We start from the raw sequence: 57,913 nt of genomic DNA, 5'->3' as shown, positions 1-57,913 counted from the left end.
ATCCTCTTAAAATAATTTATTTAAACTGATATTGATATTAGTAGCATAATTTGTGTCTCAATATCTACACTATCAAGTATACGCCAACAAAAAAAATGTTGAGAAAAATGTTTTGATAATACTTATAAGAAGACCATTCACTTAATTATTTTTATATATTTAGATTTGTGATATTACTCATTTTGTAATGATATCCTTACGAAGTGAGCTATAACATATTATAATTAATGTAGAGCTTAGATTAGAAATAAAAAAAATCACAAAATAAGCTCTGGAAAATATGAATTTATACCAAGAATAGCCAAATATTCGGTAAAAATATAATTATAGTATTAAATCAATTAAAAACACAAGTCACAACAATGTTTATTTACATATTAATTATTGTATAATTATAATTTCCAAAAAAAAAATTACAGTGATATAATTATTGTGTAGGTAGGTGACTTAGAATTTATCTTTTTTTCTTCTACCTACTTCTATGACTAACTTTATTAAAATCTTTATTTTTTTTAATTGTATTTAAGTTACAAAATAATGCAATATATCATTATAAAACTAAACATGTCCATACCATTTTAAAATATCCTCTAAATACAGTACAATTTTGAAATATGAAATAGATTTGCTCAAAAATAATTTATTCTTTTAAACTCTTTCACGCAATATATATTATGCTTACTTAGCATACAGTACAAATGTACAATCAACCAGTAAAAATATGTAAATTCTTAGAAATCCTAGCCAAACTTATTAACAATTTGCACTGTAAAAATATTTCAATCAATCATTTAAAAATTAATATTATACTCGATATTATAATATTCGTTAAAACTCTGATATTGCTTTAATAATTTAAAATACTATTTAATATACAAAAATAAATTTCATAAATGTTCACATGTGTTAGGTATACTAGTTGTAATATTTTAGATAATTTAAAAGTAATGATTTTATATTTGTGTTTAAAAAATACCATTTGTATAGGTATACAGGTTTGCTTTATGTAAGAATTTAAATATTCTTTATTGATATGTAAATAAAATCCAGAAAACTATCTAGACAGCTATATAGTAAAAGAATCATTGTGCATCTTATCTTTAATGTTATCATAGATGAACTTTGTCAGAGTTTATATTGGAATGAATAATAAAATAGTAGTCTGTAGGATAGTGTTACTTGTGCAAAATTCATCATTTGTAATTCATTTAGTACACCATTGAGTGTAAGTGTGTATGATTAGATATTTTTTTTATTACCGTGGAATTAATTAAACTAATGTGAATGTGTAAAATCAATTTTAAGTGTTAACTTAATTTGTGTTATAGATTTATGGTTGATGATAATCGAGCTATATTCATGTATAAAGATGGCTCACAAGCTTGGGATGCAAAGGATTTCCTGATACAACAAGAAGACTGTGTTGATGTAACAATTGAAAATCAAGTATACAAAGGTCCAGCTTCTCCATTTGTAAGCATTTACTATTTTTAAAAATTTATTTTTATTGATTACAATTTTCACTATCTTTGACATTAAAATGGTAGCCTATTTTAAATATTATTTTGCTGATAGTTTCAAATTTTACTAAATATTTAAATATTACTATTTTATGAATTGTAGCTTGTATCCAACTAGTTTCAATTCAAAATTGTATTTATAAATATTTTTATTTTTGAATAAAGGGGATACCATACTGTGATTTTCTGTTTTTGTCTAACACACGCGCGACATCATATTTTAAATGTGTTTTTTGCGAAACATTCAAATTGATCTATTGAAGCGATAAAATTTCTGAAAACAGATTTGAATTTGTCGTCAAGTCTATTTTAAATCGATAAACCCCCAAATTCCTAAAAACATCATATTAAAAAAGAGTATTTAAAAATTGTTGTATTTTAATTTTTGGAGAAAGTTAAAATTAAAAAATCAAAAACGTGGTAGAGTCGATTTCAAGTAGACTTGACGACAAATTCAAATCTGTTTTTGGAATTCTTATCGCTTCATTAGATCAATTGGTGTGTTTGGCAAAGAACCAGTCTAAAATCCTATGTCCCGTGTGTTAGACAAAAACAGAAAATCACGGTATCAAATCCCCTTAGATAAGTAGTTATAAAACACATTAGGTAGAGAAGACTGGAGGATTTAATAATAATATTATCTAATACAAATGTCAAATAGTTGGTGTTGCTTTTGTACCTTGCTCTTAACTAAAAATATTAGTATTAATTGATATCATTAGATAATAAAAACGATTTTAATGATAACTATTTCTTTTTCAGGTTGAAGGAAACGTTGAAAAAGTTGAATTATAATTGTTATTTTCCATTAGTTAAGCTTATTTATTTATAAACAGTTATTCTAAAAATGGCAAACTTTATTTATATATACATTATTGGCTTTTTAGACATAGCCAGTCTAGCCACAATCATGCCTTCATTTAATCGTCGTCTCTTAAAATTTGGAGCTACTCATTTACAGATAACCCTTCTAGAGTCTCTCTTCTCAAGTTTTCAACTAATCACAGGCCCCATTGTTGGAACACTGAGTGATCAATATGGTCGCAAACCGTTGCTTTTGCTTTCAATGATCTTTAGTGTTTTTGCTTTTTTTGCCATGGGGCACTGTGATAGTTATCTGTCGATTGCTGCCATTCGATTGATGTTAGGTTGTTTCAAACACACCCAAATGTTAGGAAAATCATTAATTGGTGATAATGTACCTAAAACTCAACAATTGAGCACTCATGGAAAATTGAACAGTTTCATTTCATTATCATTTATGATAGCACCGATTTATGGTGGTTATTTATCTGAACACGAGAATGGTTTTTACTACTTAGCTTGCTCAACCAGCTTACTCTGTGCCATAAATGTCATTATTATTGCATTAAGTGTACCAACCAAGATAATTAAAACAACTGGTCTAAAAAAAAATATGTTCCACCATTTAAAAGAAGTCAATTGGATAGAATATTGGCCATTATTGTTCATGAGAATGATGTATACGGCAACGCTATCAACAATGATGGTGACATTTGGTTTTGTACTCGTAGAAACTTATAAGCTCACACCATCCCAAGTTGGTTACACTTTGTCAGTTAATAGTTCAATTGGCGTTGCAACTGGATTTGCAGTTGCCAGATCGGAGCCATTCTTTCGTAAATATAGTTCGTTCAAAAAATGTTTCTTTAGTTTTATATTACTGTTTGTTGGATATGTTTGTTTGTCATTTGCTCCTAATATAACGTTTTACATTGTGTGCATGGTTCCTATCATTGCAGCTGGTACTCTGATAGAAGTATTTTTAAATCAAATTCTATCAGAAACCTGTATGGGTGAAAATAGAGGAACTCTAGAAGGTGCTATGACTAGCTCTATCTCAGTAGCCCGATCTATTACACCTGTTGTAGCTGGATTGGCCATGGATGTATATGGTTCTAGTGGGGCATATGTTTTTGCAGCTTTAGCTGCTATTTCTGCTGCAATGTTGGCTAAATTTTATGATAAAAAAACCAAACTATCGTAAAAAAAAAAGTGTTCGTCATTTTGTAATGATCTTATATTTTGTATCAAACTTATTAAATATAAAATAAGTATATGATTAATTGTAATAAATCTATTTTTCTATGCATTTTGTTGAAAAATAAACATAATATTTTGAATGTATCTTGTGAAACCTTTTATTCCATGAAAAATGTTGTAAGTTTATACTGTTAATTTAAGTTAATAATTTTTAAATAATAGCTATTAATAATATAATTTGGTATGTAATTAGATTATAATTAATATAATTTAATATGATAAAATATTATTTATTGGTATTTGATATTATTGAAACCGGTTAAAATATGTAATGTCAACTAAGATAATCCAAAATTAATGTATTCAGCAATTACCTGTAAATAGTTAATATCATTGCTTTTATAACATATATTGTAATGTAAAACTATAAAAGCAAAATATAAGTATAAGCTGCTGAATATTTTTTACATAATTAATTAAAAATAAACCTTTTTTAGATTTTTACATATCTTTTTTTGTACATATTTATTATAAAATAATTATACCTTCTTATAAGTGCAAGTGAAGGACTGCGATTCTAAAGTTTAATATATTATGTTTAGTATTACGGTTTCTTAAGAATAAAATTTGTTCAATAATAACAAATTTGAAATTAATGATTTTGGCTCATTATAAGGTACCTACTAAGCATTGTTGTAAAATATTTGAGTAAAAGTTTACAAATACTTTTTTCCTTACTGAATACTTTTTTAAATACTTTTTATTTTGACGTATTTGAATGGAATTTTAAATACTTTTTTTTCACTATTGAATACTATTTGATTGAATAATTTTTTTTCATTCTTTTAATTCTTAATTGTTTTCTATTTATAATCTTTGTTAAATAAAAATGCCTTCGTAGTTATCCTACAACGTTAATCACAACAAAATTATATTATATATTTATTATTTTATTATTTATGGACAGTTCGATATTGGTTTTCAGGGTTGGTACTTGAGTAACATTATAGTAGCTTACAAAGTAATTTTATATTAGACTCCTCTGAAAAATAATTTCAAGTTCACATCGTCAAGGTCATCGTTGTATCCACGATGTATGTAATTTGTATCTCAAAAACTAACGTGTTTTGGAAAAAATATTTTAACAAAAAATGTAGTATGTTGGTAACACTATAATAAATAATTATATTATCAAGTATCTTAGTCCGTGGTTGAACCATTGAACTATATAATATTATTATTATATAGTTCAATGGGTTGAACGGCAATATGCGATATAATATTTTGCGAACATTAAATAATGAATAAGTATTTATAAATAATTGTTTATTCTTAATTACTCTTGTTTAACTTTTAATGCCTAGTCTTGTTAGGTTTCGTGACATTCGTAGAGTTAACCTTTATTTTAAGAATAATAAACACGTTAAATTAAAATATTACTATTTTATTCGGAAAAATATGATGGGGCAAGATGAACCATGTCCCATGTTATTATTTTTTTCTTAAGTTTTAAATTCGGCTTTATGTTTATCCTGTTGTATAAATATACCTTGTATAGTTGTATACTAAACTAATTGTTTTATGATCAAATATAATTATAGGTATTATCATTTAGACATTAGATATGAAATTTAATACTACCTATAACCAAATACTATAGTATTTGCTATAACCATCTATGTATAACTATAATTTCCCCTGGGCCCTCGCATTATGCTGATAAATGTTAATGTACATCGATTGTATGTGTTTAAACTTTAATGTATTTAAACAATAAATAAAGAAAGATTTTAAGCTTGAATAACATTTAATCACCTTTATGATAAAATTAATTGTATTTGTTATGAATAATAGTACCTATACCTATGTAAATTTCTAATCAGTTATGTTATATCTATTATTATTAATTTATTATACTTACATTTTTACTAAACATAAAAATGAATATATAATTAATAATAATATAACATTTCTGAGTACTGACTAGAAATAACTAGGGATCGAAATTTCCGAAAAAACTGGTTTTTTTCCTGAAAAATTAAAAAGTTTCATAAAAAAATAGATTTTTTTTCTAAAGAACTAAAAAAGTAATATATAGTGGAAATAATTTAATAAATAATGATGGTTGACAATCATATTACATACATATTATATATACCATACCTAACTTAAAGTCTGTAGTGGATAAATTTAGAGAATTCTATACTTGATTTATAAATTATTATAATTTGTAATATTAACTACTACAAAGTACCTACTAACTATTAAGTATTTACTATGTAGTTATATTAATATTATTTAATTTTTACCAATTCACTAAGTTTAAAAATAAAAACTATCAAATAGTTACTGTAATATAATTTATAAACGTATCAGACAGTTACTATAATATTTTATTAGTTATTACGAATATAAATTGACGATAAGTACCTATACAATTTTTAACATTTAAGAATACAGGTGATTTATTTTCGGGGAAATATAACTCTCCCACATAAATAACAATTTGATATGTATCTACGTTATTTTTAGAACAAATATTGAAATATCCTATGTTTTTAATAGTTTAATTTTAAATTTTAATACAATAATACATTGACAACCGTATTGGCAAATGTGAAATGACAATGACAGGTTTCCTTATCTATTTTTTAAAATGGTTTTTTTTTTCCAATTTTTCCACGTTTTCTGAGGCTCTGGGATAAAAACCGTTTTTTCCAGAAATTTTGATTCCTACGCATAATACAATAGGTATTGGTAATTATTAACTATTGATAACATACTTATAAATTATAATACTTACCTTTATAATATGGGGTATATGGTTGGCCAGTGGTGCGAAAAAACGAATCAGGCCATGGGTAATATAATATAAATATTAAATATATAATACGCAACTCGATTGCGCTCCATGCAATTTTCCATTCTAAGTTCTAAACTTCTAACCATTTTCTAAAATGCTATTTAAATGTACGGTCTGACTTGGTTAATTCGAAGCTGAAGTTAAAGGGATTATTTAAGTTATAAAAGTTCGAGCTTTTCTTATTTTAACAATTTTACACGCTTAAAACTGACAACAAAATTAAATTGTTGTCTTGGTTTAAAATTGTTTCATATATCTACACCCATTACATTATAATACACGCACAATACATTATTTAAAAACATTAATGCATGACATAAAATTGGTAATGTTTACAAATAAAAACTGAATTACATTTTTGTGTCACAAATATAATACTCATATAAAATATATATGCATATCCGTATATAAGTATTATAAATATACTAACTGACCTTACCTTAGCTTCATTATATATACCCGTTAAAAATGCCAACTCTATGTGATTCAAACGTTGTTCAATTCATTATGTATTGTAATGGACAATGGTGTTGAACTGTTGAGCACAGAGCACCTAACAATTTTCATCGTCTATCTTGAATCTTATTTTACTTATGCAAGCACCACTATTAAATATAATTTAATTTTGGAAAATGCTTTATTAGTGCACTGTTGGATGAACAAGCGTTCCACACAAAATTAATCGTCACATTGTTGTGGAGGGCTTTGCCCTCCACACTTCCCACTTCACCCATCAAATTATCACATCAAAACAATATCAAATTTATTCGAAAAATACGTATAGAAAGAAAAACACTTTATAGGGGGGGTCATTTTTCGATTTTCTCAATAGTAATTTAATGCCACGGGAAAAACCACCGACAAATTACAAAAAACCGCTAACAATGGGATTTTAATTTCTAACGCTTTATTTATCAGTTATCACAATAGAAACAAATAAAAATAAAAATAACGATTATAGTTATTTTGTTGTAATTTATAATATTAATTCAACTTACAGGCCATAATAAAATATAATTACAATATAAAATATTGTGTACCTATTAAGTAAATTTGGCATCAGGAAATCCGATTTACAATTTCACTAGCTTGTGTTGGGTTCCCAGCGTTCCGTTTCAAATAAATAGAAGAAGGGGTACGCTAAAAAAAATTTTAAAAAAATGGGGACTCCGTCCCCCTGCGCCCTCCCAAATCAACCACTGACTATAAATGATCATAATCACTTTCAAGATTTTGTTAAAAAATTTGATTTAAAGTAAGTAATAATAAGTACATACCTCCTACACATAAAAATTTAATTGGTAACATATATTATTCACATTTCTTACTGACACTCTCATTAGTATAATAAAGTTCATAAAATTAATATTAAATTCAAGTGTGTTTTGAATCTTTAAAATAAATTTAAAATAGTATATTATACCTATTATTACAATAAAAACATAGGTATTTCAGAATAGGGAGCCTCCAGGCTCAGGTGCTACCGCGCATTCTCTGCGATCCATCCCTCTTGGTTCTTGCAGGTTAGGTACGCCACTGATTATACGTAGATATACGTAACTACTAAAAAAAAAAAAAACGTTAGATGTAAAACCATCAACACAATAATATTATGTTTTTCTCACTACGATAAAAATCTAATAAATATCATTTTTAGATCGTTGCAGAATAATATTTATTTGACATTTTTTATGAATTTCAAGGTTAAAATAAAACAATAATATATATATATATATATATATATTTCCAATCAAACAGGGTACTTACTTAAAAATATAGGTACTCATTATAATATATACGATGTATTATTATGTATTTATGTGCATAATTATTATGTAAATAATAGTATTTGGATCTTTTTTTTTATTATTACAATGCATGATACTATAATAGTATAATAGGTACCCAATAGACAAAATAGATTGATAGATATCTACTTGTGTAACAATAGAAATAATTTAATTTCAGTATTTCATAAACATGTCAAAATCTGCAGCATAAAAATAGGTGTAGAAAATGTATACATTTTTATTTTCTAATATAGTTTATGTATAGTACCTACGTACCTAACCTATACATGCATTTATTTCACCTATACTCATTTCTATTAGCTAACAGAGTTGTAGATATTTTTAAACAATAATCAACATGGTGTTTTTGGTATTTTTTTTAATATTTTTATCTTCGTTGGATTCGATAGAGGTATATTATATATTATAATTTATAATCATTAGGTATGCTTATGCGGAGTTAATAGTTATGAATCATAACTTATGATAGTAGGTATATTGTCGTCAAATAGAACATAGCCCATATGTATCTTTTTATAATATTATACCCATAGGCGCAAATTTAGGGGGGCTTGGGGGGGCTAAGCCGCTCCAAATTTATCCATAGCCCCCCCAAAAAAACATAGGACATACAATTTTAAAATGTTATATTACAATATTACAATCTGCTTCCCTTTAATATATTCAGCCCCCCTCCCCCCCAAGTCAAAAGTTGAAGTTGCGCCTATGATTATACCTACTGGCCATTATCTACCTAGAATTTAGATTCTCTTATATATAATATACCTACCAATATATTTGTAAATAATTATTTGTAAATGTTAGTATATCTACAATCTACATAATAATTTAACCATAATTATTAATATTATACAAATGTAAAAGGTAAGTACCTAGTGATTGTAGAACCCTGACAATTTTTTTTTTTGGTAAGTTAATTATTTATTACAACTTATATAAGTACCAGGTACCAAGCTAATAATATTAGGTAAAACTGGTACATTATTATAGATAGATCTGCTCTTCTGGCTTCTGGCAGAAAAATATTATATTTTATATGTATTACAAAGTAAGTTGAAAGGCCTGAGCCCTGAAGGTACCCTATTTCAATACAGACAATACTTGATGATGGTTTTTTTTGGGAATGTATGAACTAAAAGACCTTATTAAATTAGAAAAATGTCAACAATGCTAATATTATTAAGCAACATAAAGCAATATTATGCAATTTTCAATTTTTAATGAGTTTTAAAATGAATAAAGATAGGTACCTACTTAATGTAAAATATAATATAATTACAAACTCTGTGGAAATGGAATTCAGAGAACTTATGACAGCAACCAGGGCCCAGGGGGTGTATTGGAGTATGCGCGGGAGTGTACAGAGTATATTCGTAAAATCACAACAATAATAAATAACAATTATTAAGTATAATTTAAGATAACCGAAAACGTAGCCTGTTTGTCTAATTTAAATATTTAATTATAAACTAAAGAAACAAATACCTACAATTTTATCATTAAAATTATATAATTTTAGCATAAATATATTTTAGCAATGATAGTCACTAAATACTAATTCACGTAGGGACCTATTACTTAAAAAAAATTTCGAGGGCCACATTCAAAAAATAAAAAAATGCGTTAAAATATTAAATTATTAATAATATACTAAAAAATACATTTATACATGCGATACTTAAAATATGTTCGTGAGCGTCAAAGAAGGACACGAGTTGACTTAGGTTGATGATTCCCTCCTAACCTAATGGGTAACGCTGGTCGGTGGTCGCTGAGTAACCCCAATCATATGACGCGTATTATTATCTGATTAACACACAACTACACAATTATAGTCCAGCTGGAATCTTCAACTGATAGAAGCTCTTTTAGTCTAAAATAGCTTAAAGAACTAAACATCAAAGCATAGTTAGTACTTCATACCCAAAATTTACTACCTATACCTACTAAAAAAATATTTTATTTTTATTTATATCATATATAGGTACATTTACGTACCTACAATCATTGTGATATATCATAATATGTACCTATAATGTAAGTACCTACATGTTTAAATGCATCATAATTTACATAATTTTAATTAAGTCTTGCAAATTCGTGGAATAATCTGCGTAGGCATAAAATACTCAAAATGAAACTTGAAAAAGTTTTAAATTATATTTTTGAAACTATAAGCCCGACCAACAAATATTTTGCTGATTGCGTCATTTACTCAGTCAAATACCTACATAGGTTTTCGAAAAATCGGTTGCGAGCTAAACTGCAATGTTTTTCCGTATTACAATCAGTGGCGTGTATCATAAAAAAAAAATGGTGTTACTCAAATAATTTTAGGTGACCTACCCCTCATAATACTGTTATACCGGCTTATAAAATTTCGTATTTTTCTTCTATCAATACCTACCCACCTATATTTAAGGTGTTGCCTGAGCAACACTTGGACCCTATGTTACAGGCCACTGACTACAATCGAAGTAATATTATCTTAGCTAGGTACCTACCTATGTAGGTATATAATACCACCTATCATTATACTTAAATAAGTAAATACTTAATTACTGAATATGGTTTGACAGTTTTAAGAACAGTCTGGGGATACGACACTTAAATTTCCCCGGGTGGCCGGGTCCCTACATATCTTATCGAGTACCTACGTCATACATAATACACGAGTTCGGTCCAGGCCTATTTATTTGGGAAAACTTGAGTTGTATTAGTCCAGCTTACGTTACCATGGACTGATAGTAGGTATGTAAGTATTCCCAAAATTGAGTTTCTTTTAACCTAGGTACCTACCTATATCTACCTGCACCGATGTATAAAATGGTTATAACTATTATATAATCTAATATATTAGATAATGTTTTTTCATAATATTTACATTAATATATACCTAGCATAATGGCTTTTGTTCATAATTAATATTCACGTTAACTAGGTAGTTATATTAGATATAGGTAGCTTAACTTTTATATGCCTTTGATCGCCATTATAGCCATTGTTGAATTTTTCACCACTAACTTAAAGCTGAGTGAAATCTGCAACTTTAATTCAAAGGCCACCCGTCATAGGCGCACTTAGGGGGGGGAGGGACTTCGCCCCTCAGTTTTATCCGTATCCCTCCACAGTTTTTTTTTAAATTATATTATAGTTTAAAATATTAATTAGGTAGCTATCAGGGTCTGTGATACTGGCACAATTTTGGTGTAGTGACTATTGTCACTGCGGCCTGTGGACCCAATTATATTACTATAAAATTACTTCGCGGACCCAATAATACGTTTTTAATTTTAGCAATCAAATATCTCATCCTATTATTCAGCTATTTAATGGTAACTATGAGATCAATACATCGTATTAACTAGGTACCTATTAAATATATAGGTAGGTAACTCACTCACTACAAGTAAGGCTTTAAGTTATAACTACCCATAGGCGTACCTAATCTGGGGTAAAATCTTGGAGGGGGGGGCAGTCTGTGGTAAAACTAAAAATCTATGTGGTAAAATGACAATATTGCCTACTCAGTTAAATATTTAAGGAGGCAATTGCCCTATAATAACACCTTATAATTACACTTAAACCTTAGGTAGGTACGTACCTAGCCAGTAGCCACCTATACTATAACAGTATAACCTACAACCTACGGTACCTACCTATGTTCTTATTAGTTACTTGTTTCAGTCTCGTTATGCACTTGTCATCAAAGAAGCCTTCACATGTATGAAAAATGCAAAAATTAACATTGCTATGTATAAAAACTCCTCGAATCTGGCAAATAGTAATTTTGGGTACATCGAATTACTAGAAGCAATTGAACCGAATAATAACTTTCAGGTAAAAATATTTGTTAAGTACTTACTTACTTATTTATATATGTGTTATCATCATTCTACTGTGATGTAGGTACTGATGTAATATAATACTATAATTTACAATATATCAATTACCTAATTGGTTACCTACTTATTGAAATAATTACTTATTAGAGATACAAGACAAATACTATTAATACCACGGACTAAGATATATCGTAGTTATAGTATATTTAATCTTATTACATCAGTTAATACTAATGTTAAACATAAAAAAAGTCGGTGGGAAATCTACCTATATTTTATATTTTTATACACAACCCCATTCTCTCAAACCAATGTTTTAAAAATAAATTATAGTTTAAGTTATAACATAACCAAATTTTGTTATGAATAATATTATAGGAATAATCTAGATTTTAGACAACCACATAATACCTACCAGTAGGTATGTAGTTGTCACATAATTGTAATTATGTTTGTAATTTGTATAGCCACTATAACCAGTAAATGAAGTTGATATGCAATATGATACATTTATTTTTATTATTTTATTACAGTTATTACTAGGGCCAACAATTATATGCACTAAAAATCTATATATATAGTATATATAGTAATAACTTATTACTTATTAGTTATTAACTATTCTTACCTACTTGCTTATAATTATATTTATGAATGAGAATAATAGATGTTATATTTTAGGTGAAAATTGAAAGCCGTCACAGAGGCATAAGTAATTCAGCAAGAATGCCTTCATTAAATGTCCAGAAAACAGATATTTGTAATTTTATATCCACAGATTTGTTATTTGTACCATTAATTAGACGCATTTTTGATTTAGAAAAATTCTGTCCTATTGCCAAAGTAAATTTATTTTTATTCCTAAAAAGTTATTTTAATTTTACCTAATAATTTATTTGATTTGACATTTCAAAGGGTAAACACATTGTTTATAAAGATAGAATTCTTTCAAAGTATCGGCCTTACATGCCATTGGGCTGCTGGATGATTATAACTAGAATCACCAAAAAAGAATCAACATTCACATGTTTTAACATTACTCTTCAATCATTGCCATCAATGAAATCGGAGCCCTACCAGTGTACATAATTATTTTTTTAATATGTATTTGGTAATTCACATTTTTAATTAAATATACCTATATAGGTATGTAATACTATTTAAATATTTAAATCATGGATTCAAGATATATTATAACATATTAAATAAAAAATTAAACTTTAAATATCATAAACTATGAATCAGGTGTTGTAGGTACCTATACTACAAATCTATAATTATTATTATAAAAATTAAAACATAAGCATACAATCACAGTTATCAGTTATCACACTTATGGGTATAAAAAAATTTAAATATTTAAACTTTAAAATTCTGCTTAGTGAATAGGTAGTTTAAATTTAAAAGTGTAGTACAGTTTATAATAATTTGGCGAAAAGACCTAAGTATGATAGCAATAAACTATAATATATTAAGAATATATTATATCATATATTTAAAGAGAGAGGGAAAAGTACAAATGTTGTTTAATATAAATTCCTTTACAATTTTATTTCAAAGTATCTATACTTCATATTCCTCATTATGTCCAACTTATAAAATAAACGTTACTATAACAAGATAATATAGTTTAATTGAATTTGACTATCGAGGAGCTTTGTTGTATCTATCTAACTTTGTCATTTTATAGGATGTATATTATTTTATTTGTGTATTTATATATTATGTAGATTAGATTTATTACAAAGGTGTGTGGTGAATTTAATTTTGTTTTATGAAATAAAAAAATACTAATATTTGTTTATTTTTATGATTTTTTTTTTTTAAATTTTAGTTTTAGTGTCATTGATTGTCAACTACATTTATACAAATTGCATACATTATATAACAATACTACCTAGTATAATAACCAATTAAAGAAATTTAATTTGAAATTTCTATAAAAACAAATTGTATATATGTGAAATGTTACTTTTGACTCCTCCTTCAATTAACACCTTTAAAGGTTATCACCCTCAAATTTGAATATTGAAGCATTTTTTTTGCTCCAAAGCGTCGACAAAGAAATACTTTCAAAACACTGCTTAAAATCTAAAATATTGTTTTTAATCATGGCAGAATTATATTAATAAAGTTATGAATTTCAAGATCATACATGCAATAAAAGTTTTTTTTTATCATTATTATTTAATATTCCCAATGTAATTACTTATAAAAAATTATGTCTCGTGAACACATATTATGATTATTATATATTTTTATGTACGTACTTACAATACATTATTATAATTTAGGTATACATTATGTACCTATTTATATGAAATAAAAATAATTTAAATACTGTTTTTGATGTGACTTTTTTGTTATTATTGTAACATTTGTAAAAGAACATGATTAAATTGATGAATATTTAAATGACAATGGAAATATTATAATAGTTTTTGTTTTTCATAAATATGTCCAAATCGATAAATCTACAGTATAAATATATTTTTGAGCCTTAGATCATGCTTGATAACTTTTGGATGAACTTTGGCCTAAAGAAAGTCCATCATCTTCACTACTAGTTTTTTTAACAAACGATGGATTTATTAAAATAGCTTCATCCATCATTCGTACTGTACTGCTAAATGATATCTTATTAGTTACCTAAAAAATCATAATTTTAATATTATATAATTAATGTCTCATAAATTATAAATATTTTTATGAATTTACTTCATCTAAAATTTTTTTTAGAACACTTGGGTCTTCATATTTCTTGGGTGGATCATTAAACATAATTGTACCTTCTTTACGGTTGATCTTGCCATAAATTTCACCAGATTCAATCTGAAATTGTAAATATATTTAATATTTTATTTAAAATTTTTCTTGTTTTAAATACCATGGCCATTAGATGTTCTTCGGCTTCTACTATGTTAGGAAGATTGATTCTTTGTGCTAAATCAGAAATTGACATATTCAAAAAAGTGTTTGTCAATTTATGTATATTCTTCCTGTGCAATGCTTTTACAACTTGTTTTACTAATCCCTTATTATTATCTCTATATTAGTTAACAAAAAATCTCATGTCAACTTTATAAGTTTAGAATTACAAAAATAAAAACAAACCTTAGATAAACATCATGGTATTTGTTGATTGTCCTTTGTAGTTCCTCTGGATCACCAATTTGATACGCTGGTATTATATCCAAATATGCTTGACACACAGGTTTTAGCACTCTTTCAATGAGGGCTGGTGATAACTTTGGAAGTGCAGGTACAGTTCCTAAATGTATAATTGAGACCAAAACAAATTTCTTATATGATTCTATCATGATTTGAGACAGCATAGGAAGTAAAGTTGTAAGAGCAATTTCAAAGAATGTGATTGCTCTTGAATAATTCTTCATTGCAGCGTAGATTACACCACCCAAATAGTAGTAACTTAAAAAAAATTTTGGATCAAACGTTACTGCAGGCTGAAAACAAAATAAATTATAAAATTATTTTTATTTTGAAAACAAATAAAAATTAAATTACATTAAGATTTAAGTTTATATTAAGTTTAATTAAATATAACTGTATCGGAAGATTCAATACAAATATGTATATGGAATCTTTTTTAAATATAATCTACTATTATATATAGTTTATCTTCTATTACTATTATTATATATATCATAATAGTATTATACTATTATCAATCAATGTTTATTAAATAGTAAATAAATTTGAACGTCTTAAAAATCTTTCTATTTCATTAAATAATTAAATGTCGTTCGCGTTCACAATCTATTGGAAAACAAAGAGTGACATTCATAGTTTATGAACGACATTATTTCCAAACACAGAATTTATATGAAATTTTCAAGTTTCAACTTTTTAGCTTGTGATTTTCTTTAACATATTTTGTAATTTGTTATTTAAACATTATTAGTCTAGTACTATCTAAAGTATACAATAATAGACAACTTTATCAATATTTGGACCAAAGTCCAAAAGGGCACGGGAAATAGGACAAAAAACGAATGAATAATATTGAACAAATCATATGAACAGGTCTTTTAGATGACCTGATCCGAAGAACTGAATCGTTCAATTGACCTGTTTTGCCCATCACTACTTAAAATATCTTGGTAGGTAGGTAAAGTATATTAAAAAAATAATAGCGATATTATTTACTAACAAAATACCTACTCATTTGTAGAGCAACTAATTACCAATGCGTCTTACTTACAATTAATAATTAATCTACTTACTTCATCAGTTCCCAATACATATATATCCTGATCCAAAAGACTTAAGGCAGGCTTAAGATTATTGGACATTAAACAGGCTTGACATAAAAGACAATGAAGTTGAGTTAATTGATATGGTTTTTCCTGCAGTTTACATATAGCACGCCTTATTATTGGAATAGCAGACATAGGTTTCTCCATATCACCAAGGTTAGTCAACATGGATTTCATCACATTAGCCACTATAAAACAAGATCAAAAATGAGATCAAATAGTCTATGCTACAAAAATAAAATTAGAATTTAACTTACATGGTTCAGCCAAAACTCTGAGTTCATCTTCACTGATAGTAACAACAAAGTCATTAATTTGCGTTGCTATTGCTGTATGATATTGAACTCCTGGTATATCCGGGGGTTTTTGGGCAGTAGCTTTAACACCCAAAACAGTAAGTACTGTGATTGAGTTCTCATGAACATCAAGTGCTTCAAGAACACTATCTAAATTAGTAATATATTTATGTAGTGTTTCTGACTGTTTGGAAAGATATTCGGTAAGTTCTCGATTGTCAGCTGCAAAAAAATAAATTACGCTTAATATCAGAAGGAAATGTAAATTCAATATAATTTTTAGTTATTATGACAAATAATGATTTTATTAATTAAATTGGTACGGAATCTGATTTGTTTAAAAACAGTTCTAAATTTAGAAAATAGGGAAATCATTAAAATATTGGTAGGTATCAATTTATCATTGGTATTTAAACATTTTGCAGAGTTTTGTGAGGGTATGTATCTAATTCGTACTCACCCGAGTTGGCCAAATTTCTGACGGTCAGCACGAACTGGTCAAGTTGAGGGACCGCCATGTCGCTGTCCATATTTTTTTCGCAATGGTTGTTTATAAATTTATAGTAATAAATATTATTAATTTCACGTCCTTCGTGAAACCATTTAACAAAGAGCAATGTGTTTATATTGTGTATGGTACAATATAGTAAGAAACTCAGGACGTCTCCAGTCACCACTCGGCACTCACCACTCACCTACAGTCTTTAATCCTATGATAATATTATGATTAGTTCTGTTGGGTTCATAGTAAGTTGTCAGTGTGTCACACAAACAAATATAACAAAATTAAATGTGCGTTAATTATACCGCGTTACGGGTTACGTGGTATCAACCATGATTTAGTGTGACTATTGAAGATAAGGCCGATAACAATTGGCAAAAAATAATAAACAGTGCAGGCGGCGACGGCGGCGATACGGCGCACAACGCCATCTCTGGAGCGTTGTATACGTAACACTTTTACTATTGCACACTCTTAAGTATAAACCATAAACAGTTATATAAACAGATAATTGATAAACAGACCTCTACGTCTTGGTCTTGGTAAAGAATCGTCTTAAGGGTTAGCACTTAACATATAATATTGTGGTCTCTAGTCTTCATGACATAATATACTGTTTCATTGTTTAGTTTACGCCGCATACAAAGGACTACAACCCTTATCACCTAAGGTAATATTATTGTAAACATAATATGATCATGATTGCCTATTTAGTCATGTTTATGACCAATCAGTGGGCACGATCATGATTAAAGATATTAGATAACTATAACCATTGAGTATACTCCACAAACATAATATAATAGTATACTCATTGCCATAACACAGTAGCCGGCAAAACGATGACGGTGGTGTGAGGGCGTGAAAATATATATAGTTTCACGTCGCAGAGTCGGATCTCGGATGTGTAATTAGTAGTCACTGTTATACATTTTTTAACATTTATTTTCACAGCCTTCAATAAACCGACTATCAAGATGCCCGAAGGTGTTGAAGAAGTTCCTAGCATCGGCATTATTTATCCACCGCCAGAAGTAAGGAGTATCCTTTATTCCACGACATTGATTATATTTATTTTATTTTGAATTTTTTTTTGTTGTTTTACAACAAACCTAAAGTTTTGTACCTAATATACTGATTATATATGACATCTATTTAGATAGGTTATATTCGAGTATACAATAGTTAATAGTTTACTAAGTTCTTATTGTATAATTTCTCTGAAAAAACTAAGGGGATCACCTTTGGAGAGAGAATCCAATCTGAGTCTTACTGCACGAGAGCAAGGGTCAAACCAAATTTCATTATCAATTTCAGAGATGTCATCACTAAGCAATAATGTATATAATATGTTTGTAATTCATTGAATAGTTTCTTAACCGCCTCTAAATCAAGATATTGTCGATAAAACTGCCAGTTTTGTAGCACGAAATGGACCAGAATTTGAGTCTCGTATTCGTCAAAATGAATTGGGCAATCCCAAATTCAATTTTCTTACCCAAGGCGATCCTTACCATGCATACTATGTACACAAAGTCAAAGACCTCAGGGAAAAAGCTGGTAAGTATTAATTGTATTAATTGTGTTGTAGTACTTACATAAATATTTAATTTTGCTCTAGCACAAGAACCAACCTTACCACCTAAAGAAACAAAAAGCATGTCAACTGCTACCCAACTTAAACAACAAGAGCTCCTGAAACAAGTACAGGAAGCAATATTTGTACCAAAGGATCCGCCAAAAGAATTTGAATTCATTGCTGATCCTCCATCAATATCAGCTCTTGACTTGTATTTATTAATAATTAACTTTGCCAATAAACATTAACCAATATATTTTGAAATTTCAGAGATATAGTGAAGCTTACAGCATTATTTGTTGCTCGTAATGGCAGACAGTTTTTAACCAATCTGATGGCAAGAGAACAACGTAATTTTCAGTTTGACTTTTTACGTCCACAACATTCTCTATTTCAATATTTCACAAAGCTCCTTGAACAGTATACTAAAGTGTTGATGCCTCCTAAAGATCTTATGAAGTGTTTAAAAGAAGAAAGTTATGATCGACAACAAATTTTAGATGATGTCAAATATCGTTCTGAATGGCAAAAACATCAAGATGCTTTACGTAGAAAAGAAGAACAGCTTATAGAAAAAGAAAGATGTAAGTTTTATTAGAGATGTGAGTGCTGTAAATTTTTACCGGTAAAAAAATTTACTACAAATTTTACCAAGTATTTTTTTACCGCTAAATAAAAAATGTTGTGTGGCCTCTCTCAAATAAAATCAAAAATGCCTAGTCTGAATTGTAAAAGGATATTTTTTTTATTAACAGATAATAATCAATAATTATTGTACTAATCATATTTTATATTTTTTCGAAATACTATTATTAATACAAAAGTTAAGTCTAAATATAAATGTTTTGACTTAAAAAGAAATAAAGGCTATGTGGATTTTGATAGTTCAGTTTAATTTAAAATATTTATTAATTGTAATATGAATAATTAAATATTCATATTTCATAAAATGTATTAATTACCAGTGGCGTGGCAAACTAAACATTTTCTAGAGGCAAGTTACAAATATCCCCGGTATTTATATATAATAATGTATTAACATAATATAACTACCTAATTATATTTCAGATCGTTATTAACTACCTATTGAAAATATCATATTACATTTACTAGGGGACCCACTGGCTACCACCACCCCTCTATTTAAGAAAAATTTCAGAGGCCATGGCCTCTGACATTATCGTTCGCCACGCCACTCCTAATTACCAATGTCTAATACAGAACAATAGATATTTTAGACACATTTTTAAATTTTTTTGTTAATTATTGTTATTATTAGAAAGAATACGATTTAACCAGTAGGTATACAACATTAATACCTAATACAAACCGTATTTACTAATGTTTAATAGTAAAAAATAACAATGTTTCTAAGATTTAGCTATTTTACCATTTTCACCACATTATTGGTAAATTTACCCGTGAATTACCAATATTTTTTTTAATGTAAATTCTTCATCTCTAAGTTTTATTAAGATACTCTAGCTTTTGATAATCTCATAAAATCCATATATTTTTCAGTGGCCTATGCTCAGATTGATTGGCATGATTTTGTTGTTGTTGAAACTGTTGACTTTCAATATGGTGAAATTGGCAATTTCCCTCCACCAACTACACCAGATCAAGTTGGTGTGCGTACATTGATGCAAGAACGTGTAGATAATGGAGAAGAAGCTGTTGAAATGAGTGATGCAGAAGACGATATGCAGGTAGACAGTGATGATGAAATGGAAAAACGAGTTAATGGTAGGATGTACGCACCAGAAAGTGAACTCAGAGTACCTGGCGAAGAGAAATCCAGTAGAGACAACAACCAGGTAATATTTAAAATTTGTATTTATGTATTAACATAGTGGTTGGCGGCCAGTGTAGCTATTTTTATACGACCCGCTTTAAATTATACAACTACAACATTTAATTGAATATCATATTAAAATAATCATATTGTATAAATATAACTGAAAGATATTAAATATTTTCAATTACTCGTCAATCTGTTAAATGTTGATGTTGAAGATATCCCTGTTGAGCTTCAAGTGGAAATAATAGATTTAGTCACAAGAAATCCTGAAAAACTCGCTCAAAGCATCGCATTTACTTTTTTTTACTGAACTTCCTGCATCATTTTTAAAAATTAAAAATATAACTGCAAAATACTGCAGTATGTTTGGATCCACTTATGTGTGTGAACAGGCCTTTTGTTATATGAAAAAAAATTAAAAACCCGTACCGATCACGCTTAACTGATGACCATCTCTACCATGTACTTAGAGCGGTCACAAGTAATTTGAATGTAGAAATTTGAAAAAATATTAAACAATATTCAGCAACAAAAATTACATTAAGCATTTTACCAAACAGTTGTAATTTTCATACTTTTAAATTATAATTATATTAAAAACTAATTTTTACTTTTACATTTTATTATTTTAAAGTTTTAAACAGTATTTTTTTTTTCATAGTAAATAATTTAAGAATATAAAATGTTTATTTTTATCTGGCACGCGAATTCTTTCTAATTTGTAAATGTGGCTTGGGAGTCCAAAAAGGTTGCCGACCACTGTACTATAACATTATTATACTATAAAATTTAAATAAATAAAGGTTCAAGACATGGATGAATCATCCAGTGATGATGATGGTGATTTACCACCAGGTGTTTCGAAATCTGATAGTCGTTCAAACCAAATGGCTCAGCCGGCTGTTCCAGAAAAGGTTATTGTGAAAAAGGGATACAATCCCAAACAAAGTAAGACTTCATTTACCTAATATAAAACATGTACATTAGTTGTACTACTATTTGACTTTATACTTACAGTTGTTCGAGCTCCAGTTAAAGCACCCCCTGAAGAATATTTAATATCTCCAATTACTGGTGAAAAGATACCTGCAAGCAAAGTCCAAGAACATATGAGAATTGGATTATTAGATCCCCGTTGGGTAGAACAACGAGACAAGCATATCAGTGATAAAATGAACCAGGAATCTGTATATGCTCCAGGTAACTTTTGAAGAAAAAAAATAGCTTATAATTTGTTGTTATAATTATTTTTTTTATCTATCTAGGAGCTGCTATTGAGGCTAGTTTAAAACAGTTGGCTGAACGTCGTACTGATATATTTGGTGTTGGTGTTGAAGAAACTGCCATTGGTAAAAAAATTGGGGAAGAAGAAAGTAGAATAGACGATAAGGTAAGAAATAGAAATGTCTTATACAAAAATGTATTAAAAAAATTAGATTTGAAGAAAAAATTTGATTTTTTAGGCTACATGGGATGGGCACACTTCTAGTGTAGAAGCTGCAACTCGTGCAGCTCGAGCTAATATCACTCTAGAAGATCAAATTCACCAAATTCACAAAGTTAAAGGTCTAATTCATGATGATGAAAAAGAAAAAATTGGTCCAAAACCTGTATCAGGTACAGTAACAATTTCTCATCCGCCTACTTCCCAAGCCGTTTCTGTACAAATGTCAATGGCTAGTAATATGCAAAACGCAATGATGCAACCACATGCTCCTAACATGATGCAATCGCAACCTATGATGATGGTTCAGCAACAGCAACAGATGATGGGTGAGCTTAAAATTTAATTTGACTAGGAGACTGTTTATATAACTAATAAACTAATCTATTTATGTACTTATTAAATTTGTGATTTAAGTTTTTATTGTTTTATACCTAAAATTAAGTAACTATTGAACTTTATTTTTACTTATACTTTTTAGTTATTTCAGATATTTAGTTCCCTATAATATATTATATAATTTATGTTTGCCGTAGTGATATGTTTTGTAAAAAACAAGATTTTTGTTGAAACCATACATTTTTTTATGCACAAAATCTTTTATAAATAATATTTATCCTTAGTTACTTATTGGTATTTATATGTTTTCAGTTCCACAACCTCAAGCTTATCAAGTAATGCAGCCCCAAATGCCACCGAATCCATTTTTGGGAGCTGCTAGAGGAATGATGCAACCTCCATTACCTCAGGGTCCAGTATGTATACGTTAATAATGTTTTACTATTAAATAATAAAAAAAGATTCGGTTAATTATTGTACTTAAACTTTTTAATTAGCCTGGAATGAAGCACGTAATGGAAATTGCTGAAGATGAACCGCTTATGAAGAAACAGAAGACTGAAGATTCTTTAGAACCTGAAATACAGTTTATGATGAAGTTTAATGTAAATAGTTGAAATTACTATTTTAAAAATTCTAGAATCATCCACTAACCAATTATACATTTTAGGGTCCTGTCATGTTTAATGTTGGAACACCTGTTCTCACTGACAAACCAGAATGGGCCCTCAATGGACAGATATTAAATATAACATTACCGCTTCAAGAAACAGTGTCTGTGATTAAGACAAAAATTCATGAGTTAACTGGAATGCCGCCTGGCAAACAAAAACTACAATGCGACGTATGTAAACAAATTCTAACTATAAATGTATGTGCAAAAGTAATGAATTTAATTGATTTTAAATAATTTTTCCAGGGATTGTTCTTCAAAGATTCTAATACGTTAGCTTATTATAATATAGGACCTGGTTCAACCATTCATTTACAATTGAAAGAACGTGGTGGTCGTAAAAAGTAATCGTAAAAAATGAAAATCGTGTTATTTACTATTGTAATATTTGATAACATATAAATATATTTACTAATTATTCATTGCATAAAATAAAATATGTATTTACTATTTAAGTATTAATAATGTCCTAATGTAAAACCAGTTCTGTTTATAAATGTGTTATTTATATTCTAGTTGCAGATAGCACCTCTTATTAATAATATTATTGTACTGCTTGACCATTGGAGTGAAAATCTAAAAATAGCATAAATAAATTAGTGTTATTTTTGTACAAATATGTATCTTTGACTTACTTCATAAATCAAAAGTATCTTTATGAGGAGAAAAGCAAACTTGGGAGGAGCAGCAGTGGTTACAACCGATTAAAATTAATTGATGCAGTAACTACATTTTACTTTGAATAAGTCCACGTGCACTCTGCTATAAACTACTGCAAAATGGGCACACCTTCCTAAAACTATGCCACACGTAAATAATCGGCCAAGAAAATGAAGAAAATGCTTGTACTGACATGTATATTAATAGGCGCGTTAAAAATATTAAATACAATATTATTAATTATATTAATTAGTATTATTTTATCTATTAATTGTTTACACAATGATTAGATCATGTATACATAAACAATATAATTAATTTTCCGAGTACCTATAATTGTTAATTAAAACTTTTGTAAAATAGTTACAGAATTATTGCTTATACCGAAAACATTGTTGTTGGTTGTGTAGGTAGGTACCTCATACAGTTAAACAATATATCGATTTGGGAATAAGAAACATAATGTACCTATTGATTTTCAATATCGTTTTTCTGAATACAATGTAGTATTTATGCTAATTTGTATAAATAGTTAAAGAATGTAAGTACTCATCAATAATCTTTTAAAAGAACTATTAGCATATTATGTTGTTTCACATCGTGATATAAAACAAAACAATATTATTGTTAGTTTTTGAATATTATTTACTATATATTATTTTTTTTAATGAAAAGTATGCCTATATTATACAAGTATAATAATATATTTGTAATTAAATATTAATAATGCAATAATTACACTAATTACGTTTTAAAAATGCCATGTGGTATCCAATATTATGGTCTGGGGGTTATTTTTCTTAGGGTCGGGGATTTTTTTCAGGGAATTTTTATTCCACTATTACCTTTCTCTATGTTATAGTTCAGTGCATAGGCATACTGTAAAATTATGTTTAATAATCTTACCAAATACAAAATAATTTATATCATACTGACATAAATTGTTTCCTTAAAACGAATACAAACATACAGCTTATGATAAAATAAAAATTAAAAAATTAAATAATAAAAATAAAAAAAATAAGAAATACAGTTTAATTTTTAAAGATTTATTAATGTTTTAGGAAAGAATTGAATAATTTATTTTGAAGGGGCTATTACAAGTTTTCAGCCCCATCCCCCCGCAGTAGGGGCAATGCCACTGTAGAAGGCCGCTAATCGTTAGCTCAGGAACCCCGACGGTGCCCCGCATCTATTTTCTAATTACAAACATAATATAATTTTATTACAAACATAATATTCGTATTGACAATATAATTGTAAATTAGGTATAATAATAAAATGTATTGGGGACAAATCTAGTTTAGTACCTACGCGAATTTTCAATTTTTCTTTCGGTATAATCTATGTACAGTTGTAGGTACGACTGTACAAGTTACAACGAATTAACAACGATATTGTAAAAATGAACATAAAATTCTAGCAAAAAATTGTTACCCTAGTTGCGCTGATGTACGGCGTGCTAAATAAAACTAATTTTGTTTTATATTTAGGTTTGTAATGTCGACTCGTTCACTTGGTAATTTATAATTTGGTACTTAATTTATCATATCACAATTATTAAGCATGTTTTAAATAAATAATAATTGTCAAAAAAGTTATAAAAACTAGGTAAGTTCTTGTACCTAATATGACATTTTGGTAGGTGGGTGGGTGATATTAACTTTTGTTGGACCACCAATTGAAAAATGTCAAATCGCCTCTGCAGCAGACTGACGAATACTATCTCTGAAATAACACACATCCTGCAGTAAAATATTCAACAATATTCTTATGAGTTATGACCTAAGCGTTGCAGATATTATATTTTATATGTATAATGTTTAATTAGATTAGGTATACCTACCTAACTATTATGTGTTAGTTTGTATTTTAGAGCAGACTATGGGAGCAATGAATGTTTTGATTTTACAATGATTTGTATATGATTTTCGTATAACGATTTTATTATTTTATTGTTATTTAACAACTATAAACCATCGGTATTTAAAATGACCATTATATGTTTAAGCACTTTAAACTATCATTTTCTATAAATTATAAAATATTTCGACTCGTTTTCAGTGATTTATAGACATTTGAATTATATGAAATGTTTTTAGTTGTGTAGTCTATAAATGTCAATAAAATGTTATTCGTTTGGTCAAAAAGCTTAAAAATAATACAAAGTTACTCGTAAGTTGATATAATAGCAGTAAAAAAATATAAGAAATATATAGGCACGTTTTTTTTTTATAGGCATTTAGAGTTCAAATTTCTTCAAATTCATCATAATCTTGACAATTTTCAAAATATTTTGTAGTCAGTTATTCATACAAAAATGTCGTTGTTTATCTATAATATGAAAACGTAATATAAATTTACTCATAAGTAGTTATAATAGAAGTTGAGAAACAATAAAGATTTTCAATCAGGCGCGATGTTTTTTATTAGTAGGTAATTTAAGTTCAATTTTTAACAAAATGTATCAAATTGATAATTAACAAATTACTATTTCCTTGTTAAAAATTTATAAAATGTTCAACTTTTATTGCTAAGGATTGAAAATTTAAAACGAGAATTCTCATAAATAGTTTCATACTGTAACCAAAAAATGTAAATAATCTATTAAAAACACAGTTAATTTTTACAGACATTATAAGTTCAAATTTGGACGAAATTACTTATTAAAACAATAAGTTATTCCACGCAAATTTAAAATATTTTACGTTTTATTATTTTTTTATGAGAAATATGATTATTTTTTACCATATAATTTAGAAAAAATTAAAGTAAATTTAAGCCCCAAAATAATATGAAAACAAACTTACTTTAATTATCGACTCTTTCGGAGGAGTCCGTGACGTGAGTGAACTGTGATGCCGATGAGGAAACGCTCCAGAATACAGAACTTAAAATATCGTGATTTATGAAAATAAAATTATACGGAACACAGTAAGTTGTTTTGCTCATATCTGCTTTGCTTATTGAAATTTTAGAATTCTTAATCGACTGTGTCGTCTGCAACGACTTTGAGATTTGCCATGGAATATAAATGATAGATATTAAACTAGGTACGTCAATTTGATGAGTCCACGAATATAGTATAATGCAACTTTTTATAACAAAGAGTTCAGTGTTAAGGATCAATTCGTTCATTGAAATTTGATATGACAATCAACCAAAATAGTTTATAATTTTGAATTTGAATTATAATAATTCGATATAGGTATTATTTAAATTACTATTTTCGTTTATTAATTTAATTATTGATTAAGATGGTGAATAGATATCAGAAGTACAAGTATATTTTTATAAAAGCATATTGTATTTTATGAATCATTAAATAAAAATGTGTACCCACTGGATTTTAGAGTTAACATAAAGGTATTATATACTCAGTGAATGCATCAAATTTACAATACCGACTATGATACCAACTAGATTTTAAAATTCCAAATCTATAATTTTCTCCGAATATTGCTAAATACGAAATTAATAATAATGTTTAATATGTTAATTTTAAATGTATCGGATATATTTTAGATTTAAGATTCTGAGCGGATCGATGACTGTATTCATTTTACAATGATGTGTTTTTTAATTTTTTAATTTTTTTAGTTATTTTTTCTTGTGTTCTGTGTGAACGTTAAGTATTCGTAATAAAGATTCAATTTTCATATATAATATTATATTATTATAGGTACTCAGAATGTAATCATATGTTTATTTCTAGTTTAGTTGTAGGTATTTAAATAAATAATAATAGGTAGGTATACGAAATTGTGTTTTCGAATAATAATTTAATGTTTGTATTAGTACCGACACCACAATAGGGAACTAAAATGTTATAAAATTTTAATTTGGTAGGTGTAGTGCATAAATGATGTACAAATGTATTTTTAGTGTCTTAAGGCTGCTGTAAAATCAATTTATGAGAATCCTTGCATTAAATTGTTAGGATTTTTTTATATGAATAATTATTTTATAGAAAGTACTTATACATATAAGTCGATCAGAAACTATTTACACTGAATGTTAATATAGTAAAAAGCTATTAAAATATCTATTATTTATATTTATTTGTTAATAATAATTAAGACTTAAATATTACCTAATCTTGTCCCTTTCAAAAATTTTTTTTAAATTATTCTTAATTTAATTTACATATTTTATACGTTTGGCGTTTATCCCTAAGTGATCTCTGAATAATCATTCAATAATGAATTTAATAGTTATATTCCCGGTTACATTTATTATTGGATTATAAATTAGAATAAACTACAGTTTCCAGCTTCTACTACAACATTATTTTATATGTTTTTAATTTTTAAAATGCAGTCTGCACCTTGTGCCAGTGATTTTACACGTAATATAATACAATTGACACTAGTGATGGGTACCCGATTGTTTAATTAAATTATTTACATGATTTCAATAAAAAAAATATCTATGAAGTATAAGCATCCGCATTTCTATTCACTATAAATTCTTAATTGTTTGTGCTATACCTACATAGGTATTACATATATTTTTCGAAAAAAATATTTTTAAAAAAACAAGAATATGTTATACTTAATTTATGTCACACGGGTTGATCTAGCAACTGACTGCCACGACAACTGTGCAATTTTTTTAAGCATAATCCGTTTTGAAAACGTCCAGAAAAGAGTTTGTTTTAAGACGGTCTGCCTTGATAACAACTAATTTAATTTAAAGTGTATTGTTATATTATATTATAATGAAAAATAATAACTATATAGTAAAATATATAATTGCAAAACGTTTAATACCTATATTGTATCTAGCCATCTAGAGTTTAAACTACACTAAAATAGGTGTAAGTATGCTCAGTGGCGTATATACAAATTATTTTCACCATGGGCCAATTTATCAATAGTCAGCATAGCGCGACTAACATAGCCATAACTTTACATTTATTATGGAGCTGGGTGGTTATAAATACAAATAAAAATTGCGAAATTTAATTTTATAATTATTATGTAAAATTAATTTTTAATTTTTTTTTTAAAAATATTGACAGTTTCATATATAAATATATATTTTAATGTTATCTTATTGTGAATTTAACACATAAAAGTCATCAAAGCAAGTCCTGACAATCTAACATTTCCTTGTTGATTCCTCAAAACGATTTTAATCATGGCGAAAAACTGTAGGTATATAGTGTATACTGTATATATACATGAAATGGTTTAATTAAACTTGCAATTTCACTGTGGGCTCTGGCCTAGGAGACCTCCCCCCTATATACGCCACTGAGTATGCTAATAAAATACAATAGGTGTATAATGTATTTATGCATATAAAAATAAAGATTGATAACATTATATTGTTTTAAATACTTCGCCCAAACCTAAGGTGATACCCGGCGTATAGTATATGCAAAAAATGTACGTATTAAACTTGGCGTGGTGAAACGAAGACGGCCTTTGGACTGTTCGGTCTCGCGTATTTTATACATTGCGTTTTTAGGATTAAGCTTATAAACGCTTCTACGTCACCCAGTTAACAGATTGTCCGTGACAATAAATATTTAATTTAAGTCTTAAAGTAAATATAAAATAGTAATAATATGAAAACAAACTTACGCGTAAACATCGACTCTTCCGGTGAAACCTAGCTAGAGTGGCGCCGTCGCCGAAGAAACAGCTATCTTCATCCATCTTCATCTCGCTCCGAACTGAAACTTGAAAGTATCGAAATATTTTATGAAAATAACCTGATCGTAACGAAATGTGCGAGTTTGTTAGTTATTTTGTTATAATTTAAAAATAGTGGGTAGGTATTCGTGGATTTATGAAATTTTTAAAGTATATTATTATAATTTAAATACACGATGACACTTTTTTGGGCAAAAATGACCTTAATCTACTGTTGTACTGATGCCTATAATAATTTGTAGTCAATGTAGTTATAATCACAAAAAGTTATTCCACGCAAATTTAAAATATTTATGTTTTATTATTTTTTATAGAGAAATATGATTTATTTTTTACCATATATTTTAGAAAAAATTAAAGTAAATTTAAGCCCCAAATAAATATGAAAACAAACTTACTTTAATTATTGACTCTTTCGGAAGAGTCCGTGACGTGCGTGTGATGCCAATGAGAAAACGCTCCAGAATACAGAACTTAAAATATCGTGATTTATGGAAATAAAATTATAAATAACAAAGAGTTCAGTGTTAAGGAACAATTTGTTCATTGAAATTTGATATGACAATAAACCAAAATAGTTTATAATTTTGAATTTGAATTATAATAATACGATATAGGTATTATTTTAATTATTAATAATTTACTAAATTATTTAACTATTATAAAATAGAAACTTAACCTACCAATAGTATCACTACACAAAATAATTAAATGTGATAATTTGTAGACAGTTCCTTAAAACCCCTAAAATATTTTTTAAATTCAGTGTTATAATCTAGTTTAGCACTCGCGCAAATTTTTCATTTTTTTTTTCGGAAACCCTTGTATTGCAACCAGTTAAGAGCTATATGATGCAAAAATTAATTGCCGGAAATCATTAGCTTTTATAGTATGGCCTTACGAAGTTCATGATTTTCAGTGTTTAACGCACCCGTACAACGCTTAAAGTTAACCGAGCTTAAGTATAACAAATTAACATTTTTTTTTTTTTTTAACCTAGGTACTTAAATCAACGTTTTAAAAATGATGGTGCAATAATAATTCCGACACCCACCCATGGTGGTTTTACATAACAAGTCGAGGGATGTGTTTGATTTTACTTGTCCGTGCGAGCGCAGCGTGCGAGTGACTACGCCGGGTATAATATATGGAAATACCAAAAATTTAAATTGGCTATATAACTTTAAAATAAGTCTGACCGCCAAATTTAGACCACCCCGTTATTTTCAATTAAAAACTTATGATTTTCGGCAGTTCATTTTTACAATATCGTTGTTAATTCGTTGTAACTTGTACAGTCGTACAACTGTACGTAGGTTATACCGAAAGAAAAATTGAAAATTCGCGTAGGTACTAAACTAGATTTGTCCCCAATACATTTTATTATTATACCTAATTTACAATTATATTGTCAATACGAATATTATGTTTGTAATAAAATTATAATATTATGTTTGTAAATAATTGTAATTAAAAAATAGATGCGGGGCACCGTCGGGGTTCCTGAGCTAACGATTAGCGGCCTTCTACAGTGGCATTGCCCCTACTTCGGGGGGATGGGGCTGAAAACTTGTAATAGCCCCTTCAAAATAAATTATTCAATTCTTTCCTAAAACATTAATAAATCTTTAAAAATTAAACTGTATTTCTTATTTTTTTTATTTTTATTATTTAATTTTTTAATTTTTATTTTATCATAAGCTGTATGTTTGTATTCGTTTTAAGGAAACAATTTATGTCAGTATGATATAAATTATTTTGTATTTGGTAAGATTATTAAACATAATTTTACAGTATACCTATGCACTGAACTATAATATAGAGATAGATAATAGTGGAATAAAAATCCCCGACCCTAAGAAAAATAACCCTAAGACCATAATATTGGATACCACATGGCATTTTTAAAACGTAATTAGTGTAATTATTGCATTATTAATATTTAATTACAAATATATTATTATACTTGTATAATATAGGCATACTTTTCATTAAAAAAATTAATATATAGTAAATAATATTCAAAAACTAACAATAATATTGTTTTGTTTTATATCACGATGTGAAACAACATAATATACTAATAGTTCTTTTAAAAGATTGCTGACAGGACTCTGGTACTTACATTCATTAACTATTTGTTTAATAATTATTTATTTTATTTGATATATCGATCATTCAAAATATTTTTATTTTATAATTTTATAAATATTGTATCTACCTATATTAAGTAAAACTTGTAAAATCTACTTCTACTAATAATTGTTATTATTTACATATCCTTAAAATATTATTAGGATACGTAATATTTTATTTTGGGTATATATTATAGTATAAAATATAAAGGTATTAATCAAAAAATATTATTGTTGATATTTGAAAACTTTAATATAAATATTAAAAAATAAGGTATAATTAAATACTTTGGTAAATAAATTATTGATTTTGTTAGTATGATTTTTTTATAATTGTATGTGAACATATATGTTATCGGGGTGTAGGGCATCGCCCTCACGAGTTGCTTTTCATGTATTGTCAGATGTGGACTACAGCCCCTCCCCCAACATTTCATCCCTAGTTGCACCACCGTGGGCTGCCCCTGTGGTTGTTGCGGCACTGTAGTAGCGTCCTATATTATAAATTAAAATTGAAATTATAATTTTTGAATATCTGAATTCAATTACGAATCAGTAGTTAAAATGTAATACCATGCTCCATATTGTTACAATAACGTTTGAAAAATATCAAAAATACATAGGCATTGTTTTTTTAATAAAAACTGTATGTTTTTGAATTACTCAAAAATAACTAAAACCATAATTATTCTTCGTTTAAATATTATGTTATTTCATCTAAATTTGAACATCAATATGTCTGTAAAAAAAATATTATTTATTTTTTGATTTCAGTACCTATGTGAAATGATCTTGTGTTAAATTTATTGTCATCCCTTAGCTATAAAAATATTATTTTTGTATACCTTATTTTTATGTAAGTACGTCCTATTTTTATAAATTCAAAATAATTTGCACATTTTCATGATTTTGACAATTGTTGTCCAAATTTCAATTTCAAATGCTTATAAATGATCGGATTGATACGACACCCAAATCCTCCTCTTAATTACGCTACTTAGAGTATCAACCACATCTAATTTTCTAGCAGAAACCAACCTCTAAGTTCAAAATCTAAGTACATTTACTGCACCAAAAAGTGATGACAGATAAAGATTATTGTAAAATCAACACCTACATTCATCGCCCCGCTCAGAATCTAAGATTAATTAAAAACAATTAGCAAATGAACAAATTAGGTATTTAAGTTGATGAATTTGCATCATGATGGTTTGGTAATTTCGTCTATAGTTGAGGGTTTCCGCCAGCATATATTTAAATGTAATCGTTATAATTGTATAACAATATGATGTTTTTATTACACAGTAGTCAGTTATCACTAATTTCAAGGAAAAAAAAAATTTTCAAACCAAAATCTACTAACATTATAAAAAAAAGAATTATAGGTACATACATTTATGCCATTTTGATATCCATATTATCGAGTGGCCCCAAACTTTTAAAAGTGTCGGGCAGGAGCCTGGTGCAATCTTTATTTGTTTGCAGTCTTTACAATTTTTTAAAACTGTACCTACCTATTACATTTTTTTTGACAAAAATCAAAATTAGTGACTCTAATTTTTAGAAAAATGTTTATGTTGTAAACGTTTATTTATGTCAAGTAAGTAGTTTATTTTCCACAATTTTCTTAAATATCAATATTATTTTGGAGTAAATTAGTTCGAGGCGTATTAACTTTTTTCCAAATATTGTTTTTGAAAATTTTCAGACACAAGTAAATCTTAAGTTACTTATCATCCATTTAATTAAATCATTTTTTTTTCATATTATACGTTTAACAAGTATCAATTTTTCATTTGTCAGGTCTTTCTGTTACATCTTGTATAGAAACCTGTAGATTATCCATTTTTATAAATTATAAAAATTATAGCATACATACTACATAGTATTCAGCAAAAACGATATTGAAAATCAGTAGGTACATTATGTTTCTTTCCCAAATCGATATATTGTTTAACTGTACGAGGTACCTACCTACACAACCTACACCAATGCAGGACTTGGAACAGAAATTAAAAATAACGATATTTTAACTGGAACCTATTGAAAATATTCGAACCGGAACTTCACCGAAACCCTTTTTTGACTTGTAGCACTGCAGTCATGACGCTACTGTTTCCTATATTTTTTCATTGCGTAATATGGAAATTGTATGCTTAGCAGTTCACGTTTATCTTCGTTAGTTTAAAAATTAGAGCCAATTAACTAACTCGTATTACGAAACTAATGGTAAGAAAATTATCTGTGTTCATATGTCGGTATTTTACGATGATTTAGTTTTGAAGTGGTTTAAATATTGTTATTAGGTAAAGTGCATTTATATTTTGTATCAGCTAACTTGTCATTTTTCACTTCATTATGATTACCAGATTACCCATATAAATTAGGTTTGGCCATATTTATGTTTGTTCTAAGAATTTATAATATTATGCACTATTCAACGAAAAAAAAATTATAACTTGTAGGGATAAACCATACACATCATTTGTGCAGCATCAAAAATGTATATTCGGTTGAGTGAATTTTATTGTATTAATATTTATACTCGTATTTATAGGTATCTACTAGGGACCTAAATAATGTAGGTATAACAAATTTATTTAATACAGAGTATAAAGTTACCTAATATAGTTTTATATTATTATTCAAAAGAAATGCTCCAAAATGACGTCTTCAGATCCTAAATCTTGCGGTAGGTGTCCAACTTCAAGAATTTTGTAACGTTTTTTCTGCGATGCTGAAAAAGAATAATTCATATTATATTACCTATATTAATATTATAAGGTCAGAGAAAACTAATAATTCTAATTTTATGATATAGTATTTTGTTCATGTATTCAATGAATATAATTATATTTAACAGTTCGAGAATATATAATGGTTGATGAATGATGATTATGATTATATTACATAACATAATATCACTTTTTAATTTCTAAAAATAAAATACTTGCTTAGAATGTTTTTGCTTTCTTTCACAGTTCGAACCAACAAACCCAATGAATAGAATACAAATGTTACGATGGCCATCAAAATGAAATACATGCAAAACGTATCAAATAACAAAAACAAAACATTTCTATCATATGGACAATTTTCAGTTCTATCAAATACATGCAAAATATAATTTTTTATTAAAAAAAACATTAATTTTAAAAGCTGTTATATTTTATCGAAAATTTGTATCTGTTCTTACTGTTGAATTTTCTGTGATCGAGACGAAATTGTAGCTGTATTTCTCTGTGTTGTAGTGTTCTGAAGAAAACTATTATTTAATTCCATACTTAATTGACTAAAAACAGTGTCCGACAACCATTCGGCTAATTTTTCATGGCCTATTTTTCTTAAACAGTTAGCTATACTGAGAAAACTTTTTTCCTTTCCAGCACTGTTATTCCACGTCATTAGTAACGATAAACAAGTCTCGTCTAAGGGCAAGTCTTGTTCTGCAGAGAAATACATTTATTATTTTAAGAGAAATTTAAAATATTGTATTGAACTATAATATATTGCGTTGTTCACTAGTATAGGTGCCTATTGAATAATCATACAGAAAAAATACCAAGTATAGAATTCCACTATTTTTATAATATATTTATTATAATTTTTTTATTAATTATTATTTATTAATGATGAAATATATTAATGCTTATTTTCATATTATACAAACTGTTTCCTAATTATAGATAAGTACCTATACTATAATATTATATTAGTTTTTCCTTACATGTTTGATACAACGTTTGAATAATACTTCATACTTATAAAATACATTTAAAACAAAAATGTAAACAATGCAAACAGTTATAATATTATGTATAACTATACTTATATATAATCTACATAAAGTTAATGCCACGATTGCGTTATCCGCTATAATCATCATAATTACTGCGGTTTATCGATATTAGTATCTGCATTTGTTTATCATAATAATATATTATGTGAACATATTCAATGTATTAACGGAATACGCATGCAATTTTATAAAACTATTGTTTTTAATTAAACCTATACAATTTTTTTATAATAGTACCTACCTCTTAATATATTATAATATTATTTATATTATACTATTAGAAAAATTAAAAACCATAGAATTATTCAATTCAGGGGCAACGGTTTTATGATTGTTTACCAAGTTCTTTGGCTGCCGTCAGTTCAAGGCCCTCGGCATACAAATAAGCAGTGAGTTTTACACATTCTTGCGGAGTCAAATGGTTTGCCAAATACATGAACATGGACAGGTTTACGTTTTGCGTGGAGATGACATTCGACACGAACACGGTGATTAGTACGAGGGGGACAACTATTAATTCATACATATTAATATAATATTATGATGGGGTTTTGTTTTCGAACGACTCTTCAAACAAAGAAAAAACCTTACGAACTATAAATAGTTTTTACGGTTATCATATAAAATATAATGTATACCTACTTTGGAAATAGGTACGTAAATAATCATACCACAATTATTGTTTGGTGACAACTGCGATCGAAATTTCTTGATATAATATAACATTATAGTATTATATTGGTCCATAGAAACGGTCGAATTGTTCATACAGTGAGGTCATGTATATATAATATTATATATACGTTACAGAGTACCTAAAACCTATGTATTATATACAGTAGAAGCCGCTTATTAGAAACACTTTGGGACCAAAGTGAAATGTGTCAATTAACCGATTGTTTCTAATAAGCGATTTAAATGTCCTAATATACGGGCGATCCGTCCTGGTACATTTTGTTTCAATAACGCGATTGTATCAATAATCCGTGTTTCTAATAAGCGGCTTCTACTGTAGGTACATGATTATGAAGAAATAACGGGGACGCCCGTTCTCATAAAACCGTTCAAATAGTTTTTAAAGAACACGTAGGTATGTATGTAGTGGCAATTTTAACAATTATTACATGCACATTTATTTCAACAAAATGACACAATGTATCTACAGGCTACAGTCGAGTCTACTAACCCGATGGCATACTATATAATATTTAATAATAATAATAATAATAATAATAATAGTAATATAACAATAAACAAAGTATATAATACAGTCGTCTCCCGGGACTAGGCGGTGTTCAAGGGGAATTTGAAAGAAATTTTTTTCAACAAGTCCTAGCGTTTCGAGTTGACACCACAGATCTGCTGTAGTCGTCGCGAATATTTTATTTCTTCTTGCCTGTGTAGTCGGTGTTTGGCACTCCCAAGCTGGTCTTGAATGTCTCGTCAGCCGTCAACGACGGGTAACCCGCGCTGGATCCTAAACCACCGTCTTGGTCGATCAAGCCGTGCTCGTGCAGATGATGGGCATCATCGTCGTGGTGATGGTGATGGATATCGGTGGCGCCGACATCCCGTTGCTCTTGTAGGTATGAATATTCGTCTTGGAGTGTCTGTTGCTGTGCGGCCGCTTCGTTCACATCGTAGTTGCCACCGGCCGCTCTAAGAGCCGCCAGCTGTTGCAGATAAGAAGACGTTGCCTCAGTTGGGTACGCCGCCTGGTACGACGACGGTCCCTGGTAAGCCGATGGTCCCTGGTAAGCAGTCGATCCTTGCAGTAACGACGACTGTGCAGCCTGGTACGATGACTGTCCCTGATAAGCAGACGGTCCCTGGTATGAAGACGGACCCTGATAAGCCACCGCACCGTGATAGTGTGGAGCGTAAGAATGCGAGTGATATGACGGTGCCGGATACCTGACGAGCGGTACGCGAACTGTCGGAAGTCTGGTGACGTAATGTACGGTGGTAGCGGCTGGCCTGGCCACCGGGGCCACCGGGAGCGGCCGGTACACGGGCACCGGGTACGGTTTGTAGACCGTCACCGGGTACGGCTGGGCCACGGGCACGGCGACGGGCTTGATGACGGTCACCGGGTATGGTCGGTTGACGGCCACTGGGTACGGCCGAGGAACTTCAACGGCCACGGGTCGGACGACGGGCACCGGGACAGGGTGTGCGACGGGCACCGGCACTGGTTTGTGGACGACCGTGGTGGCCGTTGGATACGTGTTTACCACCGACTGGTAGACGACAGGCTGGTGTTTGAACCCATGCACAGTTGTCTCATGATGGTGATAGTGTGCTGGTGCGTACCCGTGACTGTGATAGTGTGCTGGTGCGTACCCGTGACTGTGATAGTGTGCCGGTGCGTAGCCGTGGCCGTGATAGTGTGCCGGAGCTGCGTAACCGTGAGCGTGGTAGTGGGCCGTCGCTGGGGCGTAGTGGCCGTGATAGCTGGCCGTGGCCGCACCATAGTGAGTGTGATACGCCGGGGCGTACAGTCCATGGTACTCGCCGATGCTCCTCCTGTTGGCTGGTGGTGCTTTGTCGGTCGAAGCACTGTCCTCTGCCGGTTCGCACCTTGTCGAACCGATAACGGTCACCGCGCACACCGCATAACAGAACACCTGAAAGGAGAACAATATCCGTTATAAACACGTATTCTACACAAATAATCTATACATGTGGTCCAACCGACGGCCCTCTTGACTACTCCATACGGCTGGCTATTATTTTTTTAAGCAATCCGACAGATCCGACATGACCCTCGAAACTTTTTTAATTTTTGATTACGGTCTCAGAGTTCAAAAAAGTTGACCATCACTGAATTCTATACCAAATTCCAAGGAAAAATTCCATCTGGCCCACAGACGGGAAATTTGTTTTTTAAATTATTATTTTGCATGGTGAATTAAATTAGGCTTTAATTTGATTTTTTGATATTACCATTGATTTCTTCGGTTAAAATATAAAAATACGATGCATTTTGATGGGCCCCGAAAAGTTTTCTAATTTATAATAAATTAACTTTAAAAATATTATAATATTATTCGTCAACCCTGATCTACGCCTATGATTGTGATTTATGATATTATATTAGGTATGAACTGGTTTGAACTAGGAACTGGTCGGAATGAATATCGTCAATTTGAGTATGAGGTATGTCACTTGTCTGGATGAGATTGCAGTGACAGTGATAAACGTAATAAATATAAAAAAATATAAATATCTACGCACGTTCAATAATATGCTTACTCTGTCCAATTGATCATTGCGCCGTATTATAATTAAATATACTATATAGATTAAAATAAGCTTATTATTAAATTATAGTTTATCTTTTATACAATTATCAAGTACTATCTACTTAACTACTTATAATACTTGTAAAGTTCAAGAAAAAATATGTTGCACTATTTTTTGTGACAATGATTTAAATTTTTGTATGTTGCTATATTTATTATTATTAAGTAGAAAACATTGATAGAAATCTGTATACCTTCATACCAAATATATAAAACCAACTGTAAACAATTTCAGATTATATTAAAAATATATGTCATATAATATACTATATGTCTAATATCTATTATTTAATATTTATTGTCATTGAAAAAAAGGGAATGTCAGAAAAATTACTTTGGTAAGTAAGTAAAAAAAAAATATAGTGTTACAATTGTTCGTAGAATGAACGCGAACGCGAACCCGAATAAAATGAAACTTAAATAGGTAAATATAAGTATAGGTATTAGGTGCCTCTTGTTTAATATATGATCTGTATTGATGGAATTATAAATACCATAAAATATTTTAAAGTAAAATCAAAAATATCAGTCAAAAAAGACAATAATTGTGATAATATTATGTAGTTTCAATACTCATCTTTTGATTATATTGTGTTATTAAACATGAAAAAGTGTCATTAAATTCAAAAAACCGTCTTAGGAGCTAAAGTTTTCATTCGAATTATTACCAAGCAACACCGTTGACCGTTGTAGTAGTTCATAAAATAGATAGCCAGAATGTCAGATAGGTAGGTACCTATATTATATTATTGCAGTAAGTCGAATACGCGATGTCGTGCACTTGCTTCGAAAACAAGCAGTGAGTGTATACCTATATAAATACGTGTAATATTATACCATGATATACTTACTGAAAACGACTTCATAGCTTCGTCTCGTTTGGTTGTTCTCGGTGCACTAGCTTGAAGACAGACGAATCGAATGAATGACAGGACAACCGTAGTTTCAGTTTTATACACTCAGGAGTGGACACATCGATTGGCTTTCACTAGATTAGATTTTCGGACTGGAAAGTTTGGCGGGTACGGGTCGTGAATAGGAAATGAAGCTCGGTGCAGGAAGAAGAACGAAACGAATCGGAACAGAAATGCGTGTTATCGTTATGTCACGAGGACGCGCCGTCATATGAATCGACAATATCAAAAATCGGATATAAGATTGTTATGATGGTAATCTAATATATTAATAATAAATAATGCATCGTAAGTGCCAAAATATGTGTTAACTTTACGACCTACGTATTTCATATTATTATAGGTAATTCACATATAATCCGAACGAATTACGTGAAAGTGAAAACAATACATGCCATATATCTACTGTTGTTTTTGTAATATTATATACATATTTATTATTTTAACGTAGGTACGTACAATAATGTAGGATCTTTGACCAGCCTTAGTATTTAGGAAACTGGAAAGTAACGAAAATTGTCCGGTGTTCGCGTTTAAAGGCACGTCAATAAGTTAAAATCTTTTACTAATCGTAATCACATTGTGAGTTGTGGTGTTGAACTTTATTGCACATAGTTTCCTGAAAGCAGGACTTGAAACCGATTGAAATAATTTCGGTTTCGGTTTCGGTTTCTAAAGTATTTTCGGGGGGCTGTGTCGTCTATACAATTATCATTGTTTGTTCCGTATTGTCATATATAGTATTTGCTAGTAACTATAATTTATATCATTACTATTAATGCAACTAATAATTCTGCGAATAATGAAATGTTTATCAACATTTGAATCATGATCTCAATTTTATTATGAGTATTAATTATACGTATTAATAGAATTTTCGTATTTAAAAACACGTCAATTAAAAAAGATATCGATTTTGAATTTAATGCCGGTATCCAATTTTTTCGGTTTTGGTTTTAAATTATAATACCGGTATCCAATTTTTTCCGGTTTTGGTTTTGACTTTAATAGGTACCAGTATCCAATATTTTCGGTTTAATTTTTGATTACGGTTTCGGTTTTAAAACGGTTATACCGGTTTCTGAAATTGGTTTTGAAAACGGTTTCAAGCCCTGCCTGAAAGTGTCTATTTCCCTGTAAATATGCCGCCAGTGTATACGTATTACGTAAACGAGAGGACTATGTTAGAATAAAAAATCCAATGGAGCTAAAATATTAATCACGAGTGACTCAGTCACACCATGTATATATTTTTTTTAATCATAAAAAAAAATATTCAATACCTAAACTAAAATCATATTGACTATAGACAATAATTATGGTTGAATTATCTATATTTATTTAAAAAAAAAATAGTTATAGCTAAACAAATGTGTTATTTTTCAATATATATCTAGTACACACATAAACTATAGGTTGTACACAGTAAAGTTCATGATAAAATAATAATTAATAAAAGAAAATAGAAATATAACTGAATTAATTTTATTATAACTTAATTTTTCTTGTGCTATATATTGTTAACAGTGAAATTTCATAGTGTTAATTACTTATAAGTTATAACTTAGGTACTAGTCTTATTGATGCTAAATACCAGAAAGCACCCTTCCTATATATAATATTGTGCTAATGGTCTTTATACTGATTAACTTGTTCACAATATACGTATTATTGTCATCCACAAGATGTTAGTTTTTAGTTTTAACTTATAAAACGGCACGGATTATTAATTATTATAATATTATATGTATATAATATATTGTATATTAATTGTATATTTGTATTATACAAATTGTATAGGTAGGTACCTACTTAAATTTATTGAAAATAAATCATTGAATTTGTTATGATTTATTTCCTTCTTTTTTTAACATATAAATAGTTATTGCGGAATAACAAACCCTACTCATTATTTTTTTTTGTAATGTCGAGATATTTAAATGTTATTATTATTAAAGATAATTATTGTATTATATTTACAATAAATACACGATATACAGGGATCTCAAAATGATTATCCCCGTAAATAACTTTTTTTTTTTAATTAATAATTTGGAAATACGAATTTGAAAAATAATAGATGCTTAATATTGTAATTTTTAATAGTTTTTGGAATACTTACAGTCAAAATTAAATAGGTAATTAAAATATTTTTTTTCGTGTTTATTAAAGGTCTGTATAGATGGCTACTTACAGAGCTAATTAATGTAAATATTTTATAAGCAACTGAATATTAATTCCTATTCAGTATTCAAATGGTAGGTAGGTAATGTAAGTTTTAAATTGTATGGGTAGATCGTGATCTGTGGGTGAGTACTGGGTATATAAATATATGATATATTAATATTAGACCTACGAGGACAGACTGGGTAGACATTCTGGTTAAAAATAATTTATAATTTTCTAATAAGTACGTCACAGTTTTTAATTTTTTTTTTAGCTATATAGCTTCTATTATTATCTGTATTGAAATAAATGGAAATTGATTTTAAAAAATGACTAGATTTGACGATATATCAATAATAATAATAATAATAATAATATTTTTGTTTTATTATTATTTGTTCGTGTAAAGGTTTATTAATTAACAATAAAAAAAAAAAAAAATAGGTTATAATACATCTCACGTGTTACAGATCTATATCACAAAGTTATATTCGTGTGAATAACTTGCATTATAATTCAATGTTCTAATCAACTATGGATATAATTTATTCTGAAATTTCAATTCGTTATATTCCACACTGTACGCCTATTCGTTTGTGATAAGTCATTTTTAAAATACAATTACTTAGAATTAATTTCACATATCATAGTATTGTAGTGTTATTATTATGTATACTTTACTGTACGTTTTGATTGATATTATATTTTTAATTAAACATGCAATTTACGTATAATTTGATTTATTACATTAATGTTCTAATAACTTTTTAATAACTATCAATATTATTATAATGTTATACGTAGACCGTGTAAAAATGTATACTAAATAGAAATATTAATATAATATGTGGTTTGTTTATATAAATAGTATGATATAGGAACCTACATTGTTCAAAAATTAAATAAATAATATAATAATCATATTAAATTATATTCTAATTATATCTACGAAGGTATTATATTATTAAGGTCCAAGTAAAATTTGTCAGTCCTTAGAAATCCTCAGAAAACATATAATATTTGCGTGGTTCTTCAAGTACAATTACTTTTTTTCCCTACAGACCATAAACAACAGTACCTACCTGCTTAAACAATTACCGCAATATTATAATATCGTGACAACCCATTACGGATACTTGTATGATAAAGTCAATGCATATAATATAATAATCATTAGTCATAACTCAGTGTTAATATGTGTTGACTTGAAATAATTAGTATACATAATATTATTATATTTTCTCCTTTGTTAGAAACCGTCCAATCCATCCTGGCCATCGGCGTCCGTTAATATTACCATCGTATAATACGAGTAATATGTAAAATTATACCAAATGTAACGTCAGCCGATGGACGGGTTATAATAATGTTATTATCTGACCGTTTAATATTAATATATTATTTATATATTTCATACGCGTCCGATTTATAAAAGTGACAGTATTTCAGCTACAAAGAAACACCACTATAAGAGGCTTTGTCTATTTTATTCGAAAAATGTGTTCAGAAATTCAGAATAATTTTCTTTATTACATAATATTTACGAACGTATAACGACTAAAATGATACATTAAAAAACAACGATTAAGTACGACTCACGAGTCCATTTTTTTTTAATTCTAGTAACCATAAATAATATATGGTATAACTTAACATAAGAAATAAAAATTACTCTACACTGAGGAAGAACCTTGTGTCATAGAGTAAGAGTAAGAGTACCTACTTGTTAGTTAGTGATAATAATGTAAATAAATAAATTGTAAGAAAAAAAAAACAGAGTTCGGTTTAAAATAATTGAATATAATACTTAAGACATTTATATAGATAGTAAACTATATATGAAAAATAAAAAATAAAAAAATGTTATAAATTGTTGTTTAAAAATAATTATAAAACCAATTTTAGATTCTGAGCGGAGCGATGAATGTATAGATTTTACAATGATGTGTGTTTTTATTTTAATTTTTTTATTTAATTTTTTAATTTTTGTGTCTGTCACCACAGTTTAGGGCGGTAAAACTGCTTCGATTTTCTTCAAAATTATCTTGTTTGATAGGAAAGTCAATATAGTTGGTATATTCAGGAGGTAAAATTTTAAAATTCTCAATAGTTTTCAAAAGCGTCGAGAAAAACAACATACAAATTAAGGAAAAACGGGAATTCTTACGCAAAATCGGTTTTCCACAAAATCGATTTTGGTTTTTGGTGTAACTCTAAAACAAATGAACGTATTTACATAATATTTTTATTGGTCGTTTATATAAGCATTTTCTATACATGATGAAATTGTCAAAATATTTTGATTTGTTTTGAACTGTTTAGGAACATTTTCAGTTTCCAATTTTATTAGTCTTTTTTTCTATGAATGTCAATAAAACTTTATTTGTTGGGTAAAAAAGCTTGAAAATGTAATCCTACTATATTGTTACAATAACATATTTAAAAAATATTAAAAATCCTTAGGCACAATTTTTTTTAGAAGTATTTAAAGTTTGAATTTTGACAACATTTACCAAATTTAAAATTGAATAATATTTTGTAGTCAAAAATGTATCAAATATTCAACTTTTATAGCTAAGGATTTAAATTTTAACCAAGGTTCCACGTAATTAGGTTATGATATATAAATTACTTCATTCAAAATAATATCATCAAATATACTTAGTAATATCATAGGCTGACTGACCGTTTTTGTTTAGAATCGTTTTTCTTATACAATGCTATATTGCTATTATATTATCATTGAATTTAAATTTAACACCATCCATTACAATTACAGTAACCTACTGTACAGCAGAGCAACACCCACTTGCCGGATTTTTTTTTTAGTTTTTTTCTATGAATAATGGCAATAAGAATTCATAAAATTTTTTTTTTTTAAATCTAAGATTTGAAAATGTAATACAAGATTCCTCATAACATTGTCTACCTTAATCAAAAAAAAAAAAATGGTCTACAAGCAAATCAAATTGAATTTTCATGAGTGTTTGAAGTTCATAATTTATTTGACAAGATTGGATATTCACTCATGTAACGATATTGTTATTTTATTTTTTTTTATTTTTTTTTAATTTAATTGTTTTTATTATTGAACCTGCCGCAACTTAGGCCATTGGGTGGTTTTTACTGTGGGGGAAGGGTACTGTACGTTTAAACACGTGTGGTTTTGGTTTGGCAGATTTTTTAGTGGACTCCTGTAAGTATCTGCCATGGCCAGGTAGGGGATGGCGGCACTTCTCTCCGGATACAGTGACTTGCCCGAAGAAAAATGCCGCCCGCTGTCGTCATCGAACCGGCGCCGGTGTGTTTCTCAACCGACGCCTTAATTCGCTCGGCCACTCTGTCCCACGCTGGTTATTTTGTTGTAATTCTAGAACGAATAACTGTATTATTGTACCAAGATAATACATTACAAACGATTTTGTAAATTGACTGTCGTTGCTTCTAGGTGACAAGATTCAATGCAGATTGTAAATATAATACTAACAACTACGAATATTTAGTTATAACTATAATAATTAGACAGTATAATATTACTATTGTAGTATTATTTTTGATTTAATTTTAGTTTTAATTATTAGGTATTTATTACATTAATTACACATATTTTAACATTTAAGTATAATTCTGGACGCTGGTAGGAATTTAAGTAGGTATTTATCTTTTACTTTGAAAAACAAATAAACTACGACGCACTATATATCATTATACCCACTCATATAAAATTGATATTATAATATTATGTTGGCTATAGTAAATAAATATAAGTGAAATACCGTGCTGGCCAAAAACGAGACTATAATGTTTTTCTTATGTAAATGTTTAATCTAATAGAATTTATATGTTTATTTATACCGTAATATTTTCAAGTGAATTGTTTTAAATGTATCTAATTAGTTTAATTATTTTGATTTTTTTGAATTTTAGATTTAATATTGAGAGTTTAAACTTAAAAGTAAAGTTATAAATTAATTTAATTGTTTTTCCTCTACCAACAATCAACATTCAATACTGCAAGCCGTGCGGAAGTTGTCGAAGAATTCGCAAGACAACGCCGTCGATACCGAAAAAAAGAAAAGGTCGTACGGAAATCCTTATCTCTCTCCCATCTCGCTGGTTATGATTAGAAAATGCATGAGTGAGGATTTTAATTTTTTTAAATTTTTACGCATTAGTAGTAGTTCTCAAAGGGAATGAAATTAATACTTATGCACTAATGATTTTAAAATATTTCATAATAATACATATAAATGAAAATAGTTGGTGACGAGGATAGTATTTTAAATGTTATAACTAGGGCTCGGAAGTTGTTGGACTGTAGAAGTTGTATATTATTCTATATTATGCTCTTGATTTATAGAACACTAAGCTAAAAAATCCAAGCTATACAATGTCAGATTGAAAATTGAATACTTATTGAAAATGCATATTTCTTGATCTTCATATGCATTTTAATATATTTTAAAAAAAACTAATTGATCTTTTTCTTTTTCAAGCCGTGAATTTTAATAACAATATTGAATATATAACTCCATATTAATGTAGGTAGATATTTATTGCTATCACCACAATCGACTATTCATTTAAGTTTTAACGAAAACTGTGCGATATTCATTTAATCTCTATCACGTATATATTCCAATTTAGGTATACTATGTTTTCGAATATAGTTTTTAACTATTTTATTCAGTTCAATAAAATGTCAAAATGCCATACAGTTTTTTGCCATAATTTAAATATTATAAATTTATTTTTTCAAATTTTACATTTCTTTTAGTACAGATTAATAACAACAGAAAATAATGGCTTTTTCGGAGCTTAACATTTTTATCAAACTATTTTGAATATTATTTGAAATTTTGTTCATGAAAAGTTTTCCTTTTTTAGTTCCTATAACTTCCGAGCACTATAGTTATCACTTATAACTTATAATATAAATATTTTAACAGGTAAGTCTGGTAAGTAATTTACAAGAGTATAAGACTTTAAGTGCAAATGAAGTGTCAATTTAATTTCTTTAAAACTACTTGAATGGTTTATACTATTCAAACGTTGGTTTATTGTTACTGTTACATTTTTCACCAATATCCGTATGGGAGTATTTAAAAAAGTATAGTTCTTAATAATGAACCCGTGTAACTTATAACATTATGTGTGTTGGGAGAAAAAATTAACAGTAGGTACCTATTGAAATAAATGTTTTTGAATAATAATTCACCAGTGCGTACGTTAAATAATTTAAATTATTAAAAACTTATAATATTTCCTGTTGATTTAAAATTAAATCCACAAATTCGCCATATAAAAAAAAACTCAAACTGCATCATCAAATTCCATAATGTTCAATCCATGAACAGACTTTTGCAAATTTTAGCATCATAAGGTACATTATTATTTTTCTAGTTATTGTCAACCGTGACGGTCCTTCGTCAAAACACACATCTATTAAACAATTCTTATATAGATACATTAAAAACAAAAACGTATCCACCATTGATCATTAACAGTAAATTACTTTGAGGTGAAAGTGTGGATAAAATTGACGCTTTATTTGTACATGTGGATTAGGCCTTAACGGGGATACCACAATAAAAAAAACGCGCCATGTATAATACCTCATGCATTTAAACGGACTTCATTATTCCAATGTTGTCGTTTTTCGCAAAGGTGGTGTGGAAATTTATACACAACTTCTTGTTGAATAAAGAAATTACGAGGATAAAAAGGATAATACTGGAGTCTATAAGCTCCCCTTAAAATTACCGTCGCCATCAGTGCCAAATGAATGTGCACATAGTTATAAGGTTATATCGAACTAACCACCTATAGGCTATATTCATTCAACATTTAATTTTAGATTCTGATGAGCGAAGCTATTATACACTATAAAATCTTTGAAATCGGTACCTAAATTCGCTCGTACAGGCATCGTGGCTATGTGGTCGTTACTACGTTCATAGTTACTAACCTATGACGGGACAATAATATTATTCACTTGTAGTTCAATATAACATAATATTTGATTGGCTCTTTCCAGACCTAAACGTTGTACCTTGAATGGTTTATGGGGAAGATGAAGCTGAAAACTTTTATTTTCGATTCTTCCAAATCAAATGTATGAGTATATGATTATAATAATAGTTTTACATTTTCAAGGCATAATGGCAGACGTCACTCGTCGGAATTTTTCTTCGGGCAAGTCACGGTGTCCGGAGAGAAGTGCCGTTCATACTTCTATAGTCAAAATACCGTAGTAACCTAGAAAAGACACCATACAGTATATTATGTAAATTTACTATAGTAGAGAATTCAAATTTTCAGCATTCATAAATTAGAATTTTATATTTTTATGCATGATTTAGAGTTTTATTTTTTCAATAGTTTACCTACCTACAATAATTATACTATAAAGTATAAACTAATAATCTGCCAAAAAAAGAATGATTTTATAGTTTTTAGGGTTCCGTACGGTAAAACGGTACTAAGGGTCCGCTGTCCGTCCGTCTGTCACATTTTTTTAATTTTAATTAAAAATATTAATAATTATGACAAACAAGTAATTCCTTTAGAATCACATTTAGAGACCTTTATCCAATTTGTATATTTGCTTTTTTGGTATTAGGGAATGGTATTTCAAGATTTTTTTTCTGAAGTTATACATTTGATTTTTTGTATTAAATAAATTATTTTTGAAAATAAAACATTTTCCTTGTTTTTTGTATAGATTGTCTACATCAAGTACTTTTAAGTTCTTTTGTCTAATTGATAAGTTAATTTTCAAGCTGGCATATTGCAGCCACCCCAAGCTATTATGTCATATTGGATTAGTGATTGCGTCATTGCAAAATATGTTATTCTGATATGGAAAAAGTATGCTGATTATCTTATTTTAATTATTAAGTTTTCTATATGAATATCCCATTTTAAATGTTGGTTTATTGTTATGCCAAGGTGTTTAATGAAAGGGTTTTTTAATTAATTTTGGACAGGTGCATATGTTATGGTGTTTCAATTTAATTTTTTGTGATAGACGTATAGTAATCTCATCTTTCCATGGTGCAGTTCTTATGTCATTAGAAAAAGCTATATATTTTAAAAGTGTATAATATTATGTTATTAAAATACAAAATATTATGTTTATTATGAAATAATTTGATATTGGCTGCGGTCGAACATAAAATATACATTATTTTATCGGAGGACATGGGAAAATATTATACCTAAGTACCTATTTATCAATCGAACGTCCGACCCTGCTCCATTTTTCTATGCGCGCGGACTGTGTCATCGTTATTATGACTATTTTTTCATCATCACTATTATCGTTGTTATCCTTTATCATTGCGTTCTCCTGCACGTCTACTGTGCAAAGACTTGCATAGCCGTGTAGGTAGTCGTAAGTATATGAAGTGTGGGTATACAGTTATAATTACGTCGAAAAGTCCTAAACTCGTACACACACTACACACACACAATAGATAATATCAATTATTATTACCTATTAATGTTTTAAACATTTTATAGGCACAGCAATATTATGTACAGCTGGATATAAGAGTAGGTACAAGACGCGTCCACGTAGATATTGCAATGTTTTTCGTTTGACCGCGTGCGCAATAAATATTTTTTTCCACTTAGCATAATAATAATTATATACATAGTACATACCAACATTATACACGCGAACGTCCTTTCGATATTATGTGCAAGGACGTCAATTATTTACACGTACACAATGCGTTTATTGTAATCGTATAATAAGTACGCCGTATATAGCGGTACTAAATCCGAAATCATATTGCTTTGGGGAGTCACGTTTTCATTTCGTTTGTTAAATTTTTTTTTATTTCAAATTTCGGATTACAAACGGTTTTCTTATCATGCGCACTATAGCTGGAAATACGACACATCATACGGGAACGCTGATAGTAATAATATGTACCTAATAATAATAATAACGAAGACTTTGTGCAACGGCCGACCCGTCAGTATTGTGACAATCCTATCGTCAGCGGGGCCGTGACCGACTATTAAAATATAAACGCTGTAGATCCTAGGGAACCAGTAAAATATTATTATTAAAAGTGCTGCAGTACTCCAATTACCGCAGAGAGCTGCTGCAGAGGAGTGCGAAACGAGTTGGCCAATGATATTACGATGGCATTGTGTAACAATTTTATCGCCCTTGTGTAGTTCTATAGTAGTAGTAATATTGAAACAGTGTGATACTTATAGATATACATAATCATAATATTGAACACAATATGCAGGCAGTATTTGGAAGAAGTTCACCAAGCATAATATACTATATATAATTTATTATATCCAATAATTACATTAATTATGTATTATTTTAATTTTGATTTTTTTTTTTTAATTTTCAAGGCATTTTACTTAAATATCATGTTTTAAATATTTCTAAATTTCTTATGCTATTGTGATGATTTTTGAGGGTTCTATGACGGCGATACAAACTTATTTTTTTCTAATGTAAACTACTCTTTTAAACAGAAAGTATTTTTAAACATTGATGTTTTTAAATCGAAATTTAACCAAGTAGGTTAGTTATAACGCATTTAGTACTAAGGGTGATAAACCATGCCTGTCAATAAGTTTAGAAAATATGGCTGCTATAATAAAGATTTTTAAATTTTAGTATACTTAAAAATTCAAATTCAAAATATTTGAAGAAATATATGGGCATTCAGATTTCAGGCCTGTATTTAGGGTGAAAGTGTACCCTGTTGACCGCGGCAGTAAATTTATATTAACATATTATTATATGATGGTACTTTCAAAAGTGTCAGTCAAATTTTCTTTGAAAGTTTTACTAATTAAGTAGTTTAATTAAAAAAAAACCTTTTATTATGGGTGAGAATACGCAAACTCGTGTTAAAAGGTTATACATAACTTTTACATTAAGTTCGATCAACAAATTTAGCTGATTGCACTTTTGTTCTTTAATGAATCTTAACTCTGTATAATGCGTCTATCGAAAAATCGGTACCCGCGTGAACGTGTATACTATAGTGTGTTAATATGTTACCTAACGCTACTTCGTTGGTGTAGTATTCTACCTACTGTAAAATGCTACTTAGCAAAAAACTTGATTGGTGTTTACCATATTTCACCTAGGTACTGATTATTTATTAATACGTAATAACAATACATTAAAGATTAAACTAAAATTTACTTACTTAATGTATTGCTGACGATCAACAAGTATTTTAATTTTTAATACGTTATAAATTGTTATGTTGTTACGTCATCCCACAAAACTTCAAATTAATAAACTGTCAAATTGTGTTTTAATGGACCACCGCCATTCCTATTTTAGTTGACAAATATTTTGCTTAATACAGCGAGCTAGAATGACACAACACAGACTAAAATAATATAAGCCTAAAAGTAATTTATCGTTGAGCTTGGTCCATATTTACAAGTTATCACTATGACTATTTAGCTATATTATTATAATATTATTGTATCACTATTAAAATATGTCGTTTATCTTAATAACTCAAGTCACAGATACTTTTCCGTAAGTATGACAATTTACAGGTAAGTATGCCGTATTTTCCGGTAGGTAGCATACTACACGAGTACCAAAAAAATCCACTTTTTCAAAACAGTATTTGAGGTGGTGAATGATGTCAGGTTAGGTTAGGTTAGGTTATAGAAATCGAGGTCTTGACATTTTTAGAATTGCAGTGTGTACATTTGACAGTAGACAGTAAATACAAAAGACATAAGGTAAAATAAAGTAAAATATAGTAATTAAATAACAAGGTAACAAAAGCAAGTTCAGTTATAAGGGCTGGTTCCTACGGACCATGTAGAAACATTAGTGTACAAAAACTTATATCTATGATTATTGATTATATTATGCAAGTGGCAAGTGCAGGAGCCCCATATAATATTCCGCACTAGGGCCCCACAAAACGTAAATTATGGTACTGACGTATTTAACTATAATATTATAATATATACCTAATAAATCGACCAGGTGCAATACAATGTGACAATTATTATAGACTCTTTGTCGGCAGAGTATAATATAGTATATGTAACGAAAATATTATATTATTATACTATACACGTAGCTCAGTCAGTGGCGTAGGTATACATAAATTCTGTATGAGGAAGGAGGTCAGATATATGGAAAAAAAACCTAACTTATTATCTATTATTCATTCAAACGATGTACTTATGAGTTATGTTATTAATTTAGGAACTTCGAAAATATATATATATATACCTGGATATTTTAGAAACTATAGGCAATAATATATATTTAAAAATAATATTATATATGTGTTGGCACTTGGTGGTCATCACAAACTTCCGATCTATACTGTCCAATGTACTTAATGTACCTATAGAATAGAAAATTATGCATATATAATGAAATACCTATTAGGAGGTACTTATATATATTGTTGCGTATGCGTACCTAAATAAGTCACATTAACTGTTTATTGAAATATCTGATTTACATATAATAATTAGTGATTACATTAAACCTATATTTTGTCGATTGTTGATTATAATAGGTATATCCTTGTCTTATATAGTTATATAATAATGTAATCGCTCCATCCTAACTTGTCATACGATATATATACATTATAATATGTATTTATAACAATAATAATTATCTATTGAGAAAAAACATTAAAGTACATGTTAATAGTGTACCTATAATATATATTATAAGACGTGAATAATTATTATGTATAAAAACTATATATAATATAGTCTATAATGAATACTAAGAAGAATGACCATGTCTTAATGATTGGAGAATTTAAGATTTATTATATTATATAATATAATCTGTGTTGCATGTAACCGACATATTATAAGTACTTATCTAAATATGTTCTAACTATTTTCTGAAAATAGTATTATACCAATATTATAAACATTTTGTAATAATTTTAATTTTATTTCGTAGGTAGTTAAGTAGTTATACATAAAACTGCATAAAATATAACAATACAGATAAACAAGAAAATTAGCCATTTATCACAACATTGTGATAACCTTTTCTTAATATATTTAATATAGGTATATCTCTTACTCTTAACAAATTAATCGAAAATGAGATGGAGTATGGATAACCGCTTTTCTGTTAAGTAGATATCGAGTGTACCTCGTTTTTAACTTTGTCAGTGTAATGGATGTGTTAAATTTGATTCCGATGATAAATGATTATCATATTATACTCTCAGTCTAATAGTCAGCCTATATTACTTTCTAGGAATATCATATTATTTATTATTATAAAATTGTATTTTACTTTTGGTAAATATCTCCTGCGTACTACGCACAACAACCTCCCCTCTGACGTAAAATATTTACATTTTAGAACGGAGCGATGAATGTATAAGTATTGATTTTACAATAATGTGTGTTTAATATTAATTTTTTTTTTGTGTCTTTCATCATCCTTTATGATATTAAAAATACTTAAATTTTCTTCAACAGCACCTTTTCTAATACAATGATCTTAATATATTGTTACAAAAGCAGATGAAAAATATTAAAAACACATGGTCACAGGTTTTTTTTTTTATAAGCATTTAAAATTCAAATTTCGACAAAATACGTAAAAATCACGAAAATGTAAAAATGATTTTGAGTTAGAAATTCAAAATGTTTCTTTATTAATCTAAGATTTTAAAATTTAACACAAGTTTTCTCAAAAATTTTTCTACTTTTATCAAAAAATAAATATCTATAAGAATGTCAAATTTAATTTTTATGAGCGTTATTTGATATTCAAATTTTTACAACATTAGATATTCACTCGATTTCTCATGTATCGATTTTTTATTTGGTTATAATACGAATAACCATAATTACTTGAAATTTAAACCATATGTTTATTTTATTAGTTCCTATACTTGGTAAAATTTTCAAAATATTTTGACTTGTTTTAAGCTCTTTACGGAAATTTTTAATTTTTTTTTGTGTTTTTTTTTCTATAAATATGAAATAAATTTTATTTGTTGGGTTAAAAAGCGTGAGAAAGTAATACAAGGCTCCTGATATATTGTTAGAATAGCAGTTTAAAAATATTTAAAATAAATAAGCACACATTTTTTTATAATCATTAATAGTTCGAATTTTGACAACATTTAAAAACGATTTTGTAGCTAAAAATTTATAAAATATATAACAATAGATGAATATATTATAAGTTATAACAAATAATACAATTATTGCTATTATTTATATCAGTTATCACTATTATTATAGTGATTTTTTTATTACTTATTAATAGATATTATGTGAGTGTGTTACACAAATGACAAAGTAAAATTTTATCAACTTTTGTTTACGACTCAAAATGTTACATGACTCTTAGTTGTAATTGATTATTATTTATGTAACGTGTCATCAATTTTTGGCGGCTGTCTCTGTATTGTTATTAGCTGCCACCAAACTTAATTGTTATTTGTGATTATATTTTGATTATTTCGATAGCAGTTTTACTTTTTCTGTTTTATACCAAGAAATTAATATGAGCTAGACGTTCCCAAACTTTTTATGGTACGGCCCGTTTTTGAAATTTTTTGAAATTTTGCGGCCCATAACATACTAATGGCCGTTTTAGATTCTGAAGTGAGCAATGATGTTTCTTTATTTTTATTTTTAATTTTTTTTGTGCCTGTGTAGGTACAAGGCAAGTAGTCAAAAATCAAAATAATGATCAATTTTCCACATCAGTATCTTTTCCGGTGAGAAATTGAATCTAGTTGGTCCTTCTGAAAGGTCAATATATAAAGTTGTTTTATCAGTTGTTTTCAAAAGCGTCAGGAAAAAAAAACGAAATTTTTACACAAAATCGGTTTTTGACAAAATCATTATTTGTGCAACTATTTACTCTAGTCAAAAAAATTGAAAAGTAATACAAGCCACAAGGTTCCTCATAAGTTGTTTTAAGTGGAAACTATAAATTTTTCTCTTTATATCTAAGATTTGAAAATTTGATATAAGGCTCCGCACACATTGTTACAATATTAGTTTAAAAATATTAAAAATTCATAGGCGAGATTTTTTTATAAGCATTTAATGTTCAAATTTCAAAAAAACTTATCGAATTGAATATTTACAAATTATTTTGTAGTTAAAAATTTATAATTTGTTCAACTTTTATAGCTAAAGATTTAAAAATCAAAACAAAGTTTCACGTTAAAAAAAATAAAAAACTATATTAACATAGTTGTTTTAGTAGTTAAAATTTGAACGAAATTAGGTACATATTAAATAACCGAAAAAAACGATTTTAATGTTTTCTTATAATTTAAAAATATTATTCGTGGGTACTTGAAACTTCTAAAGTATATTATTATATACAAATATGATAATATGCAAAGTGCAAACTTACTGGCTACCATATTAATAATAACAATATAAATACAAAATAAAATATCCTAGGCTGATAAACCGTCTTTGTCTCAGTATCATTTTTCTTATATAACGATATATTATATAATTTACTTCAAATTTAACACCATCCATTATAGTGACCCACTTGTAACCTATACTGTACACCATAGCGTCACTTACTTACTTGCTTTTCTTTATTGTTTCATTTATGATCGCTATCTTTAAAATAATTTATATTAATGCAGAGAGGTAGGAAAAACGTCACTCCGTCACTGGTAGGTACACTTATCCTCATGGATAATGATATAACAATTCAATAACCAGATAGGTATGGGAACTTACAAAATTGAATTTATACCAAAGTAATAAAATATGACGTACATTATAGTTACACAGAAAATAGTTTGGGAATCTTTAGTATAAGCATTGAGTATATATACTCAAAGGTATCAATCATAACAAGTTACAGCTATTTTACCCCAATTTATTTTTACGTAAATTCTACATTTTATACTTATTAAACCCTCTGGTAATCAATACACTTATATAATTAGATAAATGTTTAAATATCCATGTACAATTGTAAATAATATGTTATTTAAGTTTGTTCGTACGTAAGTTTCACGTACACTTGCAGTATGGGTACTATCATAACACTGGCCAGTGGCCACGTATGTTATCGGAAGTTCAAATTGAGTTGGAAAATCAGTAATCAAGGTAAACAAAGTTAGGTAATTATTTAATCCTGTGTCAAAAACCTTAAAAACTGTTCAGATACATCTAATTAATCATCAACAATGCATCGATACATAACGATACTTGCTCTATACACGAATTGTCTGTTGTTTTATAAATGTATTAAATATATTCGTTAAATAAAAAACCTTTTATGAATTAACTAATTTTTTTTTCTTAAAAAAATTACTAATTACCCACCTACTTAAAAAATTTGATCACAATTTGTATGTGGTGCTCAGTACCCCAAGACATTTCAATGGGTGTTCGAACAACTGGGTTCCCACTGGGTCTACGTGACATACGTTACCCCTTCAGTACGTGTCTACATGGCGCTTATGAATTAATAACAACGGCTAAATTCCGTACGATTTGTTACTATTTATTAAACTTGTATGGTGACATTTTTTCGTTAATTTATTTTATTCGTGCGTGCTCTATGCAAACCGGTAAACCGCGGGCAATGCATGCTATAGGACAAAATATGACGTGTAAACATAATAGAATATATATTTTATATTATTGTACATGGGAACAGAATTGGAATACGTAAAATCATATTTACAATCTAACCTATGGGTGGGAAATAATTTCGTATAGGATCCTACATATTATTATATAGGTGTATATATCGTACATATTATTATTATTATGTGTATCGCTTCTGCATTTTTGCCAAGGCGCGATCGTTGTTTCGCACGTGGTGGGGCCACGGCTTCTGTTTTCTCGTATAAATAAACATCTTGAGCCGTCCATCGGTTATAGGTACGCTGTTTACGCCAAAGGGTTGTACACGTGTGTATTGTTCGTTTTTTAAATCTCTGCAGTGTTTTCCGTCCTAATTAAAAAAAACGCGATGAATCACGCGGTAAGTAACCGATTTATTAGACGTATATTATTTTGTTAATATACATATTATTATTATTATTGTTATTATTATTGTTATTGTTGTTATTATTATTATGATGAATGGTTATTATATTTACCTTCCGTCGAGACGCAACGTACATCGGTATATGAGCAAAAACAGTTTATTCGCTATTAAGTATTAACACAGTGAGATATTATAGCCACATTTAATTTATTAACAGACTGCAGTTATACTGTATTATTATAGTAATCAATAATCGTCCACAGGGACCACACCGGCAGTCTTGTAAAGTATTCGAATACAAGTATTTACATTTTTTTTTAAGTATTTATATGGTATTCTAAATACAATGTTTTTAATGTATTTTTTAAATATTTTGAATACTTTTTAAAAGTATTTTTAACAAAATTTAAATACTTGTATTAAAATACCATAAAGTCCATTTTGTTAATTTTAATTTATTATTTTTCACAACAAATTTACAACGATAAAAATAATATTGCTTTCGTTGAAAACTAATATTATGTTTTTGTATAGTAAAAGTAGGTATGTAATAACAATATTTAAAATTAAAAATATACCAAATCAAATTTTAGACAATTTCTATATTTGAATTTTTTAAGAAAACTGAAAATTAAATAATTTAAAAATAGTTCCATATTAATAGTTAATGCCACTGTTTAGTTTATCTTTTTCATTAAAATTTAATCAATATTAGTTGAAATATATCTGAATGCAGAATGAAATTAGTGAACATGTATATATCTCTAAATAGGTAGTCAGACATGGTATAGTAATTGTTAAAATCAATGATAACTAGTAACATAATAGGTACCTATACTGGTGTACAATATACATATATATGATATAGCATAAAATTTAAAAAAATACTTGTATTTGTATTCAAATACTTTGTAAGTATTCGTAAAATACATTTTTAAAATAGTATTTTAAAAGTATTTTTAATACTTTTTTATTCGAATACTAGTATTAGTATCTTAATACTTTTTCAAAAGTATTTTATACAAGACTGCACACGAGGAATGAGCTGTTGGACCCGGAGTACAGGGGCCCGGCTATTTTAGGTTGAAATGTATTTGTAATTTTTGAAAATGTTATGGGAATACTTATTTTGTAGTAATTTTGTTATTTTAAGCTGTAGGTTAACCAATTATTACCTATAAATCGTGTATGGGACGCTTTTAATGGCTTGTATTTTTTTGGAAGTTTAGTATAGGGTCCTCAAAACATTTAGTACAGGAACCAAAAATTGTATGTGGAGGGCCTGATCGTGTGTAAATATTGTGTATAAT

General features: G+C 28.3%; 6 protein-coding genes and 1 long non-coding RNA gene across 10 annotated transcripts in view; 4 read left to right on the top strand and 3 right to left on the bottom strand.

Moving 5' to 3' along the window:
* Window positions 1-4,165, top strand: part of LOC100166534 (LDLR chaperone boca) — a 5,991-nt gene extending 1,826 nt beyond the window's left edge. Inside the window, exons 1-3 of one of the 2 annotated variants that reach the window (XM_016800988.2) lie at window positions 1,111-1,225; window positions 1,329-1,473; window positions 2,283-4,165. In XM_016800988.2, the coding sequence (XP_016656477.1) occupies window positions 2,368-3,528 (1,161 nt within the window). In that variant the 5' untranslated portion in view covers window positions 1,111-1,225; window positions 1,329-1,473; window positions 2,283-2,367 and the 3' untranslated portion in view covers window positions 3,529-4,165. Of the gene's footprint in view, window positions 1-1,110; window positions 1,226-1,328; window positions 1,474-2,282 lie in introns of those variants that run through there. The other variant, XM_001952143.5, reaches the window with a different exon arrangement.
* Window positions 4,166-7,786: 3,621 nt separating this feature from the next.
* On the bottom strand, window positions 7,787-9,942 carry LOC115033675. Its single transcript, XR_003838970.1, has 2 exons — window positions 9,482-9,942; window positions 7,787-7,950 (listed from the first exon to the last, which is right to left on the bottom strand). It is a non-coding gene; the product is annotated as an uncharacterized LOC115033675 (long non-coding RNA).
* A 1,298-nt stretch (window positions 9,943-11,240) lies between these two features.
* LOC107882480 lies at window positions 11,241-13,217 on the top strand. The gene is made up of 4 exons (XM_016800858.2): window positions 11,241-11,533; window positions 11,886-12,038; window positions 12,725-12,886; window positions 12,959-13,217. The coding sequence occupies exons 1-4, from the start codon at window positions 11,531-11,533 to the stop codon at window positions 13,130-13,132; spliced, it is 492 nt and encodes a 163-aa protein (XP_016656347.2). The 5' UTR covers window positions 11,241-11,530; the 3' UTR covers window positions 13,133-13,217.
* A 1,164-nt stretch (window positions 13,218-14,381) lies between these two features.
* LOC100164526 (COP9 signalosome complex subunit 3) lies at window positions 14,382-17,332 on the bottom strand. Its single transcript, XM_001952193.4, has 7 exons — window positions 17,077-17,332; window positions 16,578-16,838; window positions 16,288-16,508; window positions 15,158-15,507; window positions 14,931-15,090; window positions 14,762-14,875; window positions 14,382-14,692 (listed from the first exon to the last, which is right to left on the bottom strand). The coding sequence occupies exons 1-7, from the start codon at window positions 17,144-17,146 to the stop codon at window positions 14,549-14,551; spliced, it is 1,320 nt and encodes a 439-aa protein (XP_001952228.2). The 5' UTR covers window positions 17,147-17,332; the 3' UTR covers window positions 14,382-14,548.
* A 214-nt stretch (window positions 17,333-17,546) lies between these two features.
* LOC100161013 (splicing factor 3A subunit 1) lies at window positions 17,547-23,447 on the top strand. 3 transcript variants are annotated; one of them, XM_008180227.3, is made up of 15 exons: window positions 17,547-17,679; window positions 17,748-17,788; window positions 18,073-18,159; window positions 18,514-18,678; window positions 18,740-18,908; window positions 18,968-19,281; window positions 20,219-20,514; window positions 21,302-21,446; window positions 21,516-21,698; window positions 21,764-21,888; window positions 21,962-22,271; window positions 22,594-22,697; window positions 22,779-22,886; window positions 22,952-23,125; window positions 23,201-23,447. In XM_008180227.3, the coding sequence occupies exons 3-15, from the start codon at window positions 18,096-18,098 to the stop codon at window positions 23,300-23,302; spliced, it is 2,259 nt and encodes a 752-aa protein (XP_008178449.1). In that variant the 5' UTR covers window positions 17,547-17,679; window positions 17,748-17,788; window positions 18,073-18,095; the 3' UTR covers window positions 23,303-23,447. The 3 variants fall into 3 exon arrangements, with proteins under 3 accessions (XP_008178449.1, XP_003240181.1, XP_029344115.1); XM_003240133.4 differs by having other exon boundaries at window positions 17,558-17,788; XM_029488255.1 differs by lacking the exons at window positions 17,547-17,679; window positions 17,748-17,788 and having other exon boundaries at window positions 17,907-18,159.
* Window positions 23,448-36,304: 12,857 nt separating this feature from the next.
* Window positions 36,305-39,465, bottom strand: LOC100167851 (adhesive plaque matrix protein). The gene is made up of 2 exons (XM_001952736.4): window positions 39,368-39,465; window positions 36,305-37,838 (listed from the first exon to the last, which is right to left on the bottom strand). Exons 1-2 carry the CDS (start codon window positions 39,380-39,382, stop codon window positions 36,594-36,596), a joined length of 1,260 nt encoding a protein of 419 aa, XP_001952771.2. The 5' UTR covers window positions 39,383-39,465; the 3' UTR covers window positions 36,305-36,593.
* Window positions 39,466-56,442: 16,977 nt separating this feature from the next.
* LOC100162435 (tetra-peptide repeat homeobox protein 1) overlaps window positions 56,443-57,913 on the top strand; it is an 11,808-nt gene continuing 10,337 nt past the window's right edge. The window contains exon 1 of the mRNA XM_001952274.5: window positions 56,443-56,597. Within this exon, the coding sequence (XP_001952309.1) occupies window positions 56,586-56,597 (12 nt within the window). The 5' untranslated portion in view covers window positions 56,443-56,585. The remainder of the gene's footprint in view (window positions 56,598-57,913) is intronic.

The sequence above is a fragment of the Acyrthosiphon pisum genome, chromosome A1, assembly GCF_005508785.2.
Source record: "Acyrthosiphon pisum isolate AL4f chromosome A1, pea_aphid_22Mar2018_4r6ur, whole genome shotgun sequence".
Classification (NCBI taxonomy): Eukaryota; Metazoa; Arthropoda; class Insecta; order Hemiptera; family Aphididae; genus Acyrthosiphon; species Acyrthosiphon pisum.
Note: the sequence above shows the minus strand (reverse complement) of the source record. Positions and strands in the feature narration are given on the sequence as shown.

Coding starts and splice junctions, on each gene's coding strand:
- LOC107882480 (XM_016800858.2), top strand. Junction 12,039..12,724: donor AACCGAATAATAACTTTCAG/GTAAAAATATTT, acceptor GTTATATTTTAG/GTGAAAATTGAAAGCCGTCA. Junction 12,887..12,958: donor AATTCTGTCCTATTGCCAAA/GTAAATTTATTT, acceptor GACATTTCAAAG/GGTAAACACATTGTTTATAA.
- LOC100164526 (XM_001952193.4), bottom strand. CDS start 17,146: ATGGACAGCGACATGGCGGTCCCTCAACTTGACCAGTTCGTGCTGACC. Junction 14,876..14,930: donor AAGAACATCTAATGGCCATG/GTATTTAAAACA, acceptor TTACAATTTCAG/ATTGAATCTGGTGAAATTTA. Junction 14,693..14,761: donor TAAAAAAAATTTTAGATGAA/GTAAATTCATAA, acceptor ATGATTTTTTAG/GTAACTAATAAGATATCATT.
- LOC100161013 (XM_008180227.3), top strand. CDS start 18,096: ATGCCCGAAGGTGTTGAAGAAGTTCCTAGCATCGGCATTATTTATCCA. Junction 18,160..18,513: donor TCCACCGCCAGAAGTAAGGA/GTATCCTTTATT, acceptor CTCTAAATCAAG/ATATTGTCGATAAAACTGCC. Junction 18,909..18,967: donor TCAATATCAGCTCTTGACTT/GTATTTATTAAT, acceptor TTGAAATTTCAG/AGATATAGTGAAGCTTACAG.